This window comes from Hydra viridissima, unplaced genomic scaffold (genome assembly GCF_058129835.1).
Source record: "Hydra viridissima isolate aposymbiotic clone 2 unplaced genomic scaffold, HvirCarnegie_v1 scaffold_1, whole genome shotgun sequence".
NCBI lineage: Eukaryota > Metazoa > Cnidaria > Hydrozoa > Anthoathecata > Hydridae > Hydra > Hydra viridissima.
The window spans coordinates 25178244-25250332 of NW_028324300.1; the positions used below are offsets into that span (position 1 = coordinate 25178244).

General features: G+C 31.1%; 1 protein-coding gene and 2 pseudogenes across 5 annotated transcripts; all 3 read left to right on the forward strand.

The window, feature by feature from the left end:
* Positions 1-9045: 9045 nt before the first annotated feature.
* On the forward strand, positions 9046-10496 carry LOC149894085 (uncharacterized; annotated as a pseudogene).
* Positions 10497-17893: 7397 nt separating this feature from the next.
* Positions 17894-53590, forward strand: LOC149894086 (NACHT, LRR and PYD domains-containing protein 14-like). Of its 5 annotated transcripts, XM_090070736.1 has the most exons (11): positions 18201-18666; positions 19416-19544; positions 21470-21727; positions 22314-22544; positions 23870-24127; positions 24264-24521; positions 24865-25197; positions 26830-26912; positions 27415-27715; positions 27997-28050; positions 34749-37534. In XM_090070736.1, the coding sequence occupies exons 5-11, from the start codon at positions 24010-24012 to the stop codon at positions 34799-34801; spliced, it is 1200 nt and encodes a 399-aa protein (XP_089926862.1). In that variant the 5' UTR covers positions 18201-18666; positions 19416-19544; positions 21470-21727; positions 22314-22544; positions 23870-24009; the 3' UTR covers positions 34802-37534. The 5 variants fall into 5 exon arrangements, with proteins under 5 accessions (XP_089926870.1, XP_089926862.1, XP_089926854.1 ...); XM_090070744.1 differs by lacking the exons at positions 18201-18666; positions 22314-22544 and adding an exon at positions 17894-17986; XM_090070728.1 differs by lacking the exon at positions 22314-22544.
* A 16929-nt stretch (positions 53591-70519) lies between these two features.
* Positions 70520-71357, forward strand: LOC149894087 (uncharacterized; annotated as a pseudogene).
* The last annotated feature ends 732 nt before the right edge of the window (positions 71358-72089 follow it).

A 72089-nucleotide genomic window follows, 5' to 3' on the forward strand; every position in this document is an offset into this window, starting at 1 on the left:
TCGTATTTTCGTAATAAGCGTAATTATTTGATTTGAAACTTACGTTCAAACGGAATTAATTGAAAATTCAATTGTAATAATTTGTATCTTTACGTCAGTTAGGAAACTTCCGTTTATAACTTGCGTTAAAATTCTTTAATTACGATTTGGATTTTTTTTATAAATGGTGTTAAATCATTTTATTTGTTTACAAAATAAAGCTCCACATACAAAATCAGTTCTCATTTTAAAGAAAGAGTTTTTAAAGTCTAATTTTTACTGGTATTTTTATTAGTATTGTTAAGTTTACTGAATTTATTTAGATATTGATAATAAAATTTATCTGTTGTTATTTGTGATCGGAAAAAATTTACGTCAAAATTATTTTGTTGTAATTTTGTATATGAAGGGACATCCCGATCCTATATTTATGCGTGGTTGTGGTGTTTGGGTGTTTTATGTGCCAAATTACCATAAGTGTGTCATATATAGCACATTTATGGCGACTATTGAAAAACTAATTTATCTATTTTAACTGTACTAGTAACTGCACTCTCCCTTTCCCTAAAAGTGGAATCACTAAACGAAGGTTCAATCCAATGTGCAAATCACAAATTTAACACGATTCTCAGCAACTCCATTGAAAAGGCTGATGTCTTGAAGTCTGCTATTGATGCCGGGACGAAAATGACAACCAGGATACCTCACTCTCCTCTAGCACAGCTGCAGCTTTTTGCATAGTGTGAAGCTAACCATTGTGAGTTAGTTAAGGCTTAGAAAATGATTTAAAGTAGTTACGAAACAAATTGAAATAGTTTAATTATTTTAACAAAAAAAAAACAGTACTTTTCTTTAAGGCAAATACATGGTTATCCCTGCCCCGGTTGCTACCAGTTGAAACAGTCATCAGATGATGATCTCTGGACTCACACAGCTGCGGGAACCACTGGAACAGTTGAAACAAAACACTCGTGGATGGGAGAATGTGCCAACTGCTGATGAGTTCAACCTTCTGAAAAAATTACTCATGGTCCTGTTATGTTTCAGAGAGACGTCAGAAAGTCTTTCAACGGACAAAATGGTTTGCATTCACAAAATGCTACTCTTCCTCAGCTTCCTTAGGCAAAAGATTGAACAGGCAAAGATTGGTGAGGATCCTGATGGTCCGATGGTGCAATGGTGCAATGCTCTCAACGAGGAACTTGACAAGTGATTCCCTGAGGGAGGCGTCAAAATAGAAGCGCACGCCATGAGAAACTTGTTTGACCCCCTGTTTAGAGGTTCATTTTTAAAAAAAGCAAACTTCCAGAAACGATATGAGGACGGGGACTTGGTCATCAGCAATGAAAGGGATGCACTTGTGAAAAAGATTATTGAAGAACACACTTCAACAAAAGCTTACCATGATCGCCATGACAACAAGAACAACGATGTTAATGCTGAGCTACAAAGCCAAGAAAAGGACAATGATGAAATCTTAAGAATGCATTTGGATGAGATGGCTTTCCCAACTGGACCTGAAAATGATGATCAGCACCTTCCATTGGAAAGAGAATTCAAAAGATACTTTGCCTTCTCAAAAGTTGACCTAAACGTAAGTTTTAATTTGAAATAAAAAAGTTTTTAACTGATAATTTGTTACTAAAAGTACGTAACTTTTCGTCAGTAACTGTTGATGATAGTATACTCGCTCGAGCATAAAAATTAGTTATTGACGGAAACTTGTGGATAACATGTGTTTGTGCTCGTTTTTAAAATTTATTCTTAAAGCTGTGCAAAATTTTTTTTAAGGTTGACCCTCTGGACTGGTGGAGATCAAATGTGAAGCATCTACCGTTGCTTGCTAGTCTGGCACGTGCATTCTTGTGTACTCCGCCCACATCATAAAGCTCAGAGAGGGCCTTTTCAAAAGCTGGAATGATAATCACCCAAAAAAGAACAAAATTGAAGCCTGACACAGCCCAGAGACTGGCCTTCGTTCAGCTGAACATCCAGAGGGTTCTGCCTTTGATATCTCATGTTCTTATTGATGACTCGGAAGAAAAAGAAAATGCTGAGGTCTTAGATTTAGAGGAAGAGACAGATGATGAAGAATAGTTATTTAAATAGTTTATAACTATAAAACTTTTAATGACAATTTCAATAAAAGTGAAGCTGTGCTATGTAGGTGTATAATATTCTTTAATAGTACGTTAGTATGAGTTTCTAAAAAAGAAATTTGAAAGTAGTTATCGTAAAAATCGTCAGTTTCGAAATTTTATGACAATTTAACGGGAGAGGATCGTAATCAATTAATCGATGGTTTTCGTAACTTTTAACGGAAATTTCGAGCAAGTTAATTGATTTACGTAAGTTATGACGAACCCTTTAAGCAAATTACTTGAAGTTGCGTATTAATTGAATAAGTTACTCGTCGGATTTTTTTATAATTTACTCGTTCGGTTAATTTTACGAACGCGCGTAATTTTATTCTTTAATCGTTACGCTCGGAAAAACTTCGAAAGTCTTTCCTCTATTAAAAACCCTAACACTCGCCATTTTCAGAATAACAAGTTTATGATCTTTTAGCTTACAAAAGCAACACGTTCATAGCATGGTTTTTACGTTAAAAAAGTCGTTAAAGTATTTTTATCTTGCACAATTTTTAGTGACTATAAAAATAGCTGTTTTTTTGGTTTATTAGAGAATAAACTATAATGCAAGTAGAGTACTTTTGTAATAAATTTTAAAAAAGAATTCAATAGTTTTGTTTCCTAAAAGAAGAACTTTTGAAATTAATAATTGTTTATGACATGTAAAATTTATTAAAGGTAACCCTCAAACCATTTTCTTAACAAAAAAAACCATCGTACAATACAATAATAATTATTTATCTATTTGTCTACATTCTCACATTCTACGTTCAACCTTTATTTGAAATCTTCTATTAATTTCATTTCGTTAAAACCATACATTGGAACGCAAAAAAAACTGCGTTTTGCGTTTGCGTCCAAAAATAAAAACTCACACGCAAACTCAAACGCATTTGACGCAATTTATTGCGTTTACTTACGTAAACGTAAACGCAATTTACGCAAATAACTGCGTTTACGCACGCATTTAATACGCAACTTACGCATATAAATTGCGTTTAAAAACGTAACTCAAACGCAACTTACGCGTATAAATGCGTTTACAAACGGAACTCAAACGCAACTTACGCGAATAAATGGGTTTGCAAACTTGACACAAACACGACTTACCTAATCTATTTTAAAAAATGTTTTTTTTTTAAGAAAACGCGAATCGTTGAGTAATTACTTTTTACTTTTTAATTCAAAGATATAATATAACTTTTTATTTAAACCGTTATTATTAAAGTTAATGTTATTATTGAAACTATTGCATTATACATTTATTTTATTTTTGTGCTTATCAAGTTCAAAAAATATTTTTTCTTTATATGATAAGTTTACATTTCACTATCTGAGTCATCCTCGTCCGAAAAATCATTTAAACTTTCAAGAAGTTTTAAGTTTACTTTAAACAATGAGCGACTGATATTCAGATCAGCTGTCATGTTGCCTCGTCTCTTTTCACATTCAAAACCAGAAGTACTAAAATATCTCTCTATAAAAGCTGCTGATGATGGAATATTTAGTAAGATGACAAATAGCTTTCGTAACATTGGCATTTTAGAATTTTTGAACCAAAAATCATAAGAAGGATACACAGATACAGCAAGTCCTTTCTCTTCAATTTGCTTAAAAAAGTAAAGTTTTTCTTTTTCGATTTCAAGTAAATAGAGTTGTAAATTAGGCTCCCGAGCTTCTGGGCAATAGTTATCATCTAGCATAAATCCGCTGAGCGAATCAGTTTGCTGATCATTTGAACTCAATTGTTCTTTCGCTTGTGTAAGCTCACATCCTGGTTGCGATTCTAAAGCACTTTGATAAATATTACGTGGCGTAAAGAATTTCAGAACTTCGTGTAGCTTTTCTACAGCTCCTAAATAATTTTAGGTTGCGATACAAACTTTAATATAATAAATTAATATATAAAAGTAGTAAAATTTTTAAATTAGGTTTTTAAGAACTAGTTTTTAAACTAAATTTTAAAACTTTTTCTTTGTCTTAATTAAATAATAAAACCTAATAACTAAATACCTTTAACAATAAATTGACAATCAGGTCTAAAGAACCACAATTTAAGCTTTGAGATATTCAACAGTGATGCTACTTGATAAATTCCTGAGTTAAGTTCGTACTCAAACTTTAATTTAAAAGAAGAAATTAACAAGTTAGCAAATTCTTTCCATTTCCTTGTAATTCCATTCTACTCTATTTTGAAATCATAATAGTCAATGCAGGCAAAACATCAGCAATCGATGAAAGATTTTTTTGTACAATTAAGTTGAAATGATATGCGGGAAGTGATGTGATGGAATACTGTGTGGATTTTGGGCGTAATGCTTCCAAGTTGGATTGCCAAATATGTACCTTTAAATTGATCAATCTTGACAGAAAAATCCTTTTCTAGTACATTTCCAAAGCATGAATCCACAACCAAATTAAACTTTTTGAAAGCTTCAATGACAGCAAGAACTTGGGTGTTGGAAGTTTCTTCAGCAAGACATTGTAAAACATCAACATTTTTCAACAATTTTCTGCATTCATTGCCTTCAAAGTGTCCGCCATGATACGGGCTTTGGTGAATGTGAAGCATGGCTGGCCACTTTTCAGCATCAGACCACACAGTTTTGAGAATTTTGAAGAGCTGATTGACTGTGCCCAAAAGAAGGTTTAACTCCATTGGTGGAATGATGTCTAGAATCAGTGTATCCTTAGGTCCATTAATAATTGACTTGTGAAAAACTCCTTCAGTTGTTGACCAGCCATTTGAAAATTGGCATAAAAGTTGGGCTCAACCACCTTCTTGTCTGATGACTAATGAACAGTTTTCACTAAGTTTTTGATCCCATTGTTGGAGAGGCCAGTGTTAATTTGTACATTGATGAGGTCTTGGGTTGTCAATGTTGATGTGGCAGAATGTGATCTTGCTGCACTTGACCCTATAGAAAATTTGCATTTATTACCTCCAGCAAACAAAAATTACAAAAACAATCATTTTATAATTAATCACTTACAAAGTTATAATATTATAACTAATTTTTGCTGACATTGTACCTGGAGTAACAGGGAGTGGATGACCCCCAGATGCTTTTGCTAAACGAATTGTGGCTTTTGGAGATGCTACCTTATTTTCAATCACATTGGATGCTATCTGTTCTGCAGCTTTGGGATCTAATGAAGCCAATTTTTGTATATTTTCCCTGAACTTTAACTGAGAACAATGATACTGCACCTCACAGCTGGTATTGCATTTACTTTCATTTTTCCTCAGGTACTGCATCTCACAGCTGGTATTTGATTTACTTTCATTTTTTCATTAGGTTCAGCTTTTTCTGGGAACCTAGACTGTCCAATTTTGCAAATCAAGCAGTCACACACATGACTACGTGTTTTAGCTCTGACTCGGATAGATTTGAAATCAAACAACTTTGGCAAAGCAACATCCTTTCTTTCCTCTTTTCGTCTTAAGGCAGTTCTGCATGATTCACAAAGACCTTGAGGCACACAAGAGTCACAGCCATCAAGATTTGTCTGGTAAATACGACAAACTCGTTTAGCCTGAAAAGCAGTCATCTGTCGGCCACATTTTTGAAGGCAGAGCATGCAGACACACTTTCTGTTCTGCTCATGGTTTCTTGCCTGATTTGGCATCTTAAGGAGTCAGTGGTTTGTAGCTGTGTACCTAAACAAATTGAGCTATAATATGAAATTGAAGATTATGATAGACAAACATTAAGAATTCTGGCAATGTTATTTCATTGTTAACATTACTATAGGATTCTCTGTATGGTCATCATAAGAGATGCCCAGATTTATTTTGATTGGAGTTCAAGATAATGATAATCTTTAAAATCCTCCCATCTTTGATAATGTGAATTTAATACAAAAATATATACGTCACATTGAGGTAAGTGTATTTCAAATAAATAACATATTGCTATATGTAGAGCTACATATTTACCTAAATCAATCCAATTACTTCAGCCTAACAATTTGTATATTATAAAAAATGAAAAACAAAACTTTTTACCACAAACAACGATTTTCAAGTGAAAGGTTTAATAATTTTGGATATTTCTGCAAACGTTTCAGTTCAGTGCCACAAAAACAAAGTCATGTTATGATTTTAACTTTTAACGATATGTACGTCACAGCGTACAAAATCAAAGCAAAAATCAAATTAATCATGTACGCTCTTATTCAAGTGATGATGGGTTGATATTGTTAATTCTTCTTATGCAAAACCCTTTTATTTTTCTAATCATTGTAAAAACAAAAATGGAGCAAGACTAAAATTAAAACACTTAAAACTTTGAAACTGAATTTAAGCATATCTTATGATAAAGTAGAAAAAATGTTCATTTTGAGAATAGTAAGCTGACCAGTGCTTTAAATGTCATGTCAAATAAGTTAAAGAGTGTGAAGATATCACAAGAAAAGAATACAGTTGAATAAATTTTAGAAATTAATTCACTGTTAGTGTAAATTTATTGAACTTTACAATTTGTACATTTGATAATGATTTTGAAAACAAAACACAAAGAAAATTCTAGGCATTTTTAGCTGATTTTATGTATGAAAAGGGTTTTTCAACAAACAATACATGTTGACCAGTTAAAAATCACATGCAAAAGGTTTTCAACACATTTCTTTGCTTTGCTCACAAATCCTCAGGGCTAAATCCATAAGTAGAATAAGCGCCATTTTACTAGAGTAAAAAATGTCAAGATTTTTTATAATTTTCATCAAAAAATCTGTTAAAATGTCTCAACTAACTTCTAAGGTAGCAGTTTAGTTAAAAGAAAGCTTATGGGGCACTAATAGTACTGTCATATAAGGTTTTATATAGAAAAAGGTCTATATGGTGTAAATAGGGCTCATTCAAGAACAACAGTTTTGACCCCCGAAACCAAAAATTTTGGTAAGAACATCAAAATCCTTATTTTACAATATTGTTGGTATATTCAACTAGAGCACATGTGTTACCCACATTATGGCCTGGGGGCTTGTAATAGGCAGTAATTAGTAAAGTTTTGCACTGGAAGTGAAAAAATCAACAAAAAATCAACACTAAAACTACCATAACTTTTGTTATACTGCAGGGATTGGGATAAACTTTTATCCAAATCTTGGTATTGGCATAGGCTACATTGTCACCAAATTTTATTGGTCTATGACTAATAGTATGGATTTTATAGCGGTTTTACTATGTCAAAAAAGAGGGTAAATTTTTTCCATTTTTGTAACTTCAAAGCCACTTTTTTCCCGCAGATGTACCTAAAAGATTTCAAAATTTGCACCAGGTGACCCTGGGATGTGTACATTATCACCCCATATAAGTGGCATTCTTGGGTCAGCTAGGTTGGCAATATTGGATTTCATGATAACTGTGATATACAGTGTCCTCAATAAAAAATGGGACAGCATGATTTTTTTAAAATAAGCAAAAAAAATTAAACTTTTGTCAAATATTTTTTAACTTTTTTTAAAGTATGTCAAATAATAATTAACATCCAAATAACACCCAACTTGTTTAGAAATTTTACGCAAAGTCCAATCTGGATTGTGCATTTGAACTATTCTTCCTTTATCAAAGTCTGAAACGTGTTTTTTCCTAAATTAGTAAGTATGAATTTTAACTGATAAACAAATGATATAGTTCCAACTAAATACTAAAATACTATAAGTATGAATGTCTTATACCTATTTAATGGTTGAATTTTTGCAGTAGTAGAATCAAAAGCATTTAACTTTGCCATTGTTGCCATTTAATTATATTTTCTAATTATAGAAAATTGCTAAAAAAATTAATTTAAATAAAATAATGTAAACTTTTTTGAGTCTAAATGTCATTTTGATAAGTTAAAAAGAACTTTACTTTGCAAAAAAACAATGTAAAATCACGTGTAACACTTTATAATGAGGAAAACTTTAATGGGAATTATAAAATACAATGTTAAAGATATCCCTTTTTACCTGTTGCTAATTTGAGGGCCCATCTCCTTTTTTTTTTCAATTTCTTTTCATTTTAAATATTAAAATAGTGTAAATATATTAAGTATCTGACATTGAAAACCAAAAATTTTTAAAAAATTTAATGGTCCAATCAACTTTACTTTATTATAAAAAATGTATACAATTTTTTTTTTCATGTTAGATTTCTAACAATTCTGCAGTTTAATTGAGTAACAAAAGTTTAATCAAATCTTTTTGTTTTTTTATTAAATAGTATAGTCCATTATTTTTTCTAACTTTATAATTAAGAAAAAAAAATTTTTAATAATTCATACAACATTGATTTTTATGACTTTTTACAAAAAAAGTCATGCTGTCCCATTTTTTTTTGTTGACACTGTATATATATATATATATATATATATATATATATATATATATATATATATATATATATATATATATATATATATATATATGTGTGTGTGTGTGTGTGTGTGTGTGTGTGTGTGTGTGTGTGTGTGTGTGTGTGTGTGTGTGTGTATGTATATATATATTAGGGGTATTCAAAAAAAGTAAACTTTCATACTTAAAAAACCATACCCCCTAAATTTGGGGCAAATGTATAAAAAATGAGCCTCAAAATGTTTGACCGCTATTAGATCACTTTTGAACCCCCCTCAAGCTCATAATTTAGGGAAATAATGACCGAAATGTGGTCATTTTTGGGCGTCTTGAGGGAGTAGCAATTTTTTTTTTTTTCAAATTTTTTTTTTTCTGCTACATATATATAGGCCTATATTTTTGTTTAAAAATATATGTTTTTTTTCCTACCGCTCAAAAATCTATGTTTGGTGGTATTGAAAATCATGAAAATTGGTATTTTTAAAATATATTTTCTGTTGCGCCTAATGTTATATACTTATATTTTTGTGCAAATTCTGATAGTTTATAACTTTTTCTAATAAATACAAATTAGTACATACAATACACATTAAAAATGAGTGAAGCACAACATAGGTCAATGAAAAAGGAACTTTTTATTATGAAAGAGGCAAAATCAGCTATATCAGGTAGAAATATTTTTAGTAATGCTGGAATAATAATGAGTCATTATTTGCTAAAATATTTATTAAAGAATGTCTTAATTTTCCTATTTAGATATACAACTTCCAACAGGCTTGGATATTCTTCAACATTTAATATATAACCAACAATGTCGATCTACACCAATATCAAATATTATTGCTTGTTCCCCTAAAAAAAATGTTCAGATAGTTGTTGTGAATGTATTTTGTCTAAAATCAAGAGACCCTGGATTAAAGCTGGATTTGATGTGTTAACTGATTAAAGTTTAGTTAAAAAGCTTTTTCATTTGCACAAGTCCTATTCCAACTTGAAAAAAAATGCAAAAAGGGGAACTAGAGGTGATTTGGCTAAACAAAACGATTTTGAGATTGAAATTAAAAAACTTTTTTGGGCTGGTTATTTTAATCTCAAAAACATGATCAGTAAAGATAAAAAAAGATCACTAAAAGACAAGATTGAAGATCTAAAGTTTCTTGGAGATCAGGAACGTGAAAGAAAGGTTGTTATTGGTTCAGAGGATATTAAGTATAGAAAAAAGGTACTCAATGCTTTTAATTAACTTCTTTATCTCTGGTTCAACTTCTATTAATTCTCTTTTCCACTAATTCTAAAATTAAACAGCCTAAGAGTTTGAAAGATGATGTACCCAACATTGAACTTATAGACACAATTCTAAGCGATGATTCTTCAATTGAGTCTGATTTCGATCCAGGTGATTGGTATCATATAAAAGTCTCTGAAAAACAGTAATTGCAAAAATTCCGAAATATATTTTTGCTGGTAATGTTTCGCTTACTGCTACAGCCAGTGATAAATCGCCAAATGTTTTACAGAAGGTAGCAAATGCAATTTTATATTAATCAAGTGTTGATCTTAAAGAAATTAAAAGCAGTCAGTCTACCGTATATAGAAAAATGAAAAAAGAAAATGAAAACATGGCAACCATTTCAAAAGAAGATGCTATAGCAGCCATAGACGTATCTTCATATCCATGTATAATTCATTTTGATGGCAAGACCTTGTTTGAACTAAACAAAGGAAAAATATTAAAGAGGGATAGAATGGCTGTTTTAGTTAACATTTATGGTGAGACTTACCTACTTGGAGTACCCCCACTAGTGTCATCCACTGGTGAAGATCAGTTCTTAGGTGTAATCAGTTCTTAGGCTTAATTAAGGAGTATCAACTTACGTCAAAAACTAGAGGAATATGCTTTGATGCAACATCATCCAACACTGGGACGAATAAAGGGTCAGTTTCCAGAATATCTAAAGAACTGGAGAAATATCTCCTCCACATAGCATGTAGGCATTACATAACTGAATTAAGAATGCTTCATTTTTAGATATTAGTGACCAATAAAGAAACTAATGGACCTGATAATCCTCTTTTCAAAAAGCTAAAAAATATTTCTGAAGAACCTAATTTTAACTATAATTCAGTTCTACTGTTACGGTTTGATTGGAATAAGGTTAAAAGCAGTCTTTTAAAAAAGGTAGCTATGAAGTCATTAACGTTTTGCAAAGCATACGTTGGTAAACCAGGTATTATAAGAGATGATAGAAGTGAGCTTGCAGAATTAGTTGTCACTTACTTATAACATATAAAGTTAGAAAAACTGGTGCTACTCATCATGCAAGATTTTTAGGAAAAACAATTTATTATCTAAAGCTTCGGCTTTTATCTAATATACTTAAATTTGTTCAGGAAAGTGATAAACTGAAAATTGAAATTAAGCTTATTACAGAATTTATTGTTTGCTTTTATGCAAAATGGTATGTACAATCTGAGGATGTCATCAAAGCTCCTTTTCTTGACATTACAGCCATACATCAATTGCATCTATACAAGAAGGTATGTACATCCTCTTAGCTGTCAATCCTGTATTAGAGTCTCAGATACTGTATTAGAGTCAATAGGTATGATGGGGCAGTATACTCATAGATATTCTAGTGAAACTGAAAAGCATAACAGATTGCTCACTGTGGACAAAGATCGATCTGTATTCAGATCACCAGAAATAAAATCCAGTACAATTTCAAAGATTAAGTTTAATGATGGGCTTGGTGTGATGCGGAAAAAGATAAAGATTTAAACTTGATTATTATTAGATTTTCAAACGTTTTTTCTGTTATAAAACTTGAATAAAAATTTATCTTTTTATTTATTCTTGCTTATTTTGATTTTTCAATATAGATATATAGTAGTTTTTTTCAATATAGATAAACGACATTTCTGAGGTCACAACCAACCACTGTTCATTCTTTCTGGCAAAATGAAGTTGGTTGCCCCCTCCCCTATATATATATATATATATATATATATATATATATATATATATATATATATATATATATATATATATATATATATATATATATATATATATATATATATATATATATATATATATATATATATATACATGCACAGACCTAACCTAACCACAAAAATACTAATTTTCAAGATTTTCAATACCCCAAACATAGATTCTTGAGAAGTACAAAAAAACCATATATTTTTAAACAAAAATATAGGCCTATATACATATAGCAGGAAAAAAAAAATTTGAAAAAAAAAAAAATAGCCCCTCCCTCAAGATGCCCGAAAATGACCACTTTTCGGTCATTTTTCCCCTAAATTACTAGCTTGAGGGGGGAGGGGGGTTCAAAAGTGATCCGATAGTGGTCAAACTTTTTGAGGCTCATTTTTTATACATTTGCCCCAAAGTTAGGGGGGTATGGTTTTTTAGATTTAAAATTTTACTTTTTTTGAATAACCCAAATATATATATATATATATATATATATATATATATATATATATATATATATATATATATATATATATATATATATATTTATACATATATATAAAATTTATTTTAATGCTTTTTAGATGACAGAAAAAAGTCATTGAAAGAAGGAGAATTGCCACAATTAAATTTACCTTGTAAAAATTCTTATGCTGTTTTGTTCTTAAACCGATCCACTTATTCAATTCAAAAATGAAATGAACATTAGGGGTGGTAAATTAATCTGTATTTTGAATTAATCGATTAACGATTAATTTTAGCTAAATTAATTGATTAGTCGATTATTTTTCGATTAATTCTTTAAAACTTTTACGAGTTATAAAAAGTATATTATTACTCATTAAGGTGTTATTTCTCTTTTTTCGTCAGATATGTTCTTAAAAAGCATAAGTTATTATTAGTATCATCATTTAAACTTGTTTGTAACTTAGTAATATACAAACCAGCAGCACTAAAACTTCTTTCTGCATCTATAGAAAATGGGGGAAGGCTTGGCATGGCGTTGTAAATCTTTTATAAAGAGCATGGGCTTTTTCCAGTGCTTTCAAATACTGACATTTCACTTTTAATACAAGTCAAAATTTCTTGAGGGGTTGAATTACAAGTTAGTCCTTTAGCTCTTCCTGTGGATGAAGTTGTAGCTGATAGAATTTCTGCTGGTTCTTCAGCTTTATTTTTTTTTCTCATTGGTTCCATATTTTTTAAGTGGATTTAAACTCAGATGCTACGTCTAATTCACTATTCCTTTGGTTATCCTCACTTAGAAACAAGCGTACATACATTTTACTTGCTGTTTTAGCAATATCATTTTTGTTTGGGTTTTTTAAAAGATTACCTGGTGATTCTGAATCCGACTTATAGCCACCCGGATTATCTAAATAGCAACGTAAACCAACAATATTACAATTTCTTCTTTCATTAATTCTCTCAGAGACAACAGTAAATAAATTTTGACCTATATTAGTATTTTGCTCTTTAAAATTTTGTAGTAAAAACAAAATAATTTTTTCAGATTTTATCAGATTACAGTCTCTATTTTCCAATGCTATAACACTTAGCTCTACAATATGAAGAGCCTGAACGATATTAGAGATCTGTTTTAATTCTTCTTCTTTTAAAATCAAATCAGTTCTGAATATATCCAAAAGAGCTTTTCCATAAGCACTTTTTAATTCCAAGAATCGTTTTTACATACTGATTTGAGAATTCCATCCTGTTTTAATATCAGAATAAGCTTAAGCTCTTTTCCTAAATCAGCTTTACAAATGTTTTGAAGAATATCATTTTTAAGTGATGATTTTCTAAACATCTTAACTGTTTTATGAACCCTTGATATAAGAATACCATAGTCCTCATTAAACTGGGTTCTCTCATCAACAAAAATATTATTTTCTTCATTCCAGCATTCTTCATTGTCATTATCAGCATCAGGATCAGATTCAGCTTCTTCATTTTCATCATTCTCATCATTGATTAGTTCTTCTTGAGTTGTTTCAATAGCTGAACTTTTTTTCTCATAAAGAATACCACATACTGCAAGATGAATCCCATGGCAATGGCAAAGTTGGTGAATAACCCCCATTTCTTGTCCCATTTTCTTCATAATTGAAATACCATCAGTGCTACATCCGAAGATATCAATGGTCAGATTCAATCCGAATTCTTTCGACCAGGCTGTTTGTACTACCGCACTGAAAATACTGTACAATCTCTCGAATTCAAATTTTATAGGGAAAAATAAAAGTTCGAATTAGAGAGATTTTCGAATTATAGGAAGTTGACTCTTCTTAAACGCATTTCACAGTGACTTTACATTTAATCTAATTACGGAGATTTTGGAATTATGGAGATTCGAATTAGAGAGATTTTACTGTATAATATTTATTTACATTTCACAGCGGTACGAGATAAAAGTTTGTTGTCAAAAAACGCCAAATTTTTTGATTTTTAAAACGGCTTTAAAAATTAAAACACTTAAAACGATTTTTGAAATTATTCGATTAATCGTTTGGAAATTAATCGAATAACGATTAAGTTTTTTTAATCGATTAATCGATTAATCGTTAATCGGTTACCACCCCTAATGAACATGTTGTATCTTCAGATGTTGTAACATCTTTGCCCTTATATAAAAACTTTGGTGACTTTTTGAATCGTATAGCTAAGCTTTCAATTAGAAATACTTGGGAAATACATATTGAAACCAATCTTGTAGTTATTACTTTGTTGTTTTGCCAAAATATGAATTTTTTGTGGATGATTCTCTTCAGTTTACTCTACGTGTGTTTAGATGGATTTTATCAGAAGACCAATGATTTTTATAAACAATACTCTCAATCATTTTTAAATGTTACTTTGTCAACATTTATTTTTCTTCTAGAGCGTTATGTATTGTGTAAGGGAATCCAAGTTCCTAACATAAGTAAAGAGCTCCAATTCCAAAAGCATGTCATTCCTAAAAAATTCAATTATCAAGACTACCAGAAATTAGCATTTAAACCACATTTAAATCAAGATGAGTATTTTCGCTCTAATAATTGCTGGATCCTTCTTTTAAGTAATGATGATATGGATACATGTGCATATTGTTGTTCTTGTGTTCAAAAAGTATTTGCAGAACAAAAAAACAAACTATTTGTTTTAAATAAACCAGCCAAATTAAATGCCCCTATTAAATTTACATCTCCTAATAGCATTAAATTAACTTTACAAAATAATCGTCTAAAATGTAAACAGCTTGAGCAAGAACTTTTAAATATGCGATCTGCTATAGAAAAACACAGTGAAACTGTCCACTCACAAATTAGTGAAGATTTTAAAGAATTATTTTCAGCTTGTGATCAGGATCAAGTTCCAAATTTTATGAAGCTTTTTTGGTCAGAACAACAAAAATATATTCAAACCTGTTGTTCCAACAATGTAAAATATCACCCAATGATTATTAAATTTTGTTTAAATTTAGCAGCTAAATCTTCCTCTGCATATACTGATCTTCGTTTTGATAAGAAAAGTGGTGATGGTATTTTAGTACTTCCCAGTTTGCAAACACTGAGAGATTATAAACATTAAATTCATCCGACTAGAGGTTTTAATCCTGCCATTATAAATGATCTGAAGTTAAAGACTGAAAATTTTACAGAACCAGAACGATTTGTAGGCATTATTTTTGATAAAATGAAAATCAACGAAGATCTTGTGTGGGACAAATATTCTGGTGAACTTATTGGTTTTGTAGATTTGAGAGATAATAATACCAACTATAGAACATTGAAAAATGTAGAAGCTATTGCGACATACATTTTAGTGTTTCTTGTAAAAAGTTTTGTCAATCCTTTTTCTTTTAGTTTTGCAACATTTGCTACAACTGGTACACTTGCTCATCAAATAATGCCAATTATTTGGAAGGCAGTTTGTTATCTGGAGCTGATAAACTTGCATGTTATTTCCACATTATCAGATGGTGCTTCATCAAATCGTCAATTTTTTAAAATGCGCAAATTGCTTTAAGGTTGTTCTGAGAAAGATATAATTTATCGCATAAAAAATATTTTTTCCAAAAAACAAAGCTACATTTATTTTTTTGCAGATGTCCCACATCTTATAAAAACAGCTAGAAACTGTTTATTTCATTCTGGGTCAGAACATTCAACAAGATAGATGTAAAATAATGGTTTTTTTCTTCTTTGGTCACACATTCAGCAAACTTTTGAAGAGCAACTAGAAAGTGGTTTAAAATTTGTAAATATAACACCATATTCTGTTATGAAAGTAAGTCTTGCAGCACAGGTATTAAGTGAGACTGTTGGTTATGTTTTGGCAAATTTTGGGCCACCAGAAGCAGCAGGTACATCCACTTTTTGTTTAATGATCTATAAATTTTTTGATTGTTTGAATGTTCGAAATACATTTGATCACAGGTTAAAAAAGAAGCTATTTTTAAAGCCATACGAATCTCTTACTGATGAAAGACATCTTTGGTTAGATGAATTTCTTGAACATTTTTGTTTATGGAAAGACTCAATAGAAACAAGGGCAGAACATTATATTGCTGATTCAAAATCAAAAATGTTTGTATCTTGGCAAACTTACGAGGGACTTAAAATAACCGTACATTCATATAAAGAAGTAGTAAAGTTTCTGTTAGAAAATGAAGTGAAATATGTACTTTCAGAAAGATTTTGTCAGGATAACCTAGAAAATTATTTTGGCAGACAAAGAGCAATAGGTAGGCGGCGTGACAATCCATCTGTACGAGATGTAGGATATAATGATAACATCATTAAATCCCAGTTTTCAATAAGACCAGTTGCCGGTAATGTTCATTCCCATAACAAATTCAGTGACAAATAGTTCCCCATTGTCAAAATGAAAGTGGATAGTTAAGACAAATAAATAGTTTTTTAAAGTTAATTTTACAATTTTATTATTTAAAATTTAAAAAAAATAAATGAAGTTGTATAAAATTTAAAATGTTATACAATTTTATTACATAATATATTGCTATCTTTACAAAGGGTTGTTAGCTTTTTTTAACTCTTTTCGTATTGAATGTTTTTTTTGACAGTTTTTGCTTTTCTGTTAAGTCTTTAGCAAATGAAAATGTACGCACAAGTATAAATAATGTCAAGATTATTTATACATGTGCGTACATTTTCATTTGCTAAAGACTTAACTTATAAATAATGTCAAGATTATTTTTACATGTGCTCTAACAAATTTGAGCTGATCTCTTTATCCACTTTTGGATCAATTTCATAACATAAGTTTGAAAACATGACTTTATGACAGAGCTCTCCATCATAAGTTCTAGTAAGTCTGTAGTAATAATTTTTGTAGAAAACTGGGCAGTTTTTTCATGAAAAATGTTCTCACACTTCAAGAAAGCTTGTTGCATTGTTTTATTTGTTTTCCACAATCCCCCTCTGTCACTTGCATCAATAAGGGTCTAAGTATTATTAGAATCTGTTTTACATGCAAGTAAAATTGCTATACACTGCTTGTTAAACTGACTGCAGTAGTTTTTACTGAATCAATTTTTACTTTAAAGTTTATGAATAATATACCCACTAAGGTACTACAAACATTTTACTTCTCTTTCAGAAAGTAAGTTAACAGAATTAGATTTTAAAGGATATTCAGAGGGGATATTTTTTTCAAAGAGGTGAATAACAAGATGATTTGCAACTTCAATCATAAGAATGTTTACCTATGTTACATCTCCACTTAATATTTCTGGTAAAACATTTTCAGACAACAATCCATAAAAATTAGAATAAAACTTCTCAATATCATCATTAAACATATAAATTGTAGGTCTTATTACTTCCCAAAAGGTGTTAGCATCGTCAACTGAAAAAAAAAGCATTTAAAAGCATCACGAATAGCCAATGGTAAGCACATATCCTTTGCAACAATAGCCACACACTCATTCAAAATACACTTTAACTTCAAAGGGTGTAATTTTTAAACAATACTCTTTCATCAAATCATCTGAACAACACTCAGGTTTGTGTTTAGACTTATTATGTCTTTCGAGTCCTTTGATGGATTTATAAACTTTTTAACAAAGTTTACATTGAAAATTTAACGCTTCACTTGGAATTTCAGAAAGAGCAGTTTCTATTTCCTTGTTAAAATAAAATAAATATTTTCCTTGTAAAAATATCTTCATTTAAAAAATCACCATCAAACAATGTATACATATCATTTAAATTTATACACTCTAAGATCTCTACTTCGGTACTTGCCATATTTTAAGTATTTGTGCAGGATGAGCGGGCCACATAAACCTATTTCAACTTAAAAATCAAAGATCAAAGGCTGTGGTCCGCGTTTCGAGACTATTTCTTGTGACCATGTTTGAACCAATAGTTTCTTGCAACATGTTTTGTAACAGAGTGTCATTAAGTATCACGTGACCGCAGGAATTTAAGGAGTAATCGCAAAATTGGTTAGTGTAGTGCAAGATCTCTTCAGACTCTGCATTTTCTCCTTGAGCAAAATTTACTTTCTTGATTTATCTATGCAACAGGACAATGTAAAAATTTCTAGCTAATTATATATTCGAACTTTTTAGTTCCAATATTTTAATATGGTGCATTTTATGCATGCAGGTATTTTGCTCAAAACAAACATCAAGTTTAGAAACTCTAATTTGCCTGAGGGAACTTTTCATCACAAACATTCATTCTAAGCATATCTTTTAAAGTTACTTTTGACTTGATGTAAGAAAAAAATGTTGTTGTTTTTTTTGGTTTAATTTGAAACCTTTTTTCTGAGTAATTAACCTTTGCTACTCGTTTCTATCATTTGAATAATAATATACTATAATTATCTTACTTCATAACATTCTTGTACAAGAAATTAAAAATAGTTTTAGATATTATGACACCAAATATTCATGCTTATTTGTTACATATAGTTTGATTCCCTCTAATATTTGCTTCTTGTTCACAATTTGTTTGTTACAGGAGAAAGTAACCATGTTAATATTTTATTTTTAGTTCTAATAGTCATTACTTCATGTAAATAAAGATTAAAGAACTTACTTTGTGTGCTGTTTATTTCATTTTCAAGTAGTTCAAGCTGATGAGAGCTGTGACTCAATGATTTTTTTGTTTAAGCCACATGATATTTTATAGTCAATACTATTTACAGGACAATTTAATATATTAAGTGATTTAGTTTTCAATCTTTGAATCTTGATACTCATTGAAGGTGAGGATATTTTTTTAAAATTTAGGTCACTTAAATCAAATGAATAAAGTTCAAATCTTGCTTATTAAACATTAAAATATTTTGAAAAAGAAAACCTCTCTGATTGCTTAAACTTTTATTATTTCAAAATTATTTATTTTAGTACCTGACAATACAATTTTTACAACTTCAAACTCCTTTTTATTTGAAATTTTGTTTAGATCTTTAAAAACAAATTGAATGAAGCAGAAAACATCCATATTAAATAATTTTTATTTATAAAAATGCTTTTATTAGCCAGTATGCTTCCTTTTTTAAACTAAAAAAATTAATTTAAAAAAATCAGCAGTTTTTTAAAAAGGTGCTTTTGCTATACAATAAAAGTGCACTGCAATATTGTTATGTTAGTACTGAAACTTAAACGTTTTTGCAAATAGTAGACTGGAACTCCACTATACATGTTTATACCCTGTATTAGCAATATCAGAGCTTGAATATCCATTAATTGTGCTGTTAAACTTTACTTCAACCTTAGCATATAGATTTTAATGAAATCATTTTTCATTGGTGACTTTTTAAAGAGAAAAACCAACATTTCAAACTCACTTTATCCAGTGATTGCTCTTTCACTTCAGAGTAAACTCTAGTTTTAATAACATTATTAGTATCATCTCTTTCCTGGTATTAAAACAAGATTTGAACATACTAAACTTTCAGATTTTTTTAAATTTTATGTTAACATTTTAAAATTTAGAACATTCTTTTGACAGGTTTAATGGGTAGCATTCTTGGTAAAACAATTTTTAAACAAAGTGTTGTTGACTTCCAAGAAACTGATGATAATTGGCACAATATTATTGAGTATAGCAACTCAACAGCATGTTCTTTAGATCATGAAGGTATGATATGTAAAACATTTGTTTTAGATTTTCTGCTTTCCCCATCTTGTATTTTTCGCAAATATTTATAGTTTTTCTTTTTACCTATAAAATGTTACAAATATTTCTATTGTATTATATGCAGTTGTTAAAAGTATATGAAAATTACTTTATAAGTATTTCAAAATATTTTCAATTTTCAAACAGTTGTCAATGTTGCATAAGTTAAATATAACTGGAGAGTTTACTATGAGTTTTGGCTAAAATATTTAGATTAAAGATTTATGCCATTGAACTGTAATCTTTCCTTGCATAATTATAACCCCTAAAACAAACAAAATGCAATGCAAAATATTCTTAAATTATTTTTTGTATTCATAAATATTCTATAGCTTTTATGTAAACCAACAAAAGAATCTTCAATTTTCTACGTATGTATGTATGTATGTATGTATGTATGTATGTATGTATGTATGTATGTATGTATGTATGTATGTATGTATGTATGTATGTATGTATGTATGTATGTATGTATGTATGTATAAATGTATGTATGTATGTATGTATGTATGTATGTATGTATGTATGTATGTATGTATGTATGTATGTATGTATGTATGTATGTATGTATGTATGTATGTATGTATGTATGTATGTATGTATGTATTTTATGTATTTTATGTATTTTATGTATTTTATGTATTTTATGTATTTTATGTAATTTAATGTACAACTTAATGTACAACTTCACAAAGACCCTTAAAAATTTGTGAACTGTGATGGTCATTTCTATTGCTGCAATTCAAAAAAATGTCACTAAAGTTTTTTAAGTTTTTGTAAAGTAATATTGAACTAAGCTCAAAATTTTTTAAGTCAAATGCAATCTGATTCCTATTTTACTACCATTATTATGTGCCACACCATTATTAGATGTTTTAGTTTCAGATGATAGTTTCTGCTCTAGTAATTTCTACCAGCATTGGAGAGTCAGATTTGAGAGTTGGATTTCGAACAGTCAAAGCTTTTTGAAAGAGTGGATTGAGATTGATAGTTGTATGATCTGTTGGTTTTTCACAATAGGCTGCATTAACCATACTTATTTGGCTTACCATTGATAAATTAAATTTCTGTAAAAATTTTGTTTTTTATTTTCTTTTGATTGTTGTCTACATATTTAACAATAAAACAAGTTGCCATTTTATTAATTTTATTCTATTTAATTAATCAGAAAATATTTGTTCAGTTTACATCTATACCATTTTCCATGTGTTGTAAAGTCAATTTTTTACTTTCTTAATAAGAAAGGTTTTAATGTTTAGAAATATATCTGATTTACTGGTAAAGCTGCCTTAAAATAAAGAAAACATTTGGTCACTTTGAACAGACCCATACTTACTTTTTTATATATTTTTCAATTTTTAACATTTTTGTAATTTTTTCAATGCTGAGTTAAGTAACCTTTCTAGCCACACTAAAAATTTGTCATTCTTGTTTTTACTCTAAAGTAATAAAATAATGAATTTTAAACTTTATTTAGCTGATTTAATAAAGTTATATTCTTCCAAAAGGATATTTTTAATTGTTATTTTATGCTGTTTAAGAAAATTAATATAGAAAATGAAAAAAAAAAAATGTTCTCTTATAAAAATATACGCTTTAAGCCTATTTCTAATTATTAGAAACCTTTGTGTATGTTTATGTAACTATTTAGAAATTATTACCAAAGCTTCAGGATTTTAAAGTTTTAAACAAAAGCAAATTTTAGAAAGCATTTTAAGAAAAAAATAAACCAGAAGGTTTTGAAATGTTTTTTTCTTTTGTAGATAGTGCTGTCACTTTTTTTTCCCTTAGAGAACTACTAATTGCAAAACAATTTAATTTTTAGCAAAATAATTTTGGACATCAAATTATTTTTTATGCAAATCTTTTTCTTGTCTTAAATCTAGATGCAAATGAAAGAGTTAGAAATATTCTGATTGAACAAGTTTCCTCTGACTGGATGAGATTTGCTCATATTATTTGTTTAAATGCATTTTACGGCATGGTGGAAGAAATTCAGAAAGAGAATAACAAAAATGAGCTGAAATTGAAAATATTTCTTCAAAGAATTATTGAAATCAATCCACTGAACTTTTATGAATAGGTTGCAAACTCTCTTTATGCTCTTAAAAGATTTGATATTTTGTTGTGTTTGGCATTGAATGGTAAGTGATAAAATTTTCTCTCAGCATTTGTAGAGTGCAACTTTTTATCTGTCTGATGATTTACTAACACAAAATCATTTGGCAGAGTTTCTATGTTTCCAGGAAAAATTTCCTATTAAATTTCAGCTCTTCTTATTTCCAGAGTAATAAATTTCATAGTTTTTTCTTGGAAAAGGTTTCCAAAAATATTTATTAACAGAAAAGAGTTAATTAAGATGCTTAAACATATTGTGTTATTATGTTTGATGTGAGTGTGTGGAGGGAGGGGGGGGAAAGAGGTATATATAAATATTTATATATATATTAGAGAAAAGTTTTTTTAAAAATGTTAAACTCTGTTTAATTTTTTTAACAAAAAGGAAAAGTAGATTTATTCATTTCTATTGTTTATGTTTTGTGTTTTTTACGCTGTGCTATTCTGTAATTTTAGTATTTTGTAGTTTTTTGATTTTCACTTTTAACTTTTAAATCTATGTAATTATTGTTAATAAAATAAGATGAAGAGGTAAATTATTAGTACATGTAGGGAAAAACATTTGATTGTAATAAAGAAATATGAATATAAAAAGGATACAATTTTTTAAAGGATGATTTCCTCAAGTAAAATTTACAAAGACGCTAAAAAAGGCAGTTATTCTATTAAAATACTTTGATATAGAATAGTTGCCTGTAAAGCCCTGTCAAATAGCTGTCACAGACTATGGAATTACATATTGTTATGTCAGATGGCAAGCAACAGTTGTGGCTCAAAAAGGATTTTGTTGGTTGACATGGTTTTCTGTTATTCCTCTAGAAATTCAGTAACCAAAAACTTAAGGTGAATTAACTTTAAAAATATTAAATACTTTCTAAAAATATTAAACAACTTAAAACAAATTTTTTTAATGTTTGGCAATTAATGTACAGCCAAATAGTTCAAAATAGGGTTAAAAGCATACATTAAAACTAAATGTTTTAAGTCTCAATGCTTCAGTATGTTGAGGTACACCACAGTACCAAAATTGAATTAGTAAAGCACCTTTTTTTTTCTTTTAATATTAATAAACATGCAGTGTCAGCAACATGTAGAACATCACCAGGAGTTCATATAAACTTTATTTTTAGCTTCAAATTTTTCAAAACTATTTATTTTAATTTTGTTATGGTATCCAATACTCTTTCTTAATATGGAAAAAATATTTGCTGAATGCTGATATTATTCATGTGCAAATAATAATAAATAAGACTTATAGTTGTTCCAAGTGAAACCTGGCTAAGTATGTTCCAATCACTTTGGAATCTCGGCTACTCTGCTCAGTAACTTGCATGATTTACAAACTTGATTGTGAAAAATGCTTGAAGATATGATTATAAAATTTCTGTATTTTCTGTTCCCAAGGAACATGCTGCATCCACTAAATTCTTCACAGCTTGAACATTCTTTCACCAATGATTATACCTGTAAAAACAGTTCCTTAAGTTTGAGGCATAGTCTACCATTTAGAAATGTTTAAATGACATTTTTGGAAATTTCTGAAACACCTGAACTTTTTCTAATTATTGGACTCTTGACCAAATAATTGAAAGTCAAAGTGTCTTAAATACAATTTTTTGAAATACAATTTTTTCTACTGCCACCCAAAGCTCATAAAAGATAAAGCTTCAACAAGTTTGTATGAAATGTTTTGAAATACACAGCACACATTTTGCTGACACACATTTTGTTCTCTGTATTTTATGCATTGCAAACTGCAATATGTACAAATGGCAGGTTTTTAATTGAAATGTTGAAGTTCTTATGTTAAAAATGGCAGTCATTCTATGTAAAAGTTTAATCTGGCTGCCATAAATTTTCTTATATGCATCTTTTTTGTTGGAATTTCTTTAAGTGACTTAATCTTCATGCATGTGGCAAAGTAATCAAGAATAAAATTTCATGTGGAGAAGACTCAAATCTGCTAGTGCAATTCATTTTGATTGTATTTTTTTTTTCATTATAAATCAATATTTTGATTGTTTGATTTCTATAAATAGAATTTCCTGAAGTATTGCTATATATCTTAAACAATTGTATTTATGTTTAGAATGCATACAGATACAGTTAGTGTAGGTTTAATTTATTTTAGGCTGTCTTCATTTTGATTGTATTTTTCTTGTATTTAGAAAAGTTTTCAAAAGTAAAGAACTTCTTGATTGAATATTTATCAACTGACTAGAAAATATTAGCTCAGAAGACTCATTTAATCGACATTGAAACTATTGTTGACCATATTGATTGTGATAACAAGGATGATAAATCTAAAATGGCAGCTTTTATTGAAAAGCTCTTTGAATATGAGCCATTACAATACAAAGACAAAATCGGAAATGCTCTTAGTACATTAGGAAAGTTTGATATTTTATTTGGTGTGGCATTAGATGGTAAGATTATATTTTCATGCTTTTATATGAAAGTTCTTGTTTACTGTTGAGAGTGTTTATCAGGACTTGTTTTATTAACGTGTTTTATTATTTTATGAATGATTTAATTATTTAGAAAGTATAATTGTTTTCTTAGAAAATGATGAAACAGTTAAGCGCATCTTAGTTGAGAGTGCATCTGCTGACTGGAAGAGATTGGCTTGCTACACATGTCTGCATGACATTGATAGTATTGTAGAACAAATTGACTGTGGTTACAGCAATGATAAATCAAAAGTGGCTGCATTCCTAGACAAACTCATTGAACTTTCTCCTTTAAATTATAAAAGGCTAATTGTAAATTCTCTCAATGTTGCTAGCAGATTTGATGTTTTGTTCAGACTTGCTTTGCTTGGTAAGAATCAGTAATTCTAGTCTTTGTTCAGTAATATTTTTAGAATTTTAAAACTATTTCATAATGGTGAACTTTCAACAAAATGCATTTTTTTTAGTTTTTTTGATAAAATTTGAAACAGGAGTGAATAAATTGTCAGCAGCCAATGAGATAACCTGGTTTTTACAAAAGTAATTATATCAAATAATGTATCATTAACTTTTGTCATTAGCATTAGATATAAACTTTCCCAAACACCATCATTATGACCAGATGAAAATTTTATTTTAAAAGAATTAAACCTTATGTTACTTTTATATTTTTTGATCCTGTGTTTGATAAGTTTTTTTAAAAATATTTTTAGAAAGTTCTGAAATTGTAATGAAGTTATTGCTTGAGCAAGCATCTTCTGACTGGAAGAGTTTTGCTTTTCATGCTTGTTTACAGAACGTAAACTGTATTATAGAGAATATTGACCAAGAGAATAATATCAATCAAATGAAAATGAAAGCATTACTTGAAAAGCTTTTTGAAATTAATCCGTTACAGTTTAAAGAGTTCATCAAAAGTACTCTGATTATAATGAAAAAATTTAGTGTTTTATCAGCATTTGAAGAGGAAGGTTGTCTTGGAAAAGAAAAAGAAGAAAAAGAAAAACTAAAAGAAGAAATTACTAAAGAACCTGTTCTTATAAATGGTATCTTTTTAAGTAAATATTTCATTTTTGTATTTTCTAAACTGTAGTATATTTTCTAACCTGTTTTTTTATAACCTTTTATGTTGTTTTTACTTTTTTTTTTTCAAAAGAATGAGAGCGTTCAAAGCCATTAAAGGTTTTATGTTAAATAGTTTCCATACTTGTGCAAATAATAATAATAATAATAACAATAAATTATAATAAAATAAACTGACCTTATCTTAACAAAGCATTGAAGAACTTCTCTGGTGAATATCACTTAAGAAAAAATGAAAATATTTTTCTTCTTAAAGTTTAAAGTGGGTCAGCAAAAAATATCAGTAATCAAAATTTTAATAAGATTATTTCATAATTTAATGTTTTTTTCTATATTAAAATAAAAATGATTTTAACCAGCAGCCAAACAAGAAGGAAAAAAAATAACTCTTATATACATATTAAGACATTTATATAAATAATAAATGAAAAACATGAGTGACCTTTATATAAAAGTAAATAAAACTATTAAGCTACCATTTACCCCTAGTTAGTTTAAATATAAAACAGCCTGGCAAATAGTAATAGTACAAATAGTAACGTTTATTTTAATTACAAATAGTAATTTTTGTAAGAGTTTAAGTTACTCACATTAAGTTACCTTAATCTGAATGCCTCTCTTACAAAAATTACTATATCAAAATATTGACAAATAGTGCTTTGTAGATAATATCATCTCTCAGTACAGTATTATTTACCTCAAAGTTAATTGATTGTTCATGATTCATAATATTTTATGGAAAGTCCAAAGTTTGTACTTTTTTTTAGTTAAGAGTTATTCTTTTATACTTCAGTCTGCATTAGAAAAACTTTACAAATGTACAAATTAAAAGATTATCCTATAAACACTGATTATTATATAACATAGATTATTATATAACACAGATTATTATATAAACACTGTTGTACATAGAGTATAAATGGAGGCATTTACACTCTATGTACAACTCTTCTCAATTTATAAATTTAAATAAACACTCAATTTTTGCTCAAGTAAAGGTACTGTCCTTTTTGTTTTCTTTCATTTAGAAAGAAACTGATGAAATTCAGGTAGAAAATAAAATTTACATGACATTCATTTACAAGAAATTATGAGTAACTTTACATTTTTATGTTACTAAGTATTAATGCTGTTACATTCAGTATCATTCATCTTTATGTGTGCCTGTTATTTACAATAAGTTTATTCCGGGAGAAAGTGACCATGAAAATTTTTATTTTAGTTTTAGTTCTGATAATCAGTCCTTCATTTAAACAAAATTTAATTAACTTACTTCATCTGTTAGGAGTTCATGCTTATGATTTCTCTTTTCAATACTATTTTAATAAATATTTGTTTTAATATAATTTGTTTTAATTCAATCCTTATATCAAGATACTCACTGAATTTGAGCATGAAATGTTACTTACCATAATCTTTTGCACACTGTTATTTGTTATAGTTTCACAATTATTGTTATAATCCTTGAGTATATTTATGTAATGTTCAACTATATATAGCATACATGTTATTTATAGATGAACAGTTAATAGTTCAACTCGGTTCTGAAAGTGGAAAAACAGTTGTTTTTATACCAATTGATCATAATTTTTTAGAACCTGCACCATCACCATCTTCTAATACAGGACCACCAAGACATGCTGCCCTTAATGACTACTCAGCTGTTGATGATGATGAGGTATTCTTTATATCTTTATAATTGTATTTTTTATAATATTCTTTATATTACATATCATGCTTTAAAACATATTATGCTTTGTACTTATTGTTACTTTTTTTTATGAAGAATGGGTAATAAGGGGAGTTTTATGGTTTACAAATGTGCAGTTTTTGCAAAACTTAAAAAAATTATTTTATATTTTTAGTTGTGTATTTAGAAAAAAATTGGCTGTATACAATAATCATTAAGACCTCCTTACCCTCACCTTTACCTCTAACTTTTTATACAAAACTAAAATGAGTACATACAATTAAAAAAAGTTTTAAATGTTTTTTTTTTCAAAACCATTTTTTCCTCCTGTTCTGGTATCTACTAAAGTGGGAAGTAAACATTTTATTCATTTTGAGAATTTCTTATTATACTTTTTATACAATGTTAATTATATTTTTCATTTTAAAACTAAAAAACCCCACAACTGGTTTTTGAAAAGAACACATTTTTGAAGTTGTTTCTTTTTTAGGAAAAAGTTGTGTTAAAAGATCAAGCAAAAATGGGAAATATTCTTGACAAATCAGAATTACTATTACAATTAAAAATGAAGATTGGCAAAGACTGGATGAACTTGGGACGCTTTTTATCAGTTAGTGATAATGAGCTTGATGTGATAGATGCTGAAAATAATGATGATTTGGAAGAAATGGCTTACAGAATGTTATGTGCATGGAAAAACCAACAAAAGTTTCCTACATTAGAGGCTTTAGCAAGCGCAATACACAAGATAAATAGATTAGATTTGATAAGAGTGATGGAAAAGTTCTCAAGTACAAACTTAATTTTTTTAAATATATTTGAAATATAGTAATTTGTAGTAATACTTTTTTTAAAGTTTAGTTGTTGTTTTTTTGTTTTTTTGGTTTTCTAATTTTGAAAATTCACTGAAATTAATAAAGTAAATTTTTTTCTCTAAAGTTTATAAACATAGTAAAAAGATTGTTAAAATGTTGTTTTTTGCTTTTTATAGTAGAAGTTGAAATTATTTTTTACACAAACAAAATTTTGAATGTTTAAGTGTTTTGCTCATTTTTGATAATATACTTATTAGATAAATCATTTGAGAGAGAAAACCCCCTGAAGCCATCCATTGAAGATAAAGCTGGTAAGTTATTGTTAACTGCGTATAAGTTATTTGGCAATATGCAACATCCGTTTGAAATATTGTTTAATAAACATCAGATCACATCAACAAAAGATTATTTTTGTTGGTGAGATTTCAACTCATACAAGGATTATTCCTATTCAATCATTTTTATTAAATATATATTTTTTGATTGATGATTCCCGTCCGAACTAACCAAAATCAATTAAGGAAACCCAGAGTAATTTTGACATATGTAAACAATACTAATAAGAGTAAAACATTTTCAACTGGTTCGTGGTTCCCTTAGTTCTATTGATTTTTATTCCTTTTTTCAACCTTCTCAATGTTGATGTTACCCTATTTGTGAGATAAATCTATCTATAAGATAAAGCTCAATTGGGTAAAGTAAGCTTCAGTGGTATATTTGAAATTCATCTGGAATAGCATTGATAATTTTCATCAAAAAAAAGCAGTCTTTCTATTTAAATTCTTTTTACGGTTTTTCAGTAGCTACTTTTTGTTTAAGCTGTATAGTAGTATGTGGTTGCATTCAAGCAATAGTCATACTGTTCTATGGCCTCAGATTGCCACCAAGAAGGTACTCAGATTTCCAGTATATTTACCATAAGCTTAAGTTAAACTTAATTCTCACAGGGAAGATCTTTAAATTTTATAAAATGTTGTTTCCTTTAAAACCCAGTTTTGTTGCATTGAATGCAGAGAGTTTCTCCCGCTTTATGCTTCTCCATATTCATTACTTTTATTTATTTTATTGAAATTTATATGAGAGAATATTTTGATTAAGCCTTAATAAGACAAAGCAAGGACAAACTTTTTTTGAGTAGTCAAAAAATCTTATGTGAAAGTAACTTAATTTTTAAAAATAAAAGCACTTTGGAACATTGAACATGAACATTGCAGGAATACCAGTTTAATATAAAAAGTTCAATTAAAGTAATTTAGATATGGATTAAATTTTAAGCAATGTACCAGCAGACACATTAACAAATAAAATTAGTATGTGTAATAAGTGCAAATAATTCTAAATATTTGGAATGAAAAAAAAACTTTGGAATGAATATTGTAGGAATTAAGCATGGGAATTTCGAAGTTCGAAATTCGATGATTTCGTAATTTCGGATGTTTCGATCTAAATTTCGGTCCGAAATGTATTCAAAATTGGATCGAAACTAATTTCGAGTCGAAATTTTTCCACAAGTTTTGGGTCGAAATAAATTTCGTATTGAAATTTATATTGAATTTCGAAAGACGAAATTTCGAATTTATCAGAAAAATAAATTTCGCGAATTTCGAAAGAACGAGACTGGCAGGTAAATCGAATTTCGCAATTTCGTGAATTTAGAAAAAAACAAAAATCGAAATTTGAAACATACCGAATTTTCGCCTAAATTTCGTCAAATTTGGAACTAATTCGCCTATTTCGTCTTATCTCGTCAATTTTGATTTTATTTTGATACTTTCGAAATAATTTTGTTGATTTCGTGCAATAATTAATAAAACGTCGAAATTAATTTTATTACTTTTGGTAGATTAAATTTTTCATTAAATTTCAACCAGTGGGAGTATTAATTTCGCCTCATGAGTATTAATTTCGCCTCTTTTTTTTAATTTCGATAGGTTCGTTTTAATCTTGCTGGTTTCTTATTAATTTCGATAATTTTGATTTAATTTCGCTGGTTTTGTATTAAATTCGATTTGAATATAAATATTGACAATTTTAACTTAAAACTCATTATCATTTTGTTAACCAAAACTACTACTACTAGTTTCTCTGTGCTACTACTAATTTTGGGTTTTAAGGGGATTTCGCGAAATTAACAAAATTAACTGAACTAACGAAATAATTTCGACCTTCCAAAATTATATCGAAATCAACGAAATTAGATCAAAATTGTCGAATTTTACTTCAATATGCTGAGTTCTTTCTAATTTCGGTGATTTCGATTTCGAATACCGTCAATCCGAAAATGTGGGTAAAGTACAATTTCGCGAATTTCGAAAAACCGAAATTTTTAAACATTACAAATTCACGAATTTCGAAATTACGAAATTAAAACTTATGTTTAATTTCGTGTCAATTTCGTTACTTTCAATGACCCGAAATTATACGAAATTATTTCGCGAAATTAAACAATCCAAAAAATCGAAATTTCGTTCTCAATTTCGATCCGAAATTGAAACACGAATTTCGTTTCGTTTAATTTCGTCGATTTCGAAGGCCGAAATTCCCATGCTTAGTAGGAATACCAGTTTAGTATAAAAAGTGCAATTAAAGTAATTTAGATATGGATTAGTTGTAAGCATTATGTGCCAGCATAATTTAAAAAAAAAAAAGTTATCCTGACACACAATTAACTTTGCTTAATTATGTGCCGGCAGACACATTAACAAATAAGTTTTTAAAGAATGTATTTGAAGGGTTTATTGTGAAACAATTACAAGCCACACTTTTTTCAAAAATGAGTTATCATTTTTGTAATCATAAATAGTATACACAATAACCAAAAAGATATTAAGGCATAATTCTTAAAATTGGAACTATAATTATAATGTCATCTTACTGCAAAATGTGTTAATTAGGATATTTTGAGGTTATACAATGACATGCCATACAAAATGGCGCCAAATTGTCAATACGTTAAAACAGTTTCTGCTGATTTAAAAAAAAGTATCAGTGATAATAGTGCTACAAATAGTGATTTTGATGATAGTGATGCTGATAAAGACTATGTCCCTGATGACATTGAAGATATAGCAGGTAAACATTTATTTTTATTTTGGTAACAGGTAAACATTTATTTTTATTTTGTGACTTGTTATTATGTTGCACTTAATATTATAATACAAGCAAAATAGTTCAATACTGTGGCTTGTTATATTATTGTATATTTACTTTAGAGTAACACCCCAAACAAATCTGTAGATGTTACAGATTCTGTTGAATATCCTAAATAACCAGCCTATAAGCGAGTTAAAGTTGAAACACCAGAACCTAATCCTAAGAGTTGCTGGAGACAAAAAAATGAAAGCACTTGTTCAAGAATAAAAAGAAAAACACGACGAAATCTGGGTCACGAATATTTTAGTAATAAAACAAAAAAGTTAGTTCTGGCTAGAATTTTAGGATCACCTTGTGGTTGTAAAAACAAATGTACGGAAAAATTAGGGGGTGCTGAAATAAAAATTTTTGATGAATTTTGGAATTTAGGGTCTTGGGATTTACAGAACAGTTATCTATTTGGATGCGTAAATATCATTCAGAAGAAAAGATCTTACAGACATAAACAAAAAAAAAATGAATGTAGTAGAAATTACAACGCAAATTATTTTATTAATGTTAATGGCCAGAGCATTAAAGTATGTAAAAATGAATTCTTAAATGTTCATGGATTGCATTAATTAAAAGGCAGATTGAACAATATTGTTTCAAAAAATATAAAAGGGATTTCCATACCAAAAACAGCTAAACAGGAAAACATGCTAACAGACCCAATAAAGTGAGTGAAGAAAAAAAAGCAGGTGTTAGAAACTATATAAATTTAGTTCCAAAATATCAAAGTCATTATAGTAGAACTGAAAATTTACACAATAGAATATTTGAATTGCGATATAACCATATCAAGTCTTTATTCGGATTATCTTCCCTGGTGTATACAACAAAATATTGAACCAGTTTTGATCATACTTATAGAAAAATTTTTTGTTCAGAATACAATGTTGGTTTTAAATTACCAAAATTGGACACCTGCAAAACTTTTGATCAACTCAATATTAAAATAGAGCCAGAAAGAATAGTTGCCAACGATCAAGAGTTGATTCGATTACAAAATGAACTTACACTTCATAATGCAAAGGCCCTAGCTATGCAAGAAAAGCTTAAATTGGAAACAGCTGTTTCAAAAAACAACAATAGAAAATTAGTAATAACTTTCGATTTACAACAGGCTTTGGCACTTCCGAAATTAACAACTGGTCAAGCATTTTGTTGTAGAAAAATATGGATGTATAATTTGGCATTCATGATTGCACAGCGGGAAGTGATGAAGTAGCATCCATTCTTTTAAAGTATTTAAGCAAAATAGTTACTGATGGCTCTCTGGTTACAGTTGGTAAAAGAGAAAAAATTTAAAAGTTTAACTCATAATTTTCTTATAAGTGGCCATACTCATCTTCCTTTGGATAGAGACTTGCTCTTATAGAAAAATGTCATAGAAAATATGGACCACAAATTTGTTCTCCAGGAGAATGGCACAATATTATTAGCAAAGCAAACAGAAAAACACCGTTTGAAGTAACAGATATGAGGCAAACAGATTTTTAAAATTTTGCCTCTATTTTTGCAAATATTAAAAGAACTACACATACAAACGATGATAAAAGATTAGATTTTGCTAATGCAGTTTCTTATCACTTTAATGCAGAAAATACTAAGGTTTTCTATATCAAACATGACGTTGATGAAGATGAGTACAAACAAGTAAATATTGCAAAGAAAGGAAGACCATTGCAGACATCACTTGCTGAGTTAGAACAGAAATATATAAAATCGTTAAAAATATCGAAGAAAAAGATTGACAATATTAAAACTCTATTGCTGTATATACTGCCAATACACCACCAACTTTATAACAATTTACAAGCCATGATTGGAGAAACTGAAGAAGAAGATCCTGAGATTATTTTAAATTAAAGTGATTTTTATTGTTAAATATGTAGATTAGATTAGTTATGTTTCAAGTTTTTTTCAATAAAATTTATTTTTTCCACATTACTTTGCATTTTCATTTGTTTTTTTTGTCCAATATATAATATCCATTAGTATTTTTATGATGTATAAATTTGAGAGAATAATAGGTAAGCACTGATTTTATAGAATTAAATAAAACTTAAAAGTCATTTTTCTCAATTATATGTTTTTGTGGCTTGTCATTGTTTCACAATAAGCCCTTCAATTAAAAATATTGATTTGGTAAAAAGGAGAAATAAGTTGTGTATGAGTAGCTAATGACACATTTAAAAGAGAAATTAATAGTTGTTAAAAGTATATTTTAATGAATAAGTGTAAATATGAATGCAAACAGCCTCTCACAATAGGAGGTTGTAACAGCAGAAGAATGGAAACTTTTTCCTTTGATTTTTAACTTTATTAAGAATAAATTGTTTCATATATTTTTGTCAATCAAATAATTGAAATTTGAATAAAATTAGTCTACTATATTTTGTTAATGAAATAAAAATGATTTTTGATTTAAATATTTTTTTTGAACTATTTAACTATTTAACCATTGAACTATTTCTTTAAAATAACAATAAAAAAAGAAATTTTTTTTTTTTAACTTTAAACTTTCAATGTTTGTATAAAAGTAAAGTTTAGAACTTTTTTTTTTTTTGCTATAAATGCTTATGCTATTTTAACATCAGGTTCAAAATATGCTTTCTTTACATCTTTGTTTAAATTTAATATTTTCTTGTGTTTTATGTTGTTCATTAAATATCTTCTCTATAATAAATTCACAAAATGAAAGTGTTTTATACATATTTTTTTTTATCAATAATATCTTTTGTTTTTTATCTTTAGTGGATACTAATAGAGTTCCTTCTCATTTGTGATACAGAATATCTGGTTATAAGAAAAATAGTTATTATAGGAATAATATTGGCTATTTAAAATATAAAAAATTTTATATTTCAAATAGCCAAGATTATTCCTAATATTTACTATTTTAAGTATAATAGTCCTTAAAAAAAAAGTAAATATAAAAGTTTTTAATTATTATCTTTTTCTTTGATGTTCAATTTCATAGTGAATTAAAATTTCAAAATTTGAAGTTTTCAACACAATCTAACATTATGTTGATTAACTTCAAATGCAAATTGAAGTTGATCAATTTTAAGTTGAATTATGCTGAAAATTGGTTTTAATTCAAAGTTAATTTAATTTAATTATTATTATTTTATCAATGAGTTTAGTTAACTTAGCCTTATTACAGAAAGAATTAAATGTTATAAAAAAGAACATTTAATTTTTTCTATTATTTTGATTTTTAGTAAAATCATTTTTCTCGCAACAAATGACCCTCTGATAAAATTTTGTTTATTATCATAATTGTTACCATGTCCATCATTTTGTTTGAAAAATTTTACTGGTAAATGTTTGCTGTACTTAGATGAACCTTAAGAGATGATTTAAAAGCACAAATAGAAGTTACATAAACAGTGTAAGTAAGGTTAATGATAATGTAAAATAAACAGTTCAAATAAGGTTAATAATGATGTTATATCATAAATGGTTGCACTTCCTATAAGTTATTACTACATATGTAAACAACATATCAAACAGATTTCTGAAAAAAAATTAGTATCTGTTTATACAAAAAATGTTAAGTATAAAAAATTTAATATTTCAAATAGCCAAAATATGAAATTATGTCATTAAATTATAAAAAATTACCTCATATAAATACTCTTAGTTATTTATTAAAATAAATTTGCATTAGGAATCCATTTTAAACTATCTATGGATTTTCAACATAAATTTAAAACCACAAATTTTTTTTTCTTCTTTTGAGTACTGAAAAAAAAATTAAGTTATTATTTTATATTTACACTTAAAACAAATTCATTAAAATCAAAATGAAAATGTGTTTTTAGAAATGTAAAGTAAATATCTTAAGTAAATATTTTTGTTCTTTCAGAAAAATGTGAAGCACTGAAAAAGTTTTATCTTAAAACATGGAAAAATGGATGAAATTGAGCACTTAGTAAAAACTCCTGCTAAAGTTGAACTTTTAAATAAGTTCATTGAATTGACTGTAGTTGATGCAGATGAAGTGGAAAAAGTTACAGTAAGAATTGCTGAGCGAGAATTATTTCTTAAGAGACAAATGACCTATAAGCCTATTAAGTTTGATGAAGTGTTCTCAAAAGAACTATCTTTACTCTTGATATCTGGCATTGCTGGAATTGGAAAAACTTGTTTGCTCAGAAAGTGCTTACTTGACTGGGCCAATGGTACCTTATGGAAAAATGTGGATCTTGTTTTTTATCTTGAATGTAGAAAGTTAAATCAACATCAAAATATTAGTAACATAAATGAGCTGTTAAAAGTCTTCTATAAAGATCTATTTCAAGAGTGCAATGTTTGTGAACATTTTTCAATTTTGTTTGTGATAGATGGGTTGGATGAGTTTGCTCACATAGATGAATTAATAAAGAGTAATCCAATTAATCCAAGCAAGCAACCTATTGTTAATGTGTTATCAAAAGCATTGAATACTCAAAAATACAAATGTGTTGTTGCTGGAAGAATTGGAGCTATATCACAATACAAAGATAAAGTAATAGAATGTGCAGACAAGTTAACCATTCAAATAATGGGTTTTAATGAAAATGGAATTAATGAGTATGTTGAAAATATTGGTGAAAAAAAAGAGTGCATTAAAAATGCTCTTAGAGAGTCTTACTTTGCTAAAGCAATGGCATCTGTTCCTTTTTATTTATCAGCAATGTGTTCAATTATTGCTGCAAGTGATTTCTATTCTTTCAGCACTATGACTGAGTTATATTGCTCTATTTTTTTATACTTTTTTCAAAAACACATTTGCAAAACCAATGAAGCTGTTCATAAAATATTTCAAAATGAGAAACACAAGCAACATGTTTTAAGAGTTTGTAAAGTTGCTTGGGAGTTGTTCAATCAAGGTAAAGTTGTTTTCTCCCAAGAGGAAATGAAAGGTATTGTGAATGACTTTGATGAAGTTGAAAATGAACTTTTGGGTTTCATTGAACGAGTTGAATCACAACTGGGTTATCAATATCAGTTTGCTCACCTCACTTTAATGGAGTTTTGTGCTTCAGTTCATGCACACATTTATTTGAGTCCTAAGGAGATTATGCATAACAGAAAGTTGCATAGCTGTTTGCCTATGATCTGTGGACTAGCAAATGAAAATGAAAGATGTTTAGTGAGATTTCTTGCTAATTTGAAGAATTCAAATGAAGAAAGGATTTCATTGCTTAATGCTGTACTTGGTAAGTCCAATTAAAATGTTAAAGAAACCTTACACTTTGTTTGAGTTTTCATTATTAGCTTTTTATGGTTATAATGAGTTCTATATTTGTTTCCCTTAAATTTTCTTTAATTATAAAGAGCTTTTGTTTTATTTTGGTGTTTTATTTTTTTTTTTTTTATTTTAGCTGTTGTTTTTTTATCTGAATTTTTTAAATTAATTTTTTTAGTAAGTAATAGAATGATTAAGTAGTCAGTTATTTCCATCGAAATGCAGTTGGATATTAAAAAGCCATAAATGTTTTTTCTCAAAAAATTAGCTTGTTACTTGAGCTGATTTTTATAATCCTTTTAATATCCTTTTTAGCTTTGATATAACAAGAAATTTTACATATTACAAGTTTTTTGGAGGTTATCATATCCTTTTTTTTTCAGTTGATTGATAGTTTTTAACAGTCAGTCAACATATTTCAGCAATGTTAAAAAATTTGTTAATTTAAACGATACATATGTTAAAGATTTCTTTATATGTGAGATTTCTTGTATATTTGTTATATATGTTATATATTTGTTATATATGTGAGATTTCTTGTATATTTGTTTATAAGTGAGATTTCTTGCATATATTTCTTGTATTGATATAATAAGAAATCTCACATGTAAAAAAGTTTTTGTTTAATTCATGCATTTATTTATGATTATTTTATTTAATGAGTTTTTTAATATTACTTTTAAATATGTTGACTGACTTTGTTAAGTTAAAAAGATTAATCAGCTGAAAAAAAAAATAGCAAAGGAATGACGGCCACCAAAAACGTGTAATCTTTAATATACAAAATAGAATAATATTAGGTCAAACAATGTTTTAGAGGAGGATGATTCATTCAATATTTAAAAGATGTTTCTCATACATTATAAAATAAGCATAGGGGAAAATGTGTTTAAAAACTTTTGAAGTTTTATGTATTTTATGGGTATAGATTTTTGTTTCATGTAAACAAGGTTTGTAATGTAATCAGCAGTTTTAGATTCAAAGAAACTGAGTTGTGAAATTTTTTACTACAAAATTTTGATTTCAATATTTAAAAAGTTTTAATCTTTAATTTGAATTTAATGTAAAATTTTTAAATACTTTTATCTCCCTGCAGCTCAATATTTCTGGAAGAACCTCCAAAACATTTTTTATGTGGCATTTAAAATCATAAAGTAGCTCTAGAGGACTGACTTCATAGTTTTTCAGATTTAATTGAACTAATGAATTTAACCTATTACAACCTTTTAGTTAGTGACATCCTAAAAAAAACAATCGACCAACTAACTTCATGTGTTTAAACAATTTAAACAAAATTAATTTAAAAAAAAAGCAAAACCTGAGGTCATAACATCTGGAGACATATAATTCTATTTGTTAGGACAAAAAAAGTGAAAAATAATGTGATAAAGGAGAATAGGTACTAAGAAGAAAAAAGAAAAGAAGCAAAGACTGAACTAATTGAGTTTTATGAAATCCTTCATAGAAGTTTTAATGAAATTTTTTTTACTTCAGCATGAAAATTTGTTGATGTATTTACAAAGTTTAAAACGTTTTTTAATCAAATCAAAAGGTGCTTAAAAAAGATCTTTGTTGAGCTGTTATTTTTTTTAATTTTGGCGTAAAAATCAAAAATCGTAAAAATAAAAACCCTAAACTTATATAGGAAATTATTCTCCAGTACAGAAATATCTTTTAATATGTTGTTGTTTTTTTTTGGTGAAACTTTTAATAAAGAAACGCTTTTTCATGCACAATTTCAAACAATTTTTTTCTTAATGGAGGGAGAGAAGAAAGAGAGAAAGGGAATGAGATTTCCTGTCAAATAAATAATCTATTAAAATTCATAAACGTTTACTAATTTTCTGCAACGTAAATTTCATTAATCCAAGTTTCAAGCAAAACTTCTTTGAGAATCATTATCAGACTTATTAAGCTTTTAATAGACATTTTAAATGTTTAATGAAATATTTTAAATGGCAATTGAAATATTATTTTAAAAGTTTTTTTATACAAGTTTGCCATTTAATTTTTGGGTAATTTCGCATCAAATAACCCAAAATTTAGAAAAATTTGAACCATGGGTCCTCAAATTTTTTAAAAACTTCATTGGGTGTTGCATCTTAAAAAGAAAAGTTAACACATAAAATTTCAGCTAAAAATGTTGAGCAGTTGACAAGATACTGCAATCTTAATATTGACCTGGTTTCCCAAAATTACACAGTTTTTATAACGTTCTGAAAAAACATTTATCTTAAAAAAAATAAGAAATAAAAATAACAAAAGTATGAAAATAAAGATATTGTTTTTTTTTATTCTGAATTCAATAAATGTACTTAAAATGCTCAAATATAAAAGGAACATGCTTAAAAGTTAATATATATAAACCAACTTAGGGGCGCAATATCTCAAAACACCCTGTCAAATTATTTTTTTTTGCTGTTAATATTTTCAGCTGCTTATAATCTTACAAGGCACTAAAAATCTAACTGGAAAAACAACTGAAACATATGGAACTTTAATTTCAAAGATATATCAAATTTTCAATGAATTATTTTAAAAAACTTGCAAATAGAATTCTGTAAAATATTATATTTAGCTTATAGACTCTTTAAAAAAAAAAAAAAAAAAAAATTATATTTAAGGAAGTCTTAATTATATGACAACTTAGTTATTTGATCTTAACAACTGAAAAAAAAGATCCTGCTTTGCTTTTATATAAAAACTGAATAAGTGTGATATTGATGTGCATTTGTTTTTAAAATTTTGACAATTATATTTTGTAAAAGTTTATAATAACTAGTTTATTAAAATTCAGTTATGAAACAACATTTATTGGTAAATTTTATTTAAATTTTAACAAATTAACAATTTCATATATATATATATATATATATATATATATATGTAAATATATCTATAAAGAAAATTAACAATATCTATTAGTGTAAAAAATTATATAACAAAGGGATTCTGAAAAGGTTTGAATTATTTCTATATTAAAAAATTTTCCAATCTGTCCAAATTACATTTATTCACTGATGGTTGTGCAGGACAGTACAAAAGTTGTAAAATCTATGCCAAGTAGAGAGCGAATTTAGCCTTAAAGTTGAATGGAACTTTTTTGCCACATCCCACGGAAAGTCACCATGCGATGGGATTGGCGGTACTGTAAAAAGGTTAACTGCACAAGAAAGTTTAAAACGACCATACAGAAACCAAATTCTCACTATGATCAGAAGCTATGTATGAATTTTGTATTGAGAAAATCAAGGTTGTTAACTTCATTTACATAAAAAGATTGGACTTACAATTGCAATGTGAACAGCAAAAAGAAAGGTACACTGGTGTAACAACTCTACCTGGTACTCGTAGCTTTCATCAATTTATACATTTTGGAGATAACAGGGTTGGGGTAAAGATGTGTAATACAGACACTAATTATACAATAACCCACAATCTTAAAAAAAAACAAGATATATTTCAAGTTGATACTGTCACTTTAGGTTGTTATGTAGCTGTAGTCTGTGATGATAAATGGTGGATCGGCGTTGTAACTGAAACCAACCTAGAAGAGGTTGTTGCTAAATTTAAGTTTCTTCACCCAAATGGTCCATCAATCTGTTTTAACTGGCCTGAAAGATACGACTACTGTTTTATTCCCAACACCAGCATATCGAAAAAACTATCTGTTCCACAAGCTTGCTCTAGTTCCGGTAAAAACTATGTGTTTGAAAATGCTGAAATAGAGGAAGTACAAGTTAAATGGGAACAATATTGTAAACTATTACAAACACAGTCAAAATAACTTACATCTTCGATACCTTTAAAAATCTTGTATATTTAAGAAACTTTTTAAATTACGATTAACTTTATTTTATTTACAAATATTTTTTGGGAATTTCTTGAAAAAGTAATCCATCTTTGAAATTAAAGTTCCATATGTTTCAGTTGTTTTTCCAGTTAGATTTTTTGTGCCTTGTAAGATTATAAGCAGCTGAAAATATTAACAGCAAAAAAAAACAAAAATTGGCAGGGGCGTTTTGAGATATTGGGTCCCTAAGTTGGTTTATGTATATTAACTCTTAAGCATGTTCCTTTTATATTTGAGCATTTTAAATACATTTATTGAATTAAAAAGTTTAGTTTATTGCAGTGTTTTTGAAATAACATACCTTTTGTTTATTTCAAAGTTCATTTAGTCAAAAAAATGGGACAAAGTTGGAACATAATTGAACAAAAAAATAAAAACAAAAATAGAAATATTGTATGAAAATTTTAGATAATGGCATATTACCTTTTTTCTTCTCTCTTCTACTTGTATTTTGTGAATAAAGAAATGTAAAATCTATGATTAGATTTATATTACAGATATTACACACCATTATTACACACCAAACGAATTATGATTATGTTTTTCCCTTCAACTTAACAAAGTTATTGTTTTTGATTTCAAAGACAAAAAAAATATGTTTTGAACTGTAAAAGATGTTTTGACATCTAGATAGGGCTACCATAGTCCTGATTTTCATCAGGACTGTCCTGATTTGAAGGGTCTGTCCTGACTGTCCTGATCAGGTGCCAAAATGTCCTGATTTTAAAAAACCATAACAAAAAAGAAAAAAATATCATTTTGACAAAAACTAAAAAATAAAGCAAGCTTCAGCTGCTGTGGAAAGGGTGTTTTCAATGATGAACAATATTTGGTCTCCTGAAAGAGGTTCTTTGCTAGTTTCTACTGTGAAAAGTTTGCTTTTTTGTAAGTTAAATACTGATCTCAATTGCTCACAGTTCTATGAAAAGATAAAAAACGACCAGTTGTTCCTGAAGAAAGTACACTCTAGTGAAAAATATGACTGGTTTAAAAGCAAAGAAAAGAAATAATTTTTGTAGTCATTACAAAAATGTAATATAAAGCTGGTTTTTAATGTTGTATTTTTTGTCATTTTCACTTTTAGTGTGACGAGCTTTTGTCCTGATTTAGACTTTCTGCTTATTTATATTTGTCCTGATTTGACAGGTTAAAAAAAACATGATGTCCTGATTTTTCCAAAATTTCATATGGTAGCCCTACATCTAGATGTCAAAACATCTTTTACATAGATATATATCTATGTAAAACTATCTTTTGAGCAGTAAGAGATATCTCTTACTGCTCAAAAGATATATTTTTTTTTCAATGTGTTAAATTTTGCAAAACAGATGACAAGGTTAACTTCAAGTATTTTATTATATTTAGTATTTTTCAATTTTAATATTCAATAAAAAGCTTTTACTGCATGGTAAAAAATAGTTTTTCCCATGTTAAAGTTAATTTACGTTAAAGTTAACTTAGAAATAATACAATCAATGTCATCTCAACTTATTCGTTTGAAGTTACTAAAAATACTTTTGTGTCTTTTTTATTATTAAACTTCAAATTTCGATTTGTTTTTAAAAAATACTTTTAAAAAAAGGTTTTTAGAAGAATCAATGACTCTGCCACAGAGAAAATGTAAAAATGTTTATTTTTATGTTCTTGTATCGTTAACATCTTTTTTGATGTTTTTTTATTTTGCTCTAAATGTGAAATTTTTATTGCTTAAAATTTTTTATGTTTTTTTTTATGAGAAAATATAATACAGTGCAAGCGGTTCTTTTCGTATGAGCATATTTGAGGTGATTTGTAAGGTATAAATTGAACGCGAAATTTTTGTGGAAACAGTTTTTTAAATGAGTAAAAAGAACGATCTTAAAATTATAACGTTGTGCTGCTTGAGAGAAAACTACATGCTAACCGGGCAGTAGTGGAGTCATCTTTGAGATTTTCGGATGTCTTCGAAAAATATGATGGGACGTCCGATGCCGCAACTTGGCTGTAGCGAACCAAAGTGATTGCGAAGATGCAAGACGTTGACAGTAGTTTTTCCTGTCTTGTTGCAAAGCGATGCTTACACAGTCTACGACGGCTTGGGAGAAGAAGACAAGAAAGATGCGAATAAAATTGAGGATATTTTGCTGCAAGCCTTTTCTTTGGATGCCTACGCAGCATATGAATTGTTTACAAAGCGAAAGATGAGCGATGAGGAAAGAGTGGACGTTTATATGGCGGATCTGAAACGTTTGTCGTGTCTTGCGAAGTTGCCAGACGAGGCGGTGCTACTGGCGTTTATTGTTGGATTGCCGGAAGCAGTTTCTTCTATATTTAGAGCTGCGAAAGAAACAATTGAAGTGATGTTGCCGAAAGTAAGTGCCGCTTTGAATCGAAAGCGCGCGAACGAGTCAACTATAACCGCCGCCACCACCCGCCGCAACGTTGGGAGAACAGTCACCTGAGTCTATAGTATGCTATAACTGTCGAGGGTTAAATCACATCGCGATAAACAGCGCAGCCTCCAAGAGGAATGATCGGTGTTTCAAATGCGAAGAGATGGGACACGTTGCGGCAAAATGTACAAAGCAGCAGGAAAACGAGGAGGAGAGTGATTGGTGTGCGCTAGCTCGCTCTCGAATGCCCGTGGATTAAGCGCACTTGTTGTCATCCAAATCAAGGTGGATGGTAGAAACGCGAGAGCTATTGTCGATACCGGATTTAATTTGAAATTAGTTTCGAACGACCAACTGAAGCGATCAGGTGATGAAAACGTTACAACATTCGGAGGCAAAGATACTTTGGAACGGCAATGGTTTCACTTGAGGTTGGCAATGTCTTCGCGCGGGATCGGGTTCTAGTGGCAAGTTTCCGACCGTTTGGAGCAGATGTGATGCTTGGAATGAATTCAATACGATTGTTAGGAGGGCTTACCATTTTCCGTCAGGTAAAGCAAGGTTTGGGGGGACTGTTTGTGCGATGGCGAAAAAAGAAGAAAAAACACGACTTGAAATCAATAAATGGGACCACGAAGCGGTGTTCAATGGAGTGGACTTGCGTTGAACCACTGCCACTAATGCCAGTGGTTCAACGCAATAAAAACAAAGTTCGGCAGGTGCTAGACTGGAGAGAAACCAATAGGTTCATTGAGGCATTCACAAGAGATTAGGACGTCTGTGCTGAGAAGTTGAGGCAGTGGAGACAAATGGGTAACAACCCAACAATTATCGACCTGCAAAAAGCATATCTCCAGCTGAAAGCGGATGAGACACTATGGCCGTATCAAACGGTGATGTTTAAGAGCAAACGGTATTGTCTGACGCGACTTGGTTTTGACTTAATGTGGCACCGATGATCATGAAATCAGTACTCATCGCCATCGTTGCACAAGATGAAAAAGTGAAAAAAGGGACATCGACATACGTAGATGATATTTTTGTTGATGAGAATGTGTTTAACATGGAATACGTTAGAAAACATTTTTCCAAATATAGCTTGGAAAGTAAGGATGGCGAAAGGATTGATAGTAGTGGGACACGTGTGCTCGGATTGGGCGTGAAGAAAGTTGGCAACAAACTAATGTGGTCCAGAGGCAATCGGCTGGAGGAAATTCTGCTGACATTATCGAGGAGGACGGTTTTCTCCATTTGTGGGCAGTTTGTGAGTCACTTCCCAGTGTGCGGTTGGTTGCGTGTTGCTTGCAGCATTATTAAGCGGAAGGTGGTTTCTTTGGCAAATGGGTGGGATGATGAAATTCATGACGTAGGGGTCATGTGTGTGCTGGAAGAAGTGTTGAAGAGGGTGGGAGAAAATGACTCTGTTTGTAGAGAATGGGAAGTGCGTGGTGATGAGGGTAAAGTATGGGTTGATACTAGCTTTTTGGCATTAGGAGCTCTTGTCCGAATTGGAGGAGTGACTGTTAAAGATGCAATATGGCTGCGTAAAGACAGATCTGAAGTTCACATAAACATGGCAGAGCTGGACGCCGTGCTACGCGGTGTTAACATGGCTTTGGCTTGGAAGCTCAATAAACTCCAGTTGTTCACAGACTCTGTAACGTTTTTTCACTGGATTTCTGATGCTGTAACCGGAAATTCTAGACCGAGATCAAAGGCGTAACCTGAGATGCTCATATGGCGAAGAGTGAACTTGTTCTGGGAGTTGGTTGATGACAACATCTTGGAGGTCGACGTAAATCTGATATTGTCAAAAGACAACTTGGCCGGCTGATTAACTAGAATACCTAGTTGGTGGATGAGAATATTAAAACTTAACGACGTTACAAATTGTGCCAGACTGGCGTTGATGGATAGAGATTCAATTTTGGAAATACACAAGCGGACTGGACACTTTGGAGTCAGAAGAACTTTGCACTTCGTTCGGAAGAAGTTCCCGACTGCAACAAAGGAAGATTTACAAAAAGTGATTCGGGAGTGCGAACCAAGCCAATCGATAGATCCGGCACCCGTTGCGTGGACGCACCGGAATTTAGACATCAACGAAAATTGGAAAAGATTAAGCATGGGTATCACTTATTGCAGTGGGGAAAGTTATTTGAGCTTGATCGACTGTGGGCCTTCAAGATTCGCACTCTGGTGTCAGCTGCCACGCTCGCAGGGAAGCATCGCAGTAATTCGGCAGTTGCAGTCCATCTTTTGCGAAAGGGAAGCACCAGAAGAAATATTGACGGACAATGGCACTGCATTTAAAAGTGAATAGACTAGAAAATTTCTTGGAAGTTGGAGTGTGTGTTTGAAGCTTAGAGGCGCTTACTGTCCTTTGGGGAATGGCATCATTGAAAGAAACCACCGAACTGTCAAGAGAGTGACAGAGCGATCAAATATTTCCATATCGTAGGCTATTTATAGGTACAACGTCTCAATTGGCAAAGAGAGAGCAAGTCCGATGAGTAAACTGCATGTCTATACCGAAAGGATCAAAGGATTGGACGAAAAGGCCGAGCTGTCAACGAATGTGCCTGAAAACTCACAAGTTGGCAAAAGTGTGTGGCTGAAGCCACCCGAGGCGCGATGCGTGACGAAATGGCGTCCAGGTACCATCCTTGCTTTATTCAAGTAACCATCCTTGCTTTATCCATTACTCGGGATGTGTCGGAAAAAGTGGTCGATGCCGCGCCACCTAAAAAACATCAGACCGAGAAGCGGAACGCAGCAAACTCGAATAAACAAAGTGACATATGTAGAAATAGAAGTTGGGAATAATAGTGCAAGTTGTGGCGAAAATATGGAGACCACGCCGGCAAGCAAGGACATGAATCATCTGGAGACTGGCGACGACGTCCGGTAAACCGAAGTTCCCCTGCGGAGGAGCAATCGAGAACGATGGATGCCTCTTAGATACCCTCAAGGTTGTTTCTCTTGATTGTGATCCCTGAAGATCAAGGAGGAGTGTAGTTAAATTGCGTGGGAGAAATTATGTACGGCGGATTTGATTGATGTAGTTTCTTTGAGAAAATATAAATAAAGTATAAGCGGTTTTTTTTCTATGAGCATATTTGAGGTGAATTTGTAAGGTATAAATTGAACGCGAAATTTTTGTAGAAACAGTTTTTTAAATAAGTAAAAAGAAAGATCTTAAAACTATAGCGTTGTGCTGCTTGCGAGAAAACTACAGTAAATTTTATAAAAGTAAATTTTTTTAAGTTAATTTTTAGGTAACTCTCACTTTATACAACTGTTGAAAACATTAAGAATCTAAAAAAAAATTTCATCAATATTTTTCAATGTTAAATTATTATTTTTATAAACGTTTTTTGTAGTTAAAAATAATTTACAAGAAAGCAAATTTTTTTATCCTATAATATTTTAAAAAAATTAATTTTGCTCTGTAGGATAGATGTTATTCTGTCATCGTGTTTTTTTTATTGAACTCCAGAATAAACAGCCAAAAGTTTTTGTAAAAACTTAACAACAAAAAAAAGCAAAGGTTTCGTGAAGTGAAATATTTTCAGTGGTAATTTACAAAATGTAAATAATTTATCCTCCTTTAAAATAACAATTCTCTAGATATTAATGATAAATTAAATCACTTGGTAATAAGACATTTTTAAAAAAAACATATTGACCAGCATATGCAACAAATGTTCCTTTAAAAAAATTTCAGACATGAACATAGCATATATATCTGTTAATTATATTTATATGCCTAACATTTTAAAAATGGAAGGTATCTGTTTTTTGCTTCAAGATTCTTTAATATATGTCAAAATGAATAAATAATAAAAAATATTAATTTTTAAAAAAAGATTAATTTAATGTTTTTTTTCTGACCTTAGAAAAACATCAATTTTGACTTTTCAAGATCATAAGACCATAACATAATTAAAGCTTGGAAAAAAATTTGGATTCCTCTTTACTAGGGAATTAGTATTGATATGAATATGATGTATAATATTATTCCTTTTGATCTTTATTTGGAAAAAGATTTACATAAGCGTATCAGGCAGGAGGCGTTTTAATGTTTTGTAGTTTCTTTGCAATTTTATTGCTTTTGACCATAACAAAAACACCAACTTTGACTTTTCAACATGGATTTAAGACAATAACATGATTAAAATATGGAAAAAAAAAAGTTCATTCCTTTTCACTAGAGAATGAGTATTGATTGCTTATGCCAAAAGAATATCTTTTTAGAAATTTTACTTTTTTGAAATTTTGCTGAGCCACATGATAAACGATTTAAATTTATTTCCACTTCCTTTTATTTGTTTTCATTCCACATTAAGTAAGTTTTTTCTATAATAAAGTTTCATACATCATGCTTTTTTTATTTTAGGTTTGGTACCAAATAAAGTTAGTGCGTTTACAGGTAAGAATTATTTATTACTTTAATTTGTTTAGGGAAAATTTTACAATCAATGCTTTGAAAATGTGATTGCTTTATTTTCGAGAACATTTCATCGGTTCGTTCCCACGCCACAAATTTAAAATAATTGATAAATTTGGCTACTTTTCTTCTTTCATTTGCAAAATACCATTGAGCATTTCTAGCTAAAAATGATCTTTTTTCTATAAAAACACGGGAAGAAACTCTTTTAAATGAAGTTTCAATAGCTGAAAGAAAATAATGAAGATTTTTATGACATGAGTTTTTTCGGTCTGTTTTGCTAAGAAAATGACTCTTATTACTTTCAGTATATTGTAAAGATTCAGTATTTTACTAATTGTAGTGTAAATGATGTTATTATCAGTTGCGTTTGTTATCTAGTTAGATGCATTGAAGTTTGACTCAAAAAGAGTTGATTTTATGCTTTTACTGATCCATTGAAATTCTTCGTTAAAATTAGTTTTTGGTGTGACAAAAGCCCATCAGCAGAATTTGAAAAATAGAATCATTTACACTTGTATTTTACTTTACTATCTTTCGAAAATCAACTTCGGTCGGGCTAATCAGTATATGAACTCTAGAGGGCAATAAATCCAAAATAATCCAAATAAATCCAAATAATTGTTTAGACAATAAATTGTCTAAACAAATCTCTCTCTAAAACACCCCTCCCCCACCTAACTCATCCTCATCTTTAAAGCTTTTCGTTTATGTCTCTTTTCAGCTTTTTATGTCTTTTTTTATCTTCTTTATATCAGGAGAGGGGAAAAAAAAAGAAAATCAACTTAGAAATATCTATTTTTTTAATAATAAATCCTTCCATTTATTTTTCGGTACTTACTTTTGGGTTATTAAAAACCCACATAAGATTAAAAAACAAGAGAAACATTGCAGCCCCTTTAATCAAATGTTGTACCCTCCTAACCCTGTTCTTGATTAAACTGAAACATTCTTAAGGCATAAGGCTGAAGCCCAGCATTTTCCTAACCATCAAGATTTACAGTAGCGTGCTGAAGTTTATAAACTAGTTTTTTAAAGTTTTTTCGTCATAACTTTTTGACTTATGACTGAAACTTGAATGAAATTTTCGAAAAATGTTCCTATAATGTGATTATATAGTAAAATTTACTCAAAAAAAATTATAACCTGTAATGGAAGGTAGAAATTCAAATTTTATTGAAAACGTAATAGTGCTAAAGTTTATAAACAGTTCCATGCCCATTAAGAAAATCAAACTTTCATTAAGAAAAATATATTTATTTAAAAATTAATTTACTGGAGATAATATTTACGTAAATTATTTAACGTAAATTTAATTTTAAAAATAATTGGAAAGACTAAAGAATGCTGAAGAGTAGAAGATTCCTTATAAGCAAGTTTCTGAGCTTTTTGATGTAGCTAGATCAACAATTAGCGTACTTGTTATGAGATATAGAGACCAAAAGACACATGAAAACAAGCATCGTCTAGGTAGGCCAAAGATAACTGCAAAACTTTGGTAAGAAAATTAAAACAAGATCCCCGCAAAAGTGCTGTCGAAATAAATAGCATTTTGAGCAAGAATTATGTTGTTAAGTGCAGCGTACATTATGTTGTTAAGTGCGGCGATACTACAAAACATCGCACAATGGTCCTTTCCGGCATTCTATGTTTGCAAAAGTATTACACCACAATATAAGGGACAGAAAATTCGTATGCAGGTAAAAAATTGTTGTATATGTAATATACAAGAATGACCTTGGTTAGTTATGGAAGTAAAGATAGTAATTTCATGGCAATTTTCGTAAGTAGGGTGCACTTTTACTGTCTTCAGGTAATAGGACTAAAACTTGGAATTCCCTAAGTGCCGTGGTTTCAAAATTCTACAGTTATTTTCTTAGAAATGAAATCTGTCTACATCTGGCAAAACACTTATATTTCTTAAATTGTCTTTATTTGTCAAGAACTGTAGTTTTAGTATTTATTCTATATTTTGTTAGATTTTAAAATTAAAAAATTTTATTTTTCTGGGGAGTAATTTTAAATCAAACCAATTTTAGTTTTGTTTTTCTAAATTACCAGTATGTAAAAAAAACGCCTAAACCAGAATCCTGAAAATATAAATGTAACAACTTGTTTGCAAAGTAGGTATTAAATTTAATGTTTAAAAAATAGAAAACACTGCAACCAAATTTTTTCTATATTTTATTGCATTCTTATAACATGTGAAAACAATTTTTGCCTACAACTCTTCAGCTTCTCTTAGCAAGGCTAAAACTGATTAAAGGGTCAGAAGAGATTAAAGGGTCAGAGCTTATAAGAAGTAGATGTAACATGTCTTCCACATTTTCTTTTCTGGAAAATTTTCTTGCATGGAACTCTATGTAATTCTGAATGTCTTTATTTTTTTGCTCCTGAGCCTCTTCAGACAGTGTACCAATTGGTAGGATGGCTTCTTTTATAATGAGGCTTCCAGGCATTAAAACTTTGTGTACACTTTGCGATATGTAGTACCAAGAGTATTCTTGAATGTACAAATCAGCAGTTTGCATGGTAAAATTTTCAAAAGTTGGTATATATATTGCAAATTCCGAGCTAATGGTACGGAGAATCGTACCTAATCTTTCTCTGTCCCTGTCCAGCTCTGCTGTCATTTTTATGGGAGCCTTACTTTCAGTGAAAATACGTTTTTTTAATTTGGTAGCTCTTCTTGGTGAATTGGTAGGTGATGAAACCATATGAATAACTTTTGCAGCATCCCTTTTACCCTCATGCCTTAATTTAATTCGTGTAGCAAGAGAAAGCTCATCAGCTGTCCTCCCTTCAATGAGATCTTTCACTCTCCTAGTTTTCGCGGAATGACTGCATTCTCCGAAATGTTTTTTTTTGACATTCTGTGTTTTCTGTCTTTTCACCTTCCTCTAAGCACTGAAAACTACAAAATCACTATCCAACCAGTCTTTGTTGTGGTGTAAAAATTTGTCAACTGAGCGACATCGTTGTTTTATATTTTTGGCAAATTCGCCACACCTATTTTTTAATTGTTTTTCAAAACTCACTTTAGGCCCTTCTTTAGTGTCACTATTATTAAAGTTAATGGTTTCTTCAACAAATTTCATCACTGCATTAAAATTTCTTTCTTTCTGCCATAATTAAAAAATGTCTCGTTTTCTCACACTACACGCCATCGAACCTACAAAAATTTTAAAAAAATAGAAAGAGCATGTTCGAGCACACAAGAGTAACTTTTTCTGAGAGATGAATAAAGTAACAATAAAAAAATATTTTAGCAACAATTTCGAACAATCCCAAAAGTTCTACTCTATTAAAATCTTTACAAATTCTTATTTTAGTGCTAATCTATCATCATCTTTACAATCAAATTATTTTTTCATCAACAAAGATACAACTATTGTTTTATAATATTGTAAATATATACCTGTTCGCTCGAGTTCCATTTCAAAAAAATATTAAAATAACAGTTTTAGGAACACTTAAATTCACTTTGAAAGGGCGCTGGTAAATTGCCTGAAACTACTGAGCGTATGCTCGGTAAAGAAGTACAACTTTCGGGTTCAATTGTTCACTTCGAGGTGGGAGTTGAGTTCTAAGAACAATTTATTTTGTTTACCTGGTTATCTAGGTATTCAATGAGTGTCATTACAATCGATTATTTGAAGATGAATTTTATACCTTTTGCAACCATAGATTATGAAAAAGGACCACCGTGGGTCGCTTGCATCAACATAATTTGTCCTACCAAGAAAACATTAACATCAAATTATTGCTTATTAATATTCTTAAATATTATTTTATATTAATATTATATTTATATTGCATTAATATTATTAAATAGTTGCTCATTTGACTTCAAAAGTCTTATTAGTGACGAATCAAAGTTTGGAATGTTTGGTAGCAATGATATCAAGTACATAAGATGTCTGAAAGGTGAAAGATTTGCTCCTAAGTATCAAATGCCAACAATTAAACATGGTGGTGACATTATAATGGTTTAGGGATCTTTCAGTCGTGATTCTATTGATCCAATTCATCGCATCAAAGGATTAATGGGTCAGAATGTATAACTTAGATATAAACAAGAATGTGGTTGCCACATGGAAAGGGCAAAAGGCCTCGTGGTTGAATTCTCCAGCAAGGCAACGATTCTCCAGAAAGCACCGTACAAATTCTATATAATATTTTTTCAATTTGAAAAAAACTTCAATTTTGGACAGGTCTTCTCAAAACCCAGATTGAAATCGAATAGAACATCTTTAGGAACATTTTGATTCGACTTGATCCTCTTGGATTGTTGGGAAAATATCCCCATAAATCTTCTTATCAACTTGGTCGACTCTATACCTTGTTGTTGTCAAGCAATATTAAATCTATAGGCTAACAAAGTACTGATGTGCTGTGATGAAAACATGTGGAGGAATTAGAAATTATCTCTTTTTTGAATTTTTTTTATTTGTTTATAAACTTTTGCACGATTATCTCTTCAATAAAGTTTGAATTTCTTCCTTCCATTACAAGTTATCTTTTTTTTTTTGAGTAAATTATGCAATGTAATCATATTGCAGAAACAATTGTTTAAAAATTTCATTCATGTAAAGTCAAAAAGTTATGACGAAAAAACATGAAAAATTTAGCTGGTAATATAAACTTTTGCACGCTACTGTCAGTAAAACGTAAACTAAATAACATAAAGGATCAAAACAAGCATTAAAAAACATATAGCCTTTTTTAAACTGGAACAAAGCGAATATATGAAGTTACTAACTTATTCATCACTAAAATGACTAAAGCAGTTCAAGACTGATCATCCGCAGCACTTTTGAGTTCATCTTGATTGGTGAACGAAAGCAAATGCTAAGTATAAAATGTTGCTATGAAAAGATAGCTGATGTTGACTTTATAAAGTTATAAAAACAAATTGTGATAGTAAAATCGCTATTGCAACCGTGACAACGCTTTAATTGCTGCATTCACCTCGGCTTTTAGTTCTTAAAGTATTAGCTACGAAAAATACTCGATTAACGATCATTTCTAACAGAAAGTACTAATTGAAAAAGGATATTGAATTAAAGTTTATAGATAAGGTAGTGGCTCCTTCTCTTATTATTTATTTACTTGGTTGCAAGAATAACAGCGATAAGCTTTCTTTAAGCGGTTGTTAGTAGGCGTTGTTTTTTGGAATGTCTGACAGCATGGTTTTTTAACATTTTTGCGAGTTGTTTAATTCAAATCTTATAAAAGCCAGAAGGAAATGAAACCTTAGGTAACAAAACAACCTGGTAACAGCGCAATAAATGTAGCGGACTAAAACAGTTTGCACTCTACGAAAATTGACTCGTTCGGTTACACCTTATTTGTATATCAAGAAACTCCATTCTTTATGTACTTCCTTGGTTTATACTCTATCATCAAGACACTATTCCCCTCCCAAATTCTATAGGCCTTCAAAACCTGACATAATGTATTTTTTTATCCTAAAGAAATAGAAATTGATAAAATCATTTAAATTGATGTAAAACAGGCTTTAATACTATACTTTATATTAATGGTAATGAGATAAAGCACACCCAGTAGAACTAAGTAGCTCATTAATTACTGACTTGCATGTTTTACTTGTCATTTAACTCACTATTGGTTAGTTTTTTGAGGTCACCAACTTCTAATTTTTGCCAATAAAAACAAAAGAAATATTAGGGGTGTAGCTGTAAAGAGCTGAAAGTCTTTACAACCACATACTTTAGCACTATTAGGTTTTCAATAAAATCTTTTGATATTTCTTGATCTTTTGTAGCAGCAGCAGCGTGACAGTCCCCCATTTCAACGCATTGTAAATTTTTTTTATGTTTCAGAGAATACTTTTAATCCCCCATTTCAACGCATTGTAAATTTCAATAAATATTTTAATTTTAAATTTCGTAAATTATTTATTTGTTTAATTAGCATTTCATAAATAAAAACTGTTTTGATCTTTTTTTAAAAGAAAATAATATTCGTTTTATATTTATTAATAAACGGATATTAAACACAATATCGTGTTTTCAAACTTTCAAAAATTTAAAAACACAATATCGTGTTTTCAAATTTTTGAAAGTTTTGAAAGTTTGATTTTTTTGAATAATTGTTGTTGCAAATAAATAAATGTTAATAATAATGTTAATATATTATTATTCTCCTTCTTCAGATAAATACAAGATGTTCATGGAATGCTTTTTCGAAGCGCAGGCGTCGGTTACCGAAGATATGAAAAGATCAATCGATGAACGAAAGTGGGATATTGTTATAAGTGATGTAAAGACTGCTCATGAAGTTTCACATGAAAAATATTTCATGGAGAAGTTTCATCAAAAATTGCAACTTTTACAGGTTGAGAAAAAGATTTTATCAGAGGATGAGAAAAAACTTATTATTTTATGTTCGACCAACGTTCGTCGTGTCGACTTATTTCATCCAGTGGAGATCGATGAATGGACACCGAAACATAAAATTGAATGGTTGGGGATAGACATCAGTCGTACTTTCATATCAAAGAACGAGTTCGAAGGTTTCGTCCTCCCGTGGATTCGACTCGCTGAGAAATTACGTCTTGAACTTCATTACGACACGAATTTCATCGATGACTTTAGTGAATGGCTTCGTGATTCGAACATCAAGCGGTTGATGATCAGGTACCGCGGTAAAGATGTTTATAACATCGAAGAGTTAAAAGTAAGAAACACGAGAAAATGTTTAATATATTAAATAAAAAGTAAATACAAATGTAAATATTTAAAAGGTAAATGTAATACAAGAAAGTTTGGCGCTACTCGACTTATGCACCCCCTTTTTTTATGATTGATTATTATAAAGAATTTTAAGTGGTTAAGAATCGTAAAAAAACATGGGTCTCAAAATCAACGGAAGTGCTCTAAGCTGAAGTTGAAAGTACAAAATTATACGACAAATCCCTAATATTCGCTATCTTGAATAATGATTTATTTTGGTCAAAAAGTTCTCTTTTAAAAGTATTTACAACCTGGTTTTTATTTTATCTTAATGAAGACTTTGAATTAAAGAACATGAGAATTCATTTACGTTTAAATTATCACGCCAATTCTCTTTAACTGGGATTCTTACCTTACAGCTTAGAATATTCTCTCAACGTTTTTATGGAAAATTTGAAAAATTCTTTCATGAATGTTTATCTTTTCTGCTACTTTTTTCTTAAATAATAATGCAAAATTTTATTAAAGAAATAGTCGCAAATTCTTATATAAAATAAAATTTTCAAGAAAGAATCACATGTTTCACAAGAGCAAAATGTTTTACAGCTCGTTCGTATATCTAATTACACTCGAAAAAACTTTCGTGCCTACAATAATCAAAAAAACAATTTCCTATAATAAAAACCAGGCTACCAATGTTATGCCTTTGAGAACAAAATAAACCGAAACGTTAGTTTAATCAAGATAGCAAATGTTGGGGCTCTGTCCTATAATTTTTTACTTTCAACTTTAGAGCACTTTCCATTGATTTTGAGACCTGTGTTTTTATACGTTTCTTAATCAGCATAAAATTCTCTATCATAATCAATCATAAAAAAAAAAAAAAGGGGGGGGGTGGTGTGCGAAAGTCGAGTAGCGCCAAAATGCCCTCAAACCAATTGCAGTTTTAAACTTTAAGTTTGTTTTGAGCACAATGCCAGCACGCATAAAATTAACTAAACATAAATATTGAAACTAAAAAATCTAAGCTTATCATGGTAAAGCTACGGTTAAGCATTGGGAATGTCAGGGTTCCGATAAAAACCGAACGAGTGGCGACCCGAACGGGTATTGGACACCAATAAAAGCTAAAAATAATTTTATCGGATTCCGATTACCCGAACGGGTATTACCCAATAACGCAGATAAAATTAGGTAGTCGATGTTTTTCATAGCCGACTCGACTCAATCTTTCGGGTAATGTAAATAATCGGTATCCGAAAGTTATTGATCCTATCGGTTCCCGAATCCGATTACCCGAACGGTTCTGTTGGGTATTCTGTGAAAAAGTTCTATTTTGTTTAAAAATAATTGATATTTCTAAAAATTACGGAAAGAAGAATAAAACCATAATATCGCAATAACCACATGTTCACTTGGCATTTTGGCAGTTAAACAAAATTTAATACATTTCCTCATGCTATTCACGCCATCCGTTTGGCAAAATAACTTTATTTCACCCTTTATTTGAAATGCTCAATTCTGATTGGTTGCTACAAAAAATCTAAGGTAAGTTAAAACCAGTAAAAGCGATTGCAAAGCATCATTGTGTATTTTCAGAAAGTGTTTGCTAGAAAGTCAAATACTCTGTCATCACTAAGTCTAGACGATATTAATACTGAAAACGAAGAAGGAAGTGAACGTGATATATAGGGAAAAGGCGGTTCTGGCGCATTGACCCCTTCCCATACTTAAGGATGCATAAAAAATGATGAACACTTCATATCATGTTCTTGGACAAAACCAATACTTTAGAGTCGTCTTTAAAAATCAAGAAGAAGTATAAAAATAATCATGTTATTTTTATACCAGTTCTTCAAGATGCCTGTTCTTCTTTATTGCCTTGTTTTGTAATGTCCAATGGCCAAGGTGTGAATTCCGTCTTGTAAGATGTATCTTTTGTCGTCGTTAGCGCTGAGTGCGACTTTGTTAATTTCTTCGGTGTAGACATCGTGATGACGTGATCGGAAGACGTTCATGGTTGTAAGTTTTTCTTGTTTATCCTTCAAGCAGTCGTAGTAGTCTTGATGAGTGAGGTGATTTTTAACAATGCACTTCTTAACACCTTTGCATTTTTTATGTTCTTGATCATCTATTTCTTCAGGGATGTAGTAAGAGTAGAGTTTGGGTCGAAGGCCAACAAACTGCGTGATTTGCTTTCCACCGGTTTCATCTTTGAACTTGCCAATGATCTTTTTATTTTCACCTACTTTGAATCCAGCGTTTTGAATGGCGGGATGATCTTTAGGAAATTCGCTCGTATCAAATTTTTCAAGTACGTCATCAGCAATGTCTTGATAAAAATCATCTGTTTTGATTTCGTAAATGAGCGAGTCAGTGTCGGTCATGAGTAGTTTTGCACGATCGTCGTATTTAGGTATGATGTAGTCATAGTGGTGCCGGAACCGGAATTTTGCCGGAACCGGAACCAAACCGGTAATAGATTCTAAATATTCCTAACCGGAACCGGAACCGAAAATAAATCCAAACCGGAACAGGAACCGAAACCGGAACCGAAAATAAGTAATATATTTTTAAAAAGTTAGTTCTAATTTAAACAAAAATTAATGTAGTAAAAATAACTAAAATTTTACATTTTTTTTTAAAGTTTTTCCGAAACCCAAGACATAGAGAAGCAGTTAGACAATCCAAAAAAATCATTTAACACCTAAATGATTTTTTGGATTGTCAAAATGCACATTAATCGTTTTCCCCTGTTCGAAGTTGCGCAATAATTTTTACAATGTGCGAAAAAGATGAGTTGCAGGAGCCAAATTCATCTTTAGGAGGTTCAAAATTGTCCATTTGGATCATGACAATATGTTTAAGAAAATGAGCTGGTAAGAATCAGAATGGTGTAACTTCAGCTCAAATAATAGCGATAAAAACATTACAAGATATGAATATTAATTTAAAGTTAATTTAAACAAGAAAATTAATTAGTTTTCAAACAAAGCCAAATTTTATTAACATTAATTCTCAAGCTTAACAACTAATTTAAAAATTTTTTTTATCATTTTTATCAAAATGATCATAACGGTATTATGCTAAATAAAGCTTTATAATATATATTTTCGGTAGCGTTTTGAACCGGAAATCCGGCCGGAACCGAAATCTTAAATATACCCGGAACAGGAACCGGAATTTCGGTTCCGGTCGTAATTTTGGCCGGAAACCGGATCCGAACCGAATTCCGGTCGATCACTATCTTTCAGGAGCCAAAGGGTAGTCGTTGTGTAAATCGTGAAGCTCTTCAGGATATCTCAAATCAACTTCCAAAATGCACGGCATGGATTTCCAATAAGACAATTCATCTTCGATCATCCATCTGAATCCTCTAACAGGAAGAGGTTTGCTCATGGCCCACCCATAAAGGTTATTAGCGTCTAAGTACTGAATGAATTTGGATGGTTGTGAAGGATCATAGTTTTTCATGTATTTGTTATTAGCGTTTCCAAGTCGGTTTAAGATCATGCATATTCCGCCGCGTATTCCTTTTTGGATCATGTTGAGCATATCAATATCGGTTATTAAGTCCAATTTAATTTTAGTTTCCTTTAGCATAGCGTCCCAAGCCAAACCAGGAGAGGTGTAATACCAAAGAGGGTCTAGACCGTAATTTTCTATGCAAGTGTCTCTGAAATTTTCAAAGACATCAGCTAAAATGAGCACGTTTGAGATGTTGTACAGCTCGTGATAATCTTTAAACGTTTTGCATCCAAATACGTTCCAAACGTTTTGTGCATGTGCATAGTCTTCATCGCTGATGTCTTTATCGTCTAGTTTAGAGTAAAAGGCTTCTTTAGGTGGCAATTGTGTTTCAGAGAATTTTTTGATGGAGTCCACCCATTCGTAAGGGTAAACACCTTTTCTTAATAGCAAATCTCGTTTTGCTCCGCTGTGGAATGAATTTAAGTTTTTGCACATGATGTCTCCTTTTTTAGATTTTCTATGAGCGCAATCTTCACAATTTTCTTTACATTTGCATTTTTTACCTTTCTTAACCATACAGTCCTTTTTGCATGTTTTTGGATCTAATTTTGAGCACTCCTCACACAAATCTTTAACAAGGTTGTCAGTTAAATCTTTTAAAGGGCTTGACATGAACCTGTAGCTGTCAACGAACCGTAAATCTCTATACACTATTTTTGGTTTAACTTTCTTATCAATAGAATCTCTCACTTTGATGCTTTTTGAGAAGCTGATGTATTTTTCTTCGTTATTAGGTATACAAGTGATCTTTCCTTTTTTTCCACCTAATCTCTTGATGAACAAATGGCTGTCATAGCCAGACAAGTTATGGAATACAACGGGAATAAATTTTGGAATTTTATAATCCAAGTTGCATTTATGAGCAGCACCACGGTACTTTCCAGTCAAATGGCAGTGATCCCATACTTTATCACCGTTAAGATCTTTTTTGCAAATATGACATTCGGTTGCAGATTCATAATCTTTCTCATCCTCATTAGTCTCTATTCTCTTATTTTTCCATTGTTCTTGCCGTGAATAACTATCGTCACAAATCTTTATAAAGTTAGCTTCAAGCATGGTAACAAATTTTTGAGCCACGTCGTCATCATCACTTTCTGCTGTATACGTTTCAAGCTTTCCCTTGTAAATGGTTTCGTTGTAGCATTTGATATAATCGACGATGGAGCTTGGAACATGCTTTTGACATTTTTTGGTATATGACTCTTTATTATTATACTCAGTGTTGTCATCGATAGGTTTGATGAAACTTTCAAAGTCGGCATAGACGCAGTACGGAACTCTCATACTATTGTTGCAGTTTTTAAACTCAAGGGTCGACCCTTCTTTTGGAAGATCGATTCTCATAGGCGCGTTATCATAGCAGTATTCTCGATGAATTTAGAGCTTTTCTTCTTGGTCATAGCCGTGCATGCACCTTCTGCAAAAATATCTTTTATGTTGATGTTTTGATGCTGAAGAACGAGCAAACCGACTGAAATTTTTAATGAGGCAATAATGGCTGTTTTCTTCGTTTGAAATATACAACAAATCAACACAGTGCTTTCAATCATGAAATTTGAATATTTGCATAGGTTGAGGTTTATTCATTTCGTAGTGAAAGACGTTCACGCTGATGTCAGGATTATTTTTCTCAAACTTTTCGACTTGAGTCACCTTTAAAGGAAACTCCATTCCTTCCCAATTGAGCTCTTCTGATTTTAGAATCAAGTCATCATCAATTCTTTCATTGTCTCTATTTTTAAGATTCAACGCTCGAGTGACTGACCATTTAAAGCATTGATTGTCTTCGTTTACCATGTTGATGATCGCCTTTTTGTTTTTCAACTTGGTAGGTAGCTCCATGTAGGAAGAACCCTTGAAAGGTTCATAATCGATAAATCTGATATCCATTCTTAAAATCTTAGACAAGACGCAATTGGATCCCATCTTGTTGTAATTAGCGCTTCGCTCCAAGATTTTTTCTTCCATTTGACTCACGACCGTTCTTACATCTGTACCCTCCAATATAATTTCCAAGTTGGATGAAAAGTTGGCCATCTGAGTAGTCTCTTCACCTGTTAAAATGCTTACGCGAATCATTTCACAGATTAAAACAATTCTTACCTTTGTGTTTCTTTCTCCTGCTATGGTTTGAATGACCGACTCTCTCACCAAGTTAAAAAAAGGAACAATGTCTTGGTATCGAGAAGGTGTGTAAGAAAATAGTCTAGCAGCACGCTCTGCAGAATGTTCAGTCATATTAAACTTTACTGTAAAAGCAGGAACCGGTGCATTAAATACGAGTCCATTGAGAGACTTGATTGTTTTTTCCACTCCATTTCTCACATTGCTTACTGTTTTCTTCACAGGTGTTGGAACGTAGGGATCAATGGCAGTAAGCACTCGGTTAAAACCGTTGGAGACAGCTGTTGCAATCCTTGAAAACAAACCAGGTCTTGGCGGAATGACTGGTCTTGGTATGATGACGTTTGTTGAATCAAAAACTGGTGTGTCAAGGATGTGCATTTGCAAATGAATTGGCTTAGGAGCAATAGGAGGTTTTGATGGAGGTTTTGGAGCAATGACTGGTTTTATCACTGCGGAAGGAACAAACCTTACTTTTGTCGGCTTTATTGAAACTTTTATCGGTTTTACAGAAACTTTTACAGGTGGCTGAACAAACCTAATCACGGTAGGAATATCATTAACAGGCAAAGGTCTTGCCTCAGTTGTGCGTCTACGAGGTTGAGGAACAAGACCATACCCAATGACAGGTCTTATGACCTCAATGAGCTCGGCTTTTTTCATTTTATAGATACCTTTGATATCACCACGACCTTTAGCCATCTCTCTTAATTCTTTCACAGTCATTTTTGAATAGTTTCGATCTTTTCGATCATTAACAGGCTCTTTGACAGACTTTTGACCAATGACAGGTTTTGATGTTCTTATAGCTTCAACGAGCTGTTCCCTTGTCATTTTGGTATAGCCTTTGATAGCCCTTTCGTTAGCATCTCTTCGTAATGATGCCATTGATACTTTTTTCAATGCTTTATCTTCCATTTTTATTAGTGAAGGAAAAAAATTTTCGGTGTTTTCATCTTTTCGCTTTTTCGCGACAAATTTTTCTGAAGATTGGAGACTCATTTTATTTCCTCCGTGATCTTCCTTAAGTCAATTCAATTTTTTTAAAATCTCGGCACACTGTCGACATATTTTAATTCTCGCGTGAAGAATTAAAAATCACTTGTGATTTCCACGGTTTCGAAGGATCTTATGAAACAAGATAATTGGCAAAAATTTCGCTTATTGAGTCGTATACATGCGCTTGACCCATTTCATCAAATCTAATCGTATACTTTCTTCCCCACTCGTCATGTGCAGTAAATTCACATCCAGCCGCATGAATTTCTTTTTCTTCATCAAACAGATGCGCACGACCCATGGTATCAAATTCAATCACATACTTCCTCTCCATCTTTTTTAATGCCATGATTTTTTAAAACCAATTCAATTTTCAGAAAACTTTTCTTAAGCAGCAGGAGCGCAATCAGATTTTTCCCACTCTTCTGCAATGAACTCTCTTTCCAACAATCTTCCCATTTCTTCATCATCGCTGTCATCGTCGTTGTCATCGTAGTCGTCATCGTCGTCGTCATCATACACCATACTAAAATCCTGATCTCCTGATTCGTCTATGATGGTGATGTAGTCGCCATTTGTGCATGTGCAAATGACAGTCCTTTTACCATCTTTTAAAAAATAGCGATGACCATATTCGTCAATGAAATAATCATTAATGACAAACTCGTCGTCGTAAGAGTCGTGAAGGACGAGATACTTTTTTCCAGTTTCGTCAAAGTAAAATTCATCTCCAAGCTCTTCCAAATGAATGATGGTGCTAACATAACCATTTAACACTTCCGCATACTGATGTCCTAAATCATCAACACGAACGACATATCTATTTCCAAATTTATCCTTATGGATCAAAACCCTTTTTCCAAAAGAGTCTAATTCATAGGGTAAACAAAACCCTTCTCTATTTTCCAAAAGACTACTCATCTTTTTTTAATTGCTGTCAATGATCTTACTCGAATTCAATTTTTTTCAATTCTTCAAAAACATGTCAAGAACTTCAAAATACGCTTCCAAAGATACCCCAACCATTTGCACCAAGATCACTGGAAAAATCTGCGATTTTTTAACACGGTAAAAGTTAAAAAATCAATGATGAAGCTTTTCAATCTTGATTCCATTAAACACCTTTCCATCTCGACGCTCAAAATATTTACATTTATGACCAGTTCCTTTCATCGCTTTGTAAAGAGACTTGTATTCAGTCACCTCACCCGTTTCAACGTTGGTTATTCTCACAGTGATTGGATTTTTTCTAACTGAACGAAGCCAGTCCCATTTTGGATCATCATTCTTTTCTCTTGGCTCATGTATTCTTGGTCTACCTTCTGACCTGTATTCTTTCACACTTTCAAAAATCTCGTCTTTACTGATCAAGTTATTTTCAACAGCAAGCATCATCAGACCTAATAAATTGTTTGAGGTTTTAGTGACTCCATTTTCCTTCAGCAAATTTTTCAAATACGATGTTGTATATCTCATTTTACTTCTGCCGTGATTTTTTTAGTTCAATTCAATTTTTTTTTTAAAAAAATCTCAGCTCATTTTTTAATAAACAGCAGTCATGTTGGTTCCATCTGAAACAAATTTAAGCAGCTTGTCAGAGATCACCACGGCAAAGATAACGGTATTTGCAACAGTTGAAGTTCGAAATTTAAGGTTGACCACCAATTCAGCTGTTTCTGAAGCCACTCTTTCTTTTTGCTTACTGATATCAACAAAGAACAAGGGATACAGTTTGATATATTGAAACAAGGACAACCCAGATTGACATACAAGTTCGTTTGTGCCGTAATATTTTTCATCAAAAGAAAACGTGTCTGCATAAGCCATGACCACTTTCTTTTCTCCAAAATTCAAGTCGTAATTATAATTTGGGTACTTTATTCCATTGACGGTCACGTAAAAATTGCTAATATCGCAATGGTCAAATAGTGATGGATTAACAGTTTGACTAGAGGGTCTGTTCGTCTGAAGTCCAAACAAAACAAACATCGGAACGCTTTTGTCGGTGATTCTTCCAAGCGACCAGCATTTTTCGAAACACTCAATTCAGCGCGCGGCATATAAAGCCTGAATTTTTTAAGATCAATCATTCCTAAACTGCAGCTCTCCGCTCTATAAATCGCATCATCGCATTCTTTCTTTGTAAAGGTAATGGTGTGTCTGAACCCATAAACAACTTTATCATAGGTTTCGCAAAAACCAAAAATGTGCTTCAAAGGTATCCTGAACGAAAAAGCGCCAACGGATGTAGTGTCTGCAAACAAATGGTCTCGTCTAACTTTAAATCCTTCACTTTCAACAAGATTTGATGTGTCTGTGAACCACATTTGCTTCATACCATCTGTAATCTGAAATCCGTGAGGATACTTCGCCATTCCAAGAATGGTAGTGGCAGGACCTGGATAAATAACTCTTTCCACTTGCTCTCCAGACAAGTCATAAGTCACGTCGTTAAACAAATACATCAAAGCATTATTCACCAAGGCGATCTTGTTGTGGCTTCATAAAAAGTTCCATCACTCTTTTTCAACACTCCTTCAATAAGAATGTAAGCCTCTGAGGGTAGTGTTTTAATGGATTGACAGTCAATTTCAAAAGTGATCGTGCCTGAAGAATTTAAATCAAGATTGGTTGGAAGGTACTCGAAAAAATCCAATTTATCAATGCCAGTGTCATACTCTGGTTTATCAGTCAGTCTTAATCGATCGGTAGTTATCATTTTATAGAAAGAAAAATTTTTTTAGATCATTTCATGATCCGTGGCATTTCACACTCGTACTTCAAGCGATCTTCATGCCTCTTCCCATTTTGACCAGATCTTGGATTCGAATCGCATTCTGTTTTGACATTTTCCTAGTTTGAATGGATGAACCAGTCTTTAATTTTTCAATAGTCTTTTTACCTTTATCAACAGCCGCATCTTTAGCAGCAGAAATGGCAGAAAGAGCCAACTCTGTACCAGCAGATTTTGCAGCTGTAATCGCTTCTTGTCCAATTTTGCTTGATGCAGCATTTTTAAGCAAATTCGTTGTTGCTTTTGACATGCTCGAAGTAGCCGCTCTTTTAATGAAATTTTTAATCATGTCTACAATACCACCTCCTCCAACAACGTTCTTTTTCACATATCTTCGATTATTGCATATAAGCATTTTCTTTTTAAACACTTTCTTTTTAAATCCTTTGATGACTAAATTTTATCAATCGTCTTCATTAACGATTTATACTCTGATTTATTAATCTCTCCTTGTCTCAACAGCTCATCGCAAATAGCAACAGCCTCATTTCTCGAACCTGTATTCCCAGCATGCCAAGCAGCCACGCTCAATTCAAGCTTTTCTACTAACGCATTCGGATTGCTTGGAAGAATGATCACTCCACGACCTTTTTTCCCTTTTTCAATACGCATCATTTTTTCCCAAACAGAAGCAATAAGCTGCTGATATTTTAGTCTTCTTGAAGCTTTCGGTTTATTCGGCTTCGTATCAGATCTTATCGCATCGCTGTCCATTAAAATTTTTTCATAATTTTGCAAATCTTCATCCGTATACTCGCTTGGTATTTCAAATTTTGTCATGAGCTCCCAAAGACCTTTTGTGCCTTCATGCTTTTCACCTCCAACAATAATATCATCTCCATCCATTTCAACCTCCATTTTTCCAATGAACATTTTATCGCCAACTTTATTCACTTCAAAAGGCATTTTTGATACAAACTTTTTAGATCCTTCAGATCCATGGATATTCTTCAAATTTTTATTGCTTTCGATGATCTTTTTGTTGCTTTCAATGATCTTTTTGTTGCTTTCGATGAGCGGTTTAAACAGCTTGCTCATATTAGCTTGAAAATCCGCATCTAAAATGTTTCCGTCATTGCTGTCCTGATAAATCCTCTTTCTTCTATCATTCACTTCTTTCACAATTTCATCTCGTTTATTTGGGTCTTGTATTTTAAAGAAAAACATCTTTTTTAAATACGTGGAGAAAAAAACATAAATTGGTTTCTACATTAAAGTTATCCTTTCTTAAATCCGCGTGCAGATCCTGGAAAAAATCTTTAATTTTTTTTAGATTCTTTGAATCCGTGGAAAATCTACGATTTTTTAAACAAATTGTTGAAAGTTTGAATCGCGTCATCTCGGCCTTTTTGGATCAAGTTTTCTTTAGTCACTTCATCTATTCCTTTTTTGGTTTTGGTTCGTATTTCCTCCGCCATGGCCTTAAACTTTTGAAGCTCGCCAAGAATCAACTGAAACTCTGAATCGCTTATTTTATTATCCACCAACGCTTTGGAAATGTGCTCGCTGATCGTGTTCAATTTTGACTCTGCCAGCACTTTTATCTTTTCATGCTTTTCCGCTTTCAATGCTATTCTTTTATTCACTTGACCTCCAACAATCGATAAAAAACTCATTCCAATAGCTACATCTTCACACGCAATCGCTACTGGACTTGCAATAATCGTAGACAAAAGCCCTATTCCAGTCGCACCCAATGCTATGCACAATCCCTGCATCGTATTGTCCACATTCGAAATGATCCTGAACACGCGATGGTACTTTTTGCTCAAATGAACTCTCTTTGCTTTTTCACTTTCTATTTCTTTCTGAATTTCACTTATTTTTTGAAGACGATAAACATGCCCTCCTTCATCCGCTGGAGCCGTTGGAAGAATTGGATATATTTCTTTATATGTGTTATATTCCATTTTTTTATTAAGAAATATTATTTTAAATCAATGTAAGTAATCATACAGAGCTTTTCACCTTTTTTAACAATCACATCCTCTTTGCTGTTGCTATTCACGTCCATAATAACGCTATCTACAGACTCTGAAATAATAACTTCGTTCTTTCTATAATTCAACTGCTCAGTGATTTTATTCATTAATGTCACCACTGCAACACCTTTCTCCAAATTCAGTCCAATGGATAAAGATATCGTTGTATGGGAGAGAGCAGCAAATTTAATATCTTTCTGAGCAAAAATCTCATACTGCCCGTTCGTGTTGTAATAGCGTGGATGATCTAGCGATTTTCCCGGCACAATAATGTTACTCGGTCTTCTTTCCTCCAACTCTCTGATCCTCTCTTCCAAATACTTCAATTGCAATTCCAAACTGTGAACTTCTGCTGAGGCAACATTTCTAAAAAACTTGTGAGGAGCATGCATTTTAAAACATCTTTAAAATTTTTTAGATCCTTTTGGATCCCATAAGTGATTTTTAGATCATTTCATGATCGCTGGAAAATCTTTGATTTTTTAAGATCCTTTGGATCCATGGAAATCACAAGTGATTTTTAAGATCATCTTTCTTGCAAACGGATCAATTCTTTATTGTTCACCCACGAATTAAACGAGTCTGGATACCCCAACCATTTGACCAATGATCTGCTCTTGGTTTTGCGAACGATTTTTTCAATCCTGAATATGTCCTGATGCGTCTTTTGCATCTCCTGCTCGTAAAAAGTGCCTTGAATTTCTTCACCGTTAGCATCAGCGATTTTATACGTGGGAGGATTCGTATGCTGGACATTTGACACGGTAAAAACCTCTTCAGTCCATCTCGGCGTATACCCTTTTTCAAAATGAGACTTCTTTTTTACGATCCTCACTTGATCGCCCATGGAAAATTTTGGTTTTGCTGGTAATGTTTGATCCTTTCCATACAGATTCCACCATACCCTACCTTTATTCTTTTCATCGCTAGCTTCCACTGGAGTCATTTTGATGGAAGAGTGCTTTGTGTTGTTGTAATTTTTCACCATCTCATCCAAAACGTCAATGTATTTATTGGTATTGTTGGCTTAAAAATATTTAAACATTTTCTCTTTCATCGTTCTGTTCCATCGCTCGACAACACAGCTTTTTTCCTCGTTTTCAGTGGAATACAATTGCACACCCAACGCTCTCACGTGCTTGTTGTAAAATTCTTTTCCTTTATCCACCCACAATTTGGTGCATTTTCTTTCTTCGAAAATCTTTTTCAACGCTTCTGCCACTTCAAGACCCGTTTTGCTTTTTAACGGAACGATCCATCCATACTTTTAAAACACGTCAATCACCATGAGCAAATATTTTACGCCGTTGTTGAATTTTGAAAACGATTGCATGTCCACCAAATCTGCTGCCCATATCTCATCAATCTCGTTCACAATCACCCTTCTTCTTTTAAAATGATGAATAACCGGTTTATAAAGCTCCTCTGCAAGCTGATCCGTCCATTTCAAATCACTCACACCCAATCCAAATTTAGCTTTGGCTTTGATCACAGGAGTAATAAGCTTTCTCTCGTTAATCTCTCTTTGAGTTGGATTGGGAATCGAATTCATTTCTTCAAGCATCATCTGATCTGCCACATTCCTGTTTTGCCGGTCATTGAAATATTTATAAGCCAAATCATGGTGATACGCTGCATTGTCCACTCGGTCCACCGGTTTGCTCCAATCTTGATACATGTCCGTAGAAGTTAGTCGTTTATCCAAATTGGTTCCCGGTCCTGCAAAGTTCATTCCTGGAATGTGCATTTCTCCTGGAAATTTTGCCCATGGAAGCTTGATTTTGCTCGACAGCTTGTTGATTGATTCCACCAAATCACCTCCTTTTGTTTCTTTAGCAATAAACTTGCATTTGGTTGTTCCGCAAGAGTCACAAGTCCCTTTCAACATGGATCTATTGTTTTTTGTCATCTCCTTTTTCAAGTGAATGGTTTCAGTTTCTCTTTTGCATTTAACGCAGTACATTTTTAATATATATATAAAAGTTTTAATATAAAATGGATATTGATAATTTGGAATGTATTACTGAAAAACCTAAAAGAAACAACAACAAGCTTTTACCAAGAAGCATTCGAGGAATCATCGTTGGAAATTCTGGGTGTGGAAAAACAACGGTGCTGCTCAATTTGCTGCTCAAGCCTGGATGGCTGGATTATAACCACTTGCAATTTTTTGGAAAATCCCTTTTTCAACCCGAGTACAAAATAATCAAAAGCGCCTTTGATAAGAAACTGTCAAAAGAAATCATTCTCAATCTGCTCAAGACCGAGACACAAAAAGAAATGATAAAATTGAATTTAAACCATGATGATGTTATTGACGATCTTTCAAAAAATTCGAGAATTTCCACGGATCTGGAGGATCAAAAAATGATTCCGAAAACGAAGAAATAGAGTGCCATTTTTTCGAAACGGATGATGATGTGCCAGACCCTGCAGATCTCGATGCGGTTAAAAACAATTTGATGATCTTTGACGACTTGCTAGATGCTAAGCAAAACAAATGCGAAACCTATTATATGCGAGGAAGACACTCTAACGTTGACTGCTTTTACCTCTCTCAAAATTATTTCGAGATTCCAGGACGAACCATACGAAAAAACGCCAACTTTATTTGTCTCTTTCCTCAAGACGATAATACTGTCAATCTCATTTATCGATTCTGCGCTTCTCACGACATGAAAATTGAAGAATTTAAAGAATTTTGCGATCAATGCTGGTCAATACCCCATGGATTTGCTGTCATTGATTTGTCCTCTGAAATAGACAATGGAAAATACCGAAGAGGGTTGGACGAATTTGCCTTTTTCTAACTTAAAAAATCATTTATGATTTCCACGGATCATGAGATGATCTAAAAAATTTTAATGACATAAAAAATGTCTGGTATTATAATCGATGTAGATGGCAAATCAAGTGTTATCACGACTGAATTTTTAGACAAAATCGTTTTCGAGAAAGGAAAAAGCTATGAAATGGCTTTTCTCGGCTTGGAAACGTACAACAGCATTCCAAATGTAAACAGTAAAAACAATTCTTTCAAATGCAGCATGAACAATGGAGCTCATTGGGAAAACATCATCGTTCCTGATGAAAGCTATGAAATTAAAGACATCAACGACTATCTGCAAAAGTCTATTTTAAACACGATAAAAACAGCTCAACGTGGAAGTTACATCATTGCAAAATAAAATTAACTACTCTCCAAACAGCCTTCAAATTGGAATCAACATTAATACTTTAAAATCAACCATTAAACTTGGTATAAATTATCTGATTGACTTTGACGTGGAGAACAGCATCGCTTCAGTTTTAGGGTTTACTAAAAGAAAATTAAACTCCAATTCTGAATACGAGTCTGATCATATAGCTAAAATTTTAAGCTCCAACACCATCAGAATTGTTAACAACGTTATCGGATCATCCTATATTAATGGAACCCAACTCAATTGCATCTACTCCTTTTACCCAAATGTTAACCCTGGTTACAAAATCATCGAAAGACCTACGCATTTAATTTATCTTCCTGTTAAACTTTTCGAAATATCAACAATGGTTACTCGCATCATTGATCAAAATGGAGATTTAATCGATTTTCGCGGTGAGGACATTACGATCCGTTATCACATTCGAGAAGTGAAATAAATAATTTCTTAACACTTAAAAATGTATCAAAACATTAAACTTAACATCTCGCAAGGACAAGCTGACAAAATTAAAAAAGCCATTCAAGACAAAACTGTTGCTAGTATTAGACTTGCTCATCAAGACTTGAACGGTGAACATGTTCTTGCTGTCACTCAAACCCAACTCGACCAAATTAAAAAAGCCTACATCAACGGAAAAGGTATCAAAACAAAAAAAGTAAAAAACAGCTCATGCACAACGCAAAAGTAGAAGGAGGTTTCATCGGTGCTCTACTCCCTTTACTAGGAACGCTTGCCTCTCGTGAAGCTCCAGTACTTGCAAAAGGTTTATTGGGCGGACTTGCTTCATCTGCCGGTTCAGCTATGGTTGATTCTATCGCTGGACGAGGCGTCAATCACACAAGCTCAACTAATAAACCCAAAACATTTTACTTGAGCAAAGATGGAAAAGGCATAAAAATAACCAAATTTGGCTCTGGCTTATTCTTAAAACCTTGGATTGGAAATACCCAAGGCGATGGGCTCTTCATTAAAACTGGAAAAGGACTCTTGGTTAAAACTGGAAAAGGACATGAAATAACAGGAGGTTTCATCGGTGCTCTACTCCCCTTGCTCGGTACGCTTGTTAGCACTCTTGTTTCCGGTTCTGGTTTACTCCTCGGGCCTAATTCACCCTTCAATAGCATACCCATTCTTGGTTCCATTCTCTAATTTAAAATTTTTAACAAATTTTAAAAAAATTATTAACGTAGAAGGAATTGTTTTACCCAACGAAGCATTAACCAACTTTCAACTGATAAAGGCTGCTAAACAGTTAAAATTAAAAAACTTTAGAGGTGTTCTTGTAAGAGACGAGTTACCGAAAAACCGAGAAGTAAAGAGTGCGGTATTGCAAACACGGGCGATTCAAGCACTGGTGGGTTTCATTGGGTGTGTCGGTACAAAGACGGTGATAAAAAATATAGCTTTGATTCATACGCTCAACCTCCTCTCGTCGAGCTCGTCGATTATTTAAAAAGCCCTGTTTTTTACAACAGCGAAAGGGTTCAATTTGGTAATACCTCTTATTGCGGTCACTTGTGTCTTTACGTCTTGAAAAAATTGAATGAAGGCCTTGACTTTCAAGAAGTTATCAATACCTTGTGGTGACTGCTTGAAGGATAAACAAGAAAAACTTACAACCATGAACGTCTTCCGATCACGTCATCACGATGTCTACACCGAAGAAATTAACAAAGTCGCACTCAGCGCTAACGACGACAAAAGACACATCTTACAAGATGGAATTCACACCTTGGCCATTGGACATTACAAAACAAGGCAATAAAGAAGAACAGGCATCTTGAAGAACTGGTATAGAAATAACATGATTATTTTTATACTTCTTCTTGATTTTTAAAGACGACTCTAAAGTATTGGTTTTGTCCAAGAACATGATATGAAGTGTTCATCATTTTTTATGCATCCTTAAGTATGGGAAGGGGTCAATGCGCCATAACCGCCTTTTCCCTATATATAACGTGAGAAAGAAATTCCAACACTATCTTCAGATACAGATGACCTGCCTCCCCATGAAAGCGAAGCCGAAAAGTCAAGTAATAAATTGCCATTAATTCAATTTCTTTGTCTAGTGCCTGTAAATTTTACACAGGGTACTACTTCCCTTTAAGCATTGTTTAAAATTGCAAAGTTCAGACAAGTTGTCTGCCTGGTAGTTAACAACTTAAACCTTTAATAAAAATGTAAGTGAAAAATCATTTTAAAATATTAGCCCCTTTCTGCATACTGTATCATATATGATACAGTTTATAAATTGTGTATCTCTGGATGAATGCGCTGAGATTTTTAACGGAAAATGGGATTATTTTCAGCCTGCTATATTTAGGTGAGTGTGGCCACTGCACTTAGATTGTTTTTGTAACTTTTACTTTAAATTTTATTCCTTGTGTTATCAAAATGGCATCCGGCAGCAAATTAACTAATTCTTGTAAGTATACCGTTTTGTTGAGCAAGATTCCTTTTAATCATAAACTCAAAAAAATTTCCGAAGTTTTTTAAACATATTGGTAGCCCTCTTGTGTATTTGTTTACTTATTTTTATGAACTGTCAAATCTCCATAACTCTTTTTTTAACTATATCAGAAATGATACATTATACATCTAAGGAAAAAAATTTGTAATTTTTTATTTTTGATTTATCTTTATTTCTTTTGTTGTAAAGCCATTGTATTGTTTTTTCTAATCTTCAGAAATCAATCCAACTTCTTTCTATTGGAGAAAGCCTTCTGGTATCCACAGGCGCCTGTCTTGATCAAATTTGTTGATGACAACCCAGACCTCCACTCCTCAGACGGAGATTCCAGCGATGAGGAAGATATAACTGATTGTGAACTATTTTTGCCAATTTCTTCTTCCAGTGAGGATGTTGATAGCAGTGATGAAAGTGATGACAGTAATAACACTCAGCCTCTTTTAATCTTGAGAAAAACAAATTGTGGCGCTGGTCAAAAACAATGTGCAACAGTGGTGCCATCTACCAATAAGGCTAATACAAATGGAAAAAAGCCCGCAAAGAATTCTCAGCCATTGTGGAAAGCTGAAAACCTTCAAAATAAATAAGAAGACCACAAATTTAAAGCCAACTACGAACAAAAAATGGACGAGTTATTGGATTGTCTTGGTTTAGAACTGTCATACTTTTATCGTCTTTTTCCAAAAGACCTTTTTCAAGAGATTGCATATCAGACAATGTTGTATTCCATGCAAACCAATCCTGAAAAACCAGTTGCTGTAAAAGAGGAAGACATAATTAGTTATGTTGCATGCGTTTTGTACATGTCCATTGTCAAACTCCCTAGCACAAGAGATTATTAGTCGTCTTCCATCGGAATTTTGCTTTGAAAAATTGAAAAGCATTATTCATTTTGCTGATAACAGCGCTGCTGACAAAGACGATAAACTTTTCAAGGTCCCCCCTCTTATAAACAAAATAAATGAACAGCTGAACAGTATTCCAATTAAAGAAAGTTTGGCGGTTGATGAGCAGATTGTTCCGTTCAAAGGGAGACATTCAATCAAACAATACAACCTTAAAAAACCGCACAAATGGGGATTTAAAGCTTTTGTTCTGAGTGGTGTCTCTGGCTTCAGCTATAATTTTGAAGTTTACTGTGGAGGAGGTGACAGCATTTGACTTGAGAATGAACCAGACCTTGGGGTAAGTAGTAACGTTGTCATGCGCCTTGCCCAAATCTTGCCAGATGATGTCAATCATAAATTGTATGTTGACAATTGGTTCAACAGTATTGGTTTGAATGTTTACATGTTCAAGAAGGGAATTCAAATGGTTGGAACTGGACGTAGGAACCGTGTTGGAAATTGCCCAGTCTTGTCAGATAAGGAAATGAAGCAAAGGGGTTGCGGAACATTTACCGAACATGTTGCCAAGGTTGACGGAGTTGATGTATCGATAGTTTCCTGGTTTGATAACAAAGTTGTAACCTTGCTGTCCAACTTTATTAGAAGT

Excerpts from the sequence above, each read along its gene's own strand:
- LOC149894086 (XM_090070718.1), top strand. The coding sequence starts at position 34,794 with ATGGATGAAATTGAGCACTTAGTAAAAACTCCTGCTAAAGTTGAACTT. Across the intron at positions 36,085-46,737 it reads ATTGCTTAATGCTGTACTTG|GTTTGGTACCAAATAAAGTT; the intron begins GTAAGTCCAATT and ends TTTTTATTTTAG. Across the intron at positions 46,771-52,966 it reads TAAAGTTAGTGCGTTTACAG|ATAAATACAAGATGTTCATG; the intron begins GTAAGAATTATT and ends CTCCTTCTTCAG.